The sequence below is a fragment of the Vicia villosa genome, unplaced genomic scaffold, assembly GCF_029867415.1.
Source record: "Vicia villosa cultivar HV-30 ecotype Madison, WI unplaced genomic scaffold, Vvil1.0 ctg.001067F_1_1, whole genome shotgun sequence".
Classification (NCBI taxonomy): domain Eukaryota; kingdom Viridiplantae; phylum Streptophyta; class Magnoliopsida; order Fabales; family Fabaceae; genus Vicia; species Vicia villosa.
This window is the reverse complement of record NW_026705469.1, coordinates 321,366-393,454: the sequence shown is the minus strand read 5'-3', so window position 1 is coordinate 393,454 and position 72,089 is coordinate 321,366. Positions and strand designations below refer to the sequence as shown.

Genomic DNA, 72,089 nt, shown 5'->3' with positions numbered 1-72,089 from the left:
AAATATTGAGCCTTTGATACATAACCTAGTTGTGTGTACTTCCCGTATCGACCAGCACCATAACCGGCAGGCCTGCGATGGATCCTTTAAATTTGAGGGTTTGAGGTGAAAATTGGCCCGTTACTGCTTGGGGAGAGAATTGAAAATAAGTGTCACATATATCCGGTTCTGTTACACTATCTGTTTTGTCTACCACTTCTGGAATCTCCACATCAAATTCATCATCAGCCACTAGTATAAAAAATTTGCTAGTAGAGCATTTATGGCCTGTGAAAAACTTTTCGTCGTAATTAAAACAGAGTCCTTGAGCACCACGTTCTTGGAGCTGGGCCTGTGTTAATTTTCGGATTGGTGTTTTGGATTGTTGTGGGGTGGAAGGCCTTTGAGTGGTTGTGTTGGGGCGTGATGTGGGAATTTGGGCTTTGAAATTGGGCGGGTTGGGCTTTTGGTAAGACATTGGAAAAGGTTTTATATTTCTGGTTTTTGTGTCTTTGAGTTTAGATTCGATCAGCTTAGCAAGACCAATGGCTTGGGAAATTGAATTAGGTTTATGAATAGCAAGTTCATTCTGAATCTCTTGCTGTAAGCCAAAAATAAAACAATTTAAAATAGCTTCTGCTGGCAGGCCCACAACCTTATTGCCAAGCTGTTCAAACTTAGTTTGATATTCCATAACAGACCCACTTTGTTTTAACTTAAATAACTCAGATTGGTGGTTCTCAAATGTAGAGGGCCCAAATCTTAGTTCTAAAGCCCCAGTAAATGAATTCCAATCTGTCAGCAAATGATTTTGATACATCCATTTAAACCACCATAATGCATCACCTTTCATATAAAACGAAGTAAGTGATAAACGATTTTCTGGTGGGAGATTATAAAATCCAAAAAATTGTTTAGCTTGGAATAACCATTATAAGGGGTTGGATCCATCAAATAGGGGTAACTCTAATTTTGGAGAACGCATAGGCGGTAATGGGGGTATATTATGGTGGTGATATTGGAAAGGGTCCGGTGGAGGGAATGAGTTTGGAATATTATGTGGGACAAAAATAGTTTGAGGATGTATATAAGAAGTGTAAGGGGGAAAAGGTGGTGGTAGGGGGTGCTGTTAGGACGGTGGAAATTGGGGCAGTGTGTGGTTTGGTTGTGTGTGGTGGTACGGTGGTGAGGATTGTAGGTGTGTAGACAGCAGATTGGGTGGCTGCGTGGTGGGGGGTGGTGGACGATCTCAATGGTGTGTAAGATGGTGTGAGAACATGAGTGAAAGGTGGGGAACCAAAAGAGATGGTAGATGAATTTACCTCCATACCTGAATAACTAGTCGTCTGTGCAGCAACAACAGCTGCAAGTGTTGATGGTTGTAATGAAATCTTTTGAAGGGCAGCCATGAGAGATTCAAACCTAGAATCTTCCACATATTTTTCATTATCCAGCCTTGAATGTAGTTCACCCACTTGTTGTGCCAATGCTGCTGAAATTTGTGCAAACCTTACATCCATTTGCTCTTGATTTTCAGCCATAGCATTATTGAGATGGAGAGTAGAGATTTGAATAGCTTCATCCAAAATCTCTTTAGAAGATGGGTTTGTGGGTTTAGATGGAGCCATGGGAGGATTGAGAAGGATCATTGAAAGCACCAATGATAGATTTGTGTTCTAACCCTAGATCTAAGAATGCATAAAAAGACAATAAAATAAAACAAATTTTCTTCTTAATTTCATAAAGGAGGCAACATACAATTATATAGTAGGGCTTTGACTAATAATTGGGCCATGGGCTAATACAAACAGAACTTAAAGAAACATACTAATTGCACGTCCCTACTGTAGCACGAAATCCTTTAGCATAACTGACTGTTTTTTTATTCTATTGAGCCTTCAACTTCTTATCTCTATTTAAATTACAAGGGACTACACTAGCCATTTCCTCCTCCACCTATCATTCTCAACCAAGTCGGAGATACTTAACAAGTGCTTATAAATGTACCTTAGATGTTTTACTCATGAAAATACTAAAGGTTGTGTCAAGGAACTGCCCTGGGCAGAATACTGGTATGAATGACATCCTTTATGGTCTTATATGGAAGAGAACCTCTTACGTTGATCAAGCAAGCTTACTCCACGAATGACCTTATAAAAATTAAAGAGCAATTAACCAACATAGATGCGAGGTAATATTCTGCGGCACTGAGAAAGAATAAAAAATTGTCGATGTAATATTTTGGACCATTCAAACTGTTGGCAAAGATTGCTAAAGTGTCAAACTCGGTTTTTACTGACTATGAACTTCATGTTCCAATGCGGGCTCTTGATGAATACTTAATACTTGCTGACTATTAATGTTATTATTTGGTGTTATGATTTGCCAAATTTTCCTTAATTATTACAGTAATTATTATTCTTTAAGTATTTTGACTCCATTCTAAAATGTAAACTAGACAGTTCTCATTTTTTGTATTTGTTTAACTGTAATTTAAACTTTAATTTTTATTGGTTATGTAAATTAATTGGAGACATTTGTATCGGGAGAGTCCATAATTAATTTAAAACTTAAATAGTTCATTGGTCCCGAAAGTTAAGGAAACTTTTAATTTAGTTTGTGTATTTTCCTTGAGTCTCTGTATTTCACATTCTTTTTGGCTTTCGTCTCTGACGTCAAAGTTATGTTATAAAAATGTTGATGTGGCAGCTAATTTTTTTATTTTCTATTTTTTAATAAAATTAATTCCACGTAAATATTTTATTTTGTTTCTTTTTTTTTATTCTTAAATATTAAAATGCAAAATCTAAATATGTGATTGTATATAACAGTGTTTTAAAAACTGGATCGGACATCAAATTGGGGAGGGTATTGAGTTACTGGTTTATTGGTCGAACCACTGGGTCATTGGTCGAACCGCACGACTAAACCGGGTTAAACTGGATAACGCGGTTGAATAGACCGGTCGTTATAACAAAATTATATAGGTATAAAATATGTTGAACCGATTGATTCAATCCCTACAAATATAACTAATACTTAAATTTTTTGAAAACATCAAATTATAAAAAAATTCACAAGTTCATAATTTAAATTCAAATTTTACACATAGGTATCACACACAATCAAATAGTACATAATTATAAAATTTAAACAAAAATTTAATCGTAACATAATTTAATTGAATAATTTATAATAAAATAATTTGATTGTCTACTAAATTTAATTTCAATAAAAGAAAAATTGTTTCAATGTTGGGATATCCTTCTTCAATATCAAAATCATCTACAATATAAGAAAGTTCAATGCTTTATAAAAGACCAAACTGCCCATTTGCTTTCTTAATGAGCCACGTGGCTGCCTTATTTGCTTTCGTTTCTCTCTCTCTCTCTCTCTCTCTCTCTCTCTCTCTCTCTCTCTCTCTCTCTCTCTTCTGTTTCAATCTTTCGTGTCTTGATTCTTCCTCTCCCTCAACCTTCCCCTCTTTGTCTCTTTCTTCTTCTTTCTCTCTCAGAGCGACATCTTCTTCTTTCTGCTTTCTTCCTCTTCATTTCCAATTTTTATTCATCATCTTCTTCATTTCTCAAAACGAAACCGACATGGTTATCAGATTTTTTTGGATTTCTGTTTAAAGTTACTGTTTAGATATTGTGGTTAGTGTTTTGTGGTTTATATGATGATTTTGTGGTTAGGGTTTTTGTGATTGTGGTTGATATCATGATTTTATGGTTAGAGTTTTGATGCTGCTATTGGCTAAATGGAGGTATAGACAAAATATGAATAATATTTTCACCAGTTGCTTTTAACATTCAGATATGTGGTGGCAACAACAAGTTATTGGCAATTAGTGTGGTGGTGGTGGTGGAAACGGGTTTCCGCCGACGAGTGTGGTGGTGGCCGAAATCAAAAAGGTTTATCTATGACATTTTCAACTTATGTTTCGTTATTAACTCATTCTATTGTAGAAAGTGCATGATCTAAACTAATTATTATTGATCTAAAATTATTATTATTATAGATCTGAAATTATTATCGATCTTTATGGTATATTAATTTTGTCAATCTTTATGATACAATATTTCTCAACTTTGATAGTTCTTTTTGGAATGGTCAGAGATGAATGGTTGGAGCAGCTGTTGCAAAACAATCCATTGTACATACAGAACTTCGTCCATTGCTCGCTTGATGTGGTTGATGACTGGGGTGTGTTTGCTATGCGATAATGCTCATTTCAATTTGGGGGGTTTTTGGTTACTTTGTTTTTATTTATAGTTTTGAATTGATTATATAGTTTTGAAAAGTGGTTTATTCTTAACATACGGCATCTATGTTGAAGATTGCAGAAAAACAAAACTTCTTAATATTCGAGGATCGTAAGTTTGCCGACATTGGTAACACCATGACCATGCAGTATAAAAGGTAATACATTGCTGGAAAGTTTTGTAATTTTCGAAATAACTGACCATGCGATTGTTGCTGCAAGTTTTGTAGTTTTGACTCTGTGTCGGCAATTATTCTGAATTAGAGTTTTGACTCTGTGTCGGCAATTATTCTGAATTAGGGTTTTGACTTGGTGTCGGCGAGTATCCTGAATTGGGGTGTTGATTTGGTGTCGGCAAGTATTTTCTTCAGTGTTTCGTTGGTGTTTCTTGTTTCACGTTAACAAAATTGTTACGTTAACAAAATTGTTCTTAAGTCATCTCTGATATTATGGCTTCCGAAGAAGAGATAGATCATATTTGTGTTCGTTTTACCGGAAAGAATTATCTTGTTCGGGAATTTCAGTTTCGGATGTATGTCAAAGGGAAAGGATTATGGAGTCACTTGGACGATGTCTCTTTGGCACCGTTAGAGACAACTGACTTAGATGCATGGGAAATAGAAGATGCTCAGATTATCACTTGGATTCTCGGTACTATTGATCCTCACATGATTAATAATTTGCGATCTTTTTCCACTGCCCAAGAAATGTGGAACTACTTGAAGCGTATCTATAACCTAGACAATGCGGCCAAACGTTTTCAGTTGGAGCTAGACATTGCCAATTAAAAACAAGGCAATCTGTCTGTTCAAGAATATTATTCTGGTTTTTTGAATTTGTGGACAGAACACTCTACAATTATACATGTTGATGTTCCCAAAAGTTCTCTCGCGGATGTCCAAGAGGTCTACAATACTAGTAGGCGAGATCAATTTCTCATGAAGCTTCGTGCAGAATTTGAGGTTGTCAGAGGTGCCTTGTTGAATAGGAATCCCGTTCCTTCTTTAGATACATATGTCGGTGAACTTCTCAGAGAGGAACAGCGTCTTGCTACTCAAGGATCCATGTCTCGTGATGTTGTCATTTCTGAGTCTGCTATGTTTGCATATGCTCCTCATAGTAGAGGTAAAGGTCGTGATATTCGACATGTCCAATGTTTCTCTTGCAAACAATTTAGACATTTTGCTCAGAGTTGCAGTAAGAAGTTTTGTAATTATTGCAAGAAGCGGGGCCATATTATCTCTGATTGTCCCACCCGTCCTCCACGATCAGCACAACGTTCGGTGCAAGCATTTTCTGCTAGTACAAGCTCTGCAGTTGGTCCTTCCTGTTAGAACAAGATTTGTTCTTATCAATTATCTTAGTTTTGATGATAACAATAATATGAATTTTGCTTAAGTTAATATGGTACTCTAATCCAATGCAATTTCCCTTTCAGGAAATATATATAAAGAGTACGCATAATTCAGCGCTCAGAAGATGTGTCTCAAATGGTTCAGCATGCAACATCAGAACATGGTCTGGCAAGACATCAGAAGATGGTCGAAGCAGAATCAGAACATGGGTCTATGGAAGCATCAGAAGAACATGAGATCAGAAGCACTGAAGATCAGAAGATGGTATCACGCTCAGAAGCACTTCAAGGTCAGAAGATCAGAAGATGCTGTGCACCAAGCTGTTTGACTCTGATGATATTCAAACGTCGTATTCACAAACATCAGATCAGAAGGAAGTACACGTGGCAGACTACGCTGACTGACAAAAGGAACGTTAAAGCTACTAAAGGCTACGTCAGTAGACACAGCGTGAACAAGGCTCGAGGTAGTTGACAAAAGCGTATAACATTAAATGCAAAGCTGTACGGAACACGCAAAGCATTAAATGCATTCAACGGTCATCTTCTCAACGCCTATAAATATGAAGTTCTGATGAGAAGCAAGGTTAACGATTCTGCACCAAAACAACTCATATCAAACTTGCTGAAACGCTGTTCAAATCTAAACTCAGAATCTTCATCTTCATCAAAGCTCACTACATTGCTGTTGTAATATCTTAGTGAGATTAAGCTTAAATTGTAAGAGAAATATCACTGTTGTGATTATCGCTTTTTAGAAGCATTTGTAAACTCTTGAATTGATTACATTAAGTTGTAAGGAACTAGAGTGATCAGTTGATCAGTATACTCTAGGAAGTCTTAGCAGTTAGCTGAGCAGGAAGTCTTGGCAGTTAGCTGAGCAGGAAGTCTTGGCAGTTGGCTGAGCAGGAAGTCTTGGCAGTTGGCTGAGCAGAAAGTCTTAGGAGTGAACTAAGCCTAGAGTGATCGTGTTGATCAGTAGACTCTAGAAAAGTCTTAGGAGTGAACTAAGCAGTTGTTCCTGGAGTGATCAGGTTGTGATCAGAAGACTCTGGAAGACTTAGTTGCGGCTAAGTGGAAAACCATTGTAATCCGTGCGATTAGTGGATTAAATCCTCAGTTGAGGTAAATCATCTCTGCGGGGGTGGACTGGAGTAGCTTCGTTAACAGCGAACCAGGATAAAAATAATTGTGCATTCTATTTTTATCGCTCAAGTTTTTAAGTCACACTTATTCAATCCCCCCCTTTCTAAGTGTTTTTCTATCCTTCAATTGGCATCAGAGCGCCGGTTCTAAGGTGCAAGCACTTAACCGTGTTTAGAAAAGATTCAGGAAGAGAAAAACGCTTCATTTAAAAGATGGTTGATGAAAGTGAAAGGACTATACCTACACCTGCATCTACATCTGGCTCTGCTGAGCAATACAACGGTAACAATGGTTATACTAGACCGCCGGTATTTGATGGTGAAAACTTTGAATACTGGAAAGATAAACTGGAGAGTTACTTTCTGGGTCTAGATGGTGATCTATGGGATCTTCTGATGGATGGTTACAAACATCCAGTAAATGCCAGAGGCGTGAAGCTGTCAAGGCAAGAAATGAATGATGACCAAAAGAAGCTTTTCAGAAATCATCATAAATGTAGAACTGTTTTGCTGAATGCTATCTCTCATGCTGAGTATGAGAAGATATCTAACAGGGAAACGGCCTATGACATATATGAGTCCTTGAAAATGACTCATGAAGGAAATGCTCAAGTCAAGGAGACAAAAGCTCTTGCATTAATCCAGAAGTATGAAGCCTTCAAGATGGAGGATGATGAAGACATTGAAAAGATGTTTTCGAGATTTCAAACTCTGACTGCTGGATTGAGAGTTCTTGACAAAGGATACACCAAGGCTGATCATGTAAAGAAGATCATCAGAAGCTTACCCAGAAGATGGGGTCCGATGGTGACTGCATTCAAGATTGCGAAGAATCTGAATGAAGTTTCTCTGGAAGAGCTTATCAGTGCCTTGAGAAGCCATGAGATTGAGCTGGACGCAAATGAGCCTCAAAAGAAAGGTAAGTCTATTGCATTAAAATCAAATATCAAGAAATGCACTAACGCTTTTCAGGCTAGAGAAGAAGATCCTGAAGAATCAGAATCTGAAGAAGAAGATGAACTGTCCATGATTTCCAGAAGGCTAAATCAACTCTGGAAGACCAAGCAAAGGAAGTTCAGAGGCTTCAGAAGTTCAAGGAAATTTGAACGTGGAGAATCTTCTGATGAAAGAAGATTTGACAAGAAGAAGGTCATGTGCTATGAATGCAATGAGCCTGGACACTACAAGAATGAATGTCCAAATCTTCAGAAGGAAAGTCCCAAGAAAAAGTTTCATAAGAAGAAAGGTCTTATGGCAACCTGGGATGAGTCAGAAGATGATTCAGAAGATGAGCAGGCCAACTGTGCGCTGATGGCGACAGAAGATGACGGATCAGAATCTACATCAGAATCAGATTCTGAAGAGGTATTTTCTGAACTTACTAGAGATGAGTTAGTTTCCGGTCTAACTGAACTTCTGGAACTCAAGTCTCAGATCAGTCTCAAATACAAAAAGCTGAAAAAGCAATTTGAATTTGAAACAAAGAAGCTTGAGTTGGAGAATTCTGAATTAAAAGAAAAACTTTTAAAACTATCCAATAATGTTGGATCTCCTTCTGATTCAGAAAAATCCACTCCTAGTCTGAACCATATTCTGAAAGAATATGATTTAAGTTTCAGAAAGTTCTTATCTAGAAGTATTGGCAGAAGTCAACTAGCTTCTATGATATATGCTGTGTCTGGAAACAAAAGAGTTGGCATTGGTTATGAGGGTGAAATCCCATACAAACTTGAACCTGTTGATGAAATGAAAATTACATACAAGCCATTGTATGATCAGTTCAAGTATGGCCACTCACATGATATTAGGCACACCTCACATGCACAAAGTTTTCACATTACACACACTAAGAAGCATGTGACACAACCTAGGAAATATCATGAAACTCACATTAAGAATTATCATGCTGTTCCTTCTATTGCTTACAATGTTAAACCCAAGTTCAATCAGAACTTGAGAAAATCTAACAAGAAAGGACCCAAGAAGATGTGGGTACCAAAGAAAAAGACTATTTCTTTTGCAGATTCTCTTGATAACAAAGAAGACAACATTCAACATGACTTGACACCTGGATTCAAGTTGGTCTCAACACTTGAAAGGAAGAAAGATTGTCTTTTAAGTTCTGGCTCTTAAATCTGTTGAAGAAATCTTGCTTGTAGGAATTCAGAAAATGCTTAAGAATTTCTGCAGATACAGTTGTGTCCTATCAGAAGCTGCAGAACAAAGAAGTAAACCTCCAGAAGCTGTGTATATCAGAAGTAATGGATCAGAAGATCATTCAGTCTTATATCTGCACACTTCAGAAGGAGTATTTCCAGAAGTGAAACTTGATCATCTCAGAAGCAGTGATCAGAATCTGAAGACGTAAAGTCTGTTCTTAATACAGCTGTCATCTATTATCTAATGATGAACACGTGTCTGTACGGTTTGTACAAAGCGTGCAGTTGAAAAGACGCCGACCTAGGTAACTGTTTTTAATTATTTCATTTACCACGTTCTCTCTCCTCACGTCACTCATCATTTAATAAAATTGATTTCCTTTGATTCTGAAACTGTTCATTTTTTTTAAATCCGTCCCTATATATGTTTTTCAAATCATATCATACATCTTTTTCGCTCCCTTGTCTCTTTCTCCTCTTGCATTCTCTCGTTTGAAAATTTTTAGCCGTTTTTCTAAAAAAAACCCTAATCGAAAACCTAGTTCGCTTCTCTTGCTCGTTTTCGTTCATTCTGCATCAATGGCTGCTTCTTCATCTCATTTTGCTGGTTCATCTACTCTTCTTCATATGCACGATGAAACACACCAGGAACTCACCCCTGTTGTTGCATGCTCCATCCCCAAAGATAATTTGGAAGTTTTGTGTGAACTCATGGTCGACTTTGATAACCTTGAAGAAAATCAATTTCATCTTAAGGAAGACATCATCTTTCAAGGATGGACCTCGTTGTTTGCTGAGTTCGTTGGACCTGTTTATCCGGACCTTGTCAAAGAGTTCTGGGTACATGCTGTGGTTGCACCAAAAGCTATTCTCTCCTTCGTCCATGGAAAGTCTGTCGTTGTTACTGAAAACATCCTAAGAGTGATGTTTGATCTGAAAAATCCTGAAGGGGCTTTTGAATTTGATCAAAGAGAAGATGTGGAAGATATTCTATCCACTCTCTATTCAAATGTCAAGAAAACTACACATGTTAAGAATTTGAAGGATATCTACAGAATCTGGACAAAGATCCTTCTCGGGTGTTTCTACCATAGGAAATCAACTCATGCCCCGGACTTCATCAGTAATGATCAAAGGTATATTCTTTATTGCATTGCCACTCAGAAGAAGGTTGATGCGATTTACATTATCTTCAATCATATGTGGAAAGCAGTAAAGGATTCCAGAAATGCCTTCAGAAAGGAAAATGCTGGAACAACCATTCCTTTTGGTAGGATTATTACAAATCTTCTGATACATTCCAAGATTGTGGAAAGTCTGGAGTCTGAAGGTATCATCAAAGATCTTGTTGTCACCACTGGATCCTGTCTGAATGCTTTCTCTTTAAAGAAGATGAAAATCATTGACACTTTTCTCAAAGTTCCTGATCCTCTAGCTGGAACAAGAACCATAAGAGAATCAGTTCTGGCTGACTTTGAAACCTTCTTCAATAGTGAGGTTCCTGAGGTCAAAACTGTTTATCTGAAATCTCTTGAAGAGAATAAGAGCTTTAAAGATCAAGACAAAGGTGCCCCTTTCAAAGTAAATCGCAAGAGGGAAGAAAGAACTAAAAGAAAGCATGATTATCCTTCTGTTGTCTCCAAGAAACAAGAGGTTTCTACAAAAGTGATTGCTAATATTGTTAAGGCAGTATCCGATGACTTTGAGAAAGAGAAAAAGAAGAAGAAGTCAAACAAAAATGAGGAGATAGTTGAAGCTGTTGAAAAGAAGATAATCAAGAAGAGGAAGATGATTATTCAAAGCTCTGATGAAGACAATATCCCTCAAGAAGTTGAAAACCAACAAGAAATTCAGGCCTATGTCAGAAGGAAAGAAATTTCTAGAGGCAAAGCAAAGATTGTTCAAGAGCCAAAGAGTAAAAAGCTGAAGAAAATGGAGGATGTGACCAAAGCGCTTCTGAAGGGTTCAAAAGGTATATGCATTTCTGAACCTATTTCTGTTCCTGTTGTTTGTTCAGAAGCTACACCAATAGAGACTGTACCTACCCCTGAACCAGAAAAGGCCTCATCAGAGTCACCCGTTGTTGTCCGTATTCTTACACCGCCATCTTCCCCTATACCCATTCCTTCTTCACATGCAAACAAATCCAATTCTTCTCCTCCCTCATTTTTTCCCCTCACAAAATCTCCACCATCTCCTCAATCCATTCCGTCTCCCTCACCCTCCACTAATCTTGTCTCTGACCAAGCTGTTGACAATCTTGTTCTGAACATACAACCCCTTCAAACTCTCTTTCCATCTCAACCTTCTCCCAATACCACTCTTGAACATACTCCCTCCACCTCTCAAAACAATCCTTGTGATTCTCCTTTTCCAACCTCTGCATCACATGAGCAACTGCTCCGTGATTGCAACTACACTCCCAAGCCTCGTTCTGAAGCTGAAGTGGTAGTGTTAGATTCTGATACTGAAGCAGAATCTTCTTATAAGTTGGATAGAGAACCTCTTCCATACTTCATCTCCAACCCTGTTTTTTCAAAAACCCAAATAAAATCCAGCCCTGAATATTCTATTGGTGTAGTTTTTGAAAACTTAAAGAAGAATCTCAGAAGTACCTTAGATTCTCTCAGAATTGCTGAAAGCTCTGGATTAAATGATGTTGCTATGCGGAACTTCTGGAGAATTTTTCGCAGAAAATCAGATGCTCTGTTTTTAGAACTTCAAGAAGCCTGTGTAGCTGCTGCTCCAAGGCCTCGTGGAATTCTGAGGAATTATGAAGACTTCTGGTTTGCTCGCCTCAAAGGAAGATATCTTTTGGAAGAAAAGCCCTTTGTGGATGAATTGGAAGTATTGAGACTGGCTGCTGAAATGGAAGCAAACCCATGCAGGGACATGGTTATCTGGATTCCTGAGTATCCTGTTCTGCTTGGAGACTTCAAGACCTTATTTGACTTTCTGAGGGAAAACCCTTCTAAGAAAGACCCTAGCTTGGTCATTCCAGAAGTTGTTGACCCACCAGAAGTGGAAGGTCCCTCTGCTCCAAGGAATTTAGCTGCCATTCTTCAGGCTCTAGAGAATGGAGACTCTGAAATTCCTGCTGCAGAGTATGGAGATGCTTCTATGCATGAAGCAGATGCTGGAGATCATGTTGCTAAATCAGACCCTGTTGAGGATATCCCAGCAAATGATACTTCTATGGAAGCTGCAGATCAACATGTCATTCCTGTGGTTGAAAGTGGTGAAACTTCTCTTGATGAACCTTCTCGTCTTGCAAGGACTCTAGAAGCGATTCAGAGGAGACAGGATGATCAAAGTTCACTCAATGAGAAGTATGATGCTTTCATTGAGAGGCAAGAAGAACACAACAATGATGTCAAACAGATGCTGGCCAAGATCTTGTCAAGACTAGGGCCATCTTAGATTGAGTCTTTGTTGTTTCTTTCTTTTCTTTGCATCTGTTTTGTTTCTGTGCATCTGATCTTTTCATCTTGTACTTCTGTACCCATTGGTTGAACCTTAATGAAATCATCTTCTTCCTCCATGTGTTCTGTTTTATACATCTGAATCTTTTTAAAATATACTTTTTGATGTTATGACAAAAAGGGGGAGAAAGATAAATGATAAATGATTTGATTTAATCTATCAGTTGCTGGGTAAAGGCTCCCACACATTCACTAACAAGAACTGCAAGTTCTATACGGTTTAAGTGTTTTGCAGGTACAAAGAAGTGAAGTGAATCTTCAAAGCAAACACTAGAAGCAAAACCATTGAAACTGAAGCAAGCTGAGTGCTGTCAAGCTTCAGAGATCAGAAGCAAGAAAGAAGAATGAATCAGAAGCACTGATAATAGAATTTGAATATCATTGTCTATCCTGTTCTGACAAAATTCTATTTGCCCTGATACACATAATGTTATGGCTCTGATACATTACTTGCTCTGATACATGTTTTTAAGCCTAAAATGCTCTGATACATTTGGCTCTGATACATATCATGTATTTGAATATACATTTTATGGTCTAACTCGTTCATGCTGACTGTTGTCGTTTAGTTTTTTGTTCTGTAACATTTCAGGATGTAGAGATGCTCAAATGATGCTCTGGTACATTCAACAATGTTCTGATACAAATCTAGCATGAAGTGATGTTAGTAGACATTCAAAGTTCTGAAGCTATCCGAGGGAAGCAGAAATCAGAAGATGTGAATGTTCTAAAAGATCCAGAAATTCAAGTTCTGAAGCTGTCCTGAATGGAAGCAGAAGTCAGAAGCTGTGAATGTTCTGAAGATCAAAGAAATTCAAGTTCTGAAGCTGTCCAATGGAAGCAGAAGTCAGAAGCTGTGAATGTTCTGAAGATCAAAGAAATTCAAAGTTCTGAAGCTGTCCAATGGAAGCAGAAGTCAGAAGCTATGGATTCTCTGAAGGCAGAAGCTCATATGATCGTCTCTACCGAAATAATCAGGGAAGTCTTTTATTAAAGTTCTTCGAGTATTTATTTCAGGGGGAGATTATTTATCTCAGGGGGAGATTGTTAATCTCAGGGGGAGACACATTCATATGCTTATGCTATAACTGTGTAATTTGTCTTTTGCCGTCTACTCTTTCTGATCGCAAATTCATATCATTTATATATGTTTTTGTCATCATCAAAAAGGGGGAGATTGTTAGAACAAGATTTGTTCTTATCAATTATCTTAGTTTTGATGATAACAATAATATGAATTTTGCTTAAGTTAATATGGTACTCTAATCCAATGCAATTTCCCTTTCAGGAAATATATATAAAGAGTACGCATAATTCAGCGCTCAGAAGATGTGTCTCAAATGGTTCAGCATGCAACATCAGAACATGGTCTGGCAAGACATCAGAAGATGGTCGAAGCAGAATCAGAACATGGGTCTATGGAAGCATCAGAAGAACATGAGATCAGAAGCACTGAAGATCAGAAGATGGTATCACGCTCAGAAGCACTTCAAGGTCAGAAGATCAGAAGATGCTGTGCACCAAGCTGTTTGACTCTGATGATATTCAAACGTCGTATTCACAAACATCAGATCAGAAGGAAGTACACGTGGCAGACTACGCTGACTGACAAAAGGAACGTTAAAGCTACTAAAGGCTACGTCAGTAGACACAGCGTGAACAAGGCTCGAGGTAGTTGACAAAAGCGTATAACATTAAATGCAAAGCTGTACGGAACACGCAAAGCATTAAATGCATTCAACGGTCATCTTCTCAACGCCTATAAATATGAAGTTCTGATGAGAAGCAAGGTTAACGATTCTGCACCAAAACAACTCATATCAAACTTGCTGAAACGCTGTTCAAATCTAAACTCAGAATCTTCATCTTCATCAAAGCTCACTACATTGCTGTTGTAATATCTTAGTGAGATTAAGCTTAAATTGTAAGAGAAATATCACTGTTGTGATTATCGCTTTTTAGAAGCATTTGTAAACTCTTGAATTGATTACATTAAGTTGTAAGGAACTAGAGTGATCAGTTGATCAGTATACTCTAGGAAGTCTTAGCAGTTAGCTGAGCAGGAAGTCTTGGCAGTTAGCTGAGCAGGAAGTCTTGGCAGTTGGCTGAGCAGGAAGTCTTGGCAGTTGGCTGAGCAGAAAGTCTTAGGAGTGAACTAAGCCTAGAGTGATCGTGTTGATCAGTAGACTCTAGAAAAGTCTTAGGAGTGAACTAAGCAGTTGTTCCTGGAGTGATCAGGTTGTGATCAGAAGACTCTGGAAGACTTAGTTGCGGCTAAGTGGAAAACCATTGTAATCCGTGCGATTAGTGGATTAAATCCTCAGTTGAGGTAAATCATCTCTGCGGGGGTGGACTGGAGTAGCTTCGTTAACAGCGAACCAGGATAAAAATAATTGTGCATTCTATTTTTATCGCTCAAGTTTTTAAGTCACACTTATTCAATCCCCCCCTTTCTAAGTGTTTTTCTATCCTTCACTTCCATCACCAATCCATCTAATGGTGGTGCTCTCCAACCTGAAATAATCCAATAGATGGTACTTTCCGCTCTATCAACCTTGGGAATTCAGGGTAAGTCTTCGAATGTTTCCCGCCCGTGGTTTCTTGATTCTGGTGCATCCAATCACATGACCGCCTCTTCTGAATACTTGCACAATTTACATTCTTACCATGGTAATCAGAAAATTCAAATTGCGGATGGTAATGCTCTCTCTATCACGAATGTTGGTGACCTCAACTCTGATTTTCGGGATGTGTTTGTAGCACCTGGACTTGCTTCCAATTTATTATCTGTTGGTCAATTGGTTGATAATAATTGTAATGTAAATTTTTCTCGTGATGGTTGCCCTTTGCAGGAACAGGTGTTGGGGAAGGTGGTTGCGAAGGGGCCTAAAGTGGGAAGACTGTTTCCACTTCAGTTTATTTCTAGTCATTTATCTCTTGTTTGTAAAAATGTCTTGAATTCTTATGAGGATTGGCATAGAAAATTGGGTCATCCTAACTCTGCTGTTTTATCTCATTTATTTAAAAATGGTTTATTGGGAAATAAAAGTGTTGTTTCTAATGCCTCTTTTTCATGTTTTGTTTGCAAATTAGCTAAAAGTAAAACACTTCCTTTTCCGTCTGGTGCTTATCGGGCTTCCTCTTGTTTTGAACTGATTCATAGTGATGTATTTATTTAGTGTAATTACCGATATAGCCCTGTAACCTTTATATATACGAGAAATAATAATGAGAAAAGTATCAAGCCAAGAATTATTGACAGGTATATATAGAAATGATTGATAAATAATTTAAATTATATGTTACTGATACTTTTAATATTGGTGTTGATGTCAATAGGGGAAGGTTGAGAAAGAGAAAGAAGACACCGTTGGTGAGATGGTGTTATCAGTTATAATACCATCAATAGTTCTTGTATGTATATATGTATAACATTTTCTTCTTTTTGTCGTTATCGGAATCTAAACTCAAAGTTTTGAGAAGTAGTTGTTAATGCATTGGGTGTCATTTGTGAATGTTGTTTGGAACTCAATTGCTATCTATGAGTAGACTTGAGTTGTTCCTAAAACAGGAACCATGTTGTTTTAGATTTGATTCATCTGCTGATATGGCTGCAACAATAATGAATTCAACGTCTTCAGCCGCATCGGCACAAAACCACTGCTCCATGAACCGGAGTGTGGCAAGACACCATATCAGTGCTTCTGAATCTAAAAAAGGATGAACTATGCATTTTTTGACTGAATTTCTCATGATGGGGATTATCTGAATAAGTTCAGAAAATATGCTTTGTTTGGATTTAAAATACAATGGTGAGTGTGCCACAACCAGAATATGTTCACTGTACATATATCCACTATATGTAAGAGAATCATGATATTTTGTATTATATTCATCTACTGATATGGCTGTAAGTAACAGTCATGAATTCAAGATCTTTAACCTTTGCGACACGAAGCAAATGTTCTATGGATCGCGGTGTGGCAAGACACCATATTTTCTAAATGTTTGTGGTTTATTTTTCTGCCATGTTTTAGGGTGTTTTAGAAGCCATAAATGATGCAGAAGTTGGTTGTGAGTGTGTTAAACTCTGGGTTTAGAAATTTTATAAATGTGGCGAAGATGTTGGCTGCTGTATGTCAAAATATAGGTTGAAGCAATCGTCGGAGGCCACTGTCCTTTAGTGTTTGTTTGTCTGTTCATGTATAATCCTGATAAATAATAAATATAACATGGTTATGTTTCAGGTATATTTGCAACCGACAAATGAAATATTTGAGAAGATTTTGGAGATCCGAAAAAGGACAGATTTCGATGCGGAATGTTGTGCCAAGGGTATTATCTAGCTGAATATCTGTAGCAACCTTTCTGCTGCGACAACGTCGCAACTTCGAATTTACAACCCATCATTAACTTTGGATTTGTAAGGTAGCCTAAGTATTTATATTTACTTCACCTTTAAATTGTGTATAGTGGTGTTGCAATCCAATACAAATTATGACTGGATGTATAGGCATTCCGAGTTGTTGTAAATGAAGATACTTACTAATATAGTTTTTTCTTAAGATCAGAGGCAAAGCTTGGTTTTGCATAGGATTATCACAGTCGGACTGTTCCCTCAAACATTTTAAAATTATTTATCTAACATGGGTTGCAGCTCAGAACTTGGTTAATTTATGGCTCTCAGGGCTATGAAATTAAGGTATTTTAGATTATGTGTACAATTAATAAAGGTTATGTAAGATTATGTGTACAATTAATAAAGGTTATATGCATAGTGCATGTTTTATACATATTCATATTCACTGAATTTTGATTATGAAGCTCAGTTTAATATAACATATTGAATGCAGGTGAGGAGGCTTTCTGCCTGTGAGACGATGGGATCAGCCACAACTATTTGCAGTGACTCATTCAAATTCTTTAGGCTATAACATTATTGCCGCTATTTAACAACACTTATTTTCTTGAGACAAATGAGTGTTGTTGAGGCATGCAAGGATTTTATTCCATTTTATTGTTTTGGTTTATCACTTATATTAAGATACATTAGCTACTGCATGCAGGGTTGATGGAAATATCGGGCTTCACAATTGCAAGTCATCCAGAATCACCAATAGTTTATTTGAGATTAAAGAAGTCAATGTGTTCTTTGAATAATGACATACACCTGCTTGAAAATATTGTCGAGCGTGGAAGAAATGTGGTTCAATGACATTTGACAGATTTGGCCCTTGGTTGTTTGAAGAATTTCGTTCACATGCCCGAAATTTGGATTATTATGAAAGTACATTACAATATCACTTTACTTTTAGCTTTCAAAGCAACCATAACAAGAAGGGTTTCTTATCTATAAACTTGAAATGCATCTATATTAGTGTCTCTTTCAAAATTAACCGCGGATTATGCAGCTGAGAAGACCTCGTCGACCTTGAAGATAATAGTACATAGAAACTAAGGGGAGAAAATTGGCAGTGGGCATGCTATCTGGCCGGTTGCTATTCACGGGCATTATGCAGATGCAGGTGACTCTGCTGCTCTTCTGTCCGGTGCTTTGAATGTACCGATGATTTTTACCGGCCACTCACTTGGTAGATACACGCCTTGCATGTCGGTAATGTATCGGGCCAGTATTGAACTTTCTAGCAATGCCTTAACAGACTTTTTGTTATGGACCAGATTAGTTAGTCTTTATTTTGAACTAAAAGTAATTTACAGCAGACTAGAGGTAAAATATCATTTTGATATTGATATACATTAGCAATTTGTATTGACATATAATAAGTTCATTTTTCTCTTTTGGTTACTTATTTTGAGTCTCTTTTTAACCTAACACTTGAAGCACAATATCTTGCTGCTTAGTTTTTAACTTGATAGCCTTATCCATGAGCAAATTATCTTTTTTTTAGTTTTTATTTTCTGCTGTTTCTGGTTTGTTCTTATGCAGCGGGAGATTTTTTTAGTCTGCAACCTATCCTCACAACTGTTTTATTATTCTGCAGATAATGACAATGAATGTATATTCCTTTATAACCGATATTGCTACTATTGCCGTAATTGCAGCAACAAACAATTTTGATAGAAACTTGATTATCCGGTCTGGTGTGTCAGCATTGATTTAGACAATAGTTTGATGCTTTGTTCATGGTCACGAAGCTTCACCATTTAAGTATAAATATTGTCCCATCTTACTTTGAAACAACACATTAAAAGTATATAATAAAACCATCCAAAGAATATATGCAGAACTTCAGGATAGCTGCAACGTAAAGTTTATGTCGCATTTATATATTGAACCAAACTATGCATAACCACATCATGTTTGTGCAGTCTTTAAGTTGGCATAGAATTCGTGTTTGTACATCTTGAAGAAGAGACTGAACGATATTAGGTTGTGCAGGTGCAGGTGGATTAGTGTGTCGATGGTATTGGCCTCTTTCATTGCACATCTTGCGGGGTCTCTGTTTGATCGTAGGCGTTGTTGGAGAGATAGGATATAAATCTCATATTAACCAGCAGATAAGAAGCCTGTTGTCAGAAAGTCACACACCAGTAATGCTGAGCTCGATAAATTAAACAAGGGGATTTAGGTATGTATTTTATGTAGTTTTTTTCAATTGATTATTCTTTTATGTTGTGTGGAAAAAGAGTCATGACTGAAGTTGATATTTTAAATTACGGTTGATGTCACTGTCACATAAAAAATGAATCATTTACGGAGTCAATCTTTGCGGAGAATCACAGTCAAAAGCATACAACAAAAACTTTCATGTTTCCATCCAAATTGTGCTTTTTCATAATTGAGTAATGATCTCAGCTAACATAGAAGGAAGTTGATCCATGACGAACTGTGCAGGAGGCGAAGGATTATGTATCTGAATTCATTCTGGCCAATCCTATGAGGAGCTGCAGGAAAAGGAATATTGTTGATGACAGAATCCATGATTGAGTTTTGTCCGAAGTTCTTTTAATAGTCATTGCGACTTGAATTCAGATGGTTGGTTTGGAAAATGGTAGGGGGTGCTACTCCTATTAATATTATTATAACAGAGTCATGATGGTAGAAGTGACAGTCGGATGCCGAAATTATGGCGTGTTGCATGAAGAAAAACCTATTTCAGGACAGATGCCTCATGAACTTGTGTCTTTAGATCGCAGCAGCTCGACTGTCAGTGTTGGAGACATCTATGCCACCAACATATATAGCTTTACGGGTAAGTCAAGAAAAAGTATCTTTTTTTATTTTATGAAGATATATAGATTTACCATTGAAGTTTGAACCATAATTATCTTCAATAAATTGGTTTATCAGAAAAATTATTTAAACACCAAACATTTTGAAGTTTGATTTTTTGTATTGGTAGTAACTAGATTAATTAGATATTTTGTTAAAATCTGCAGACCCTGCTTAGTTTTACATTCATGTTACCTGTCAAACAACTGCTTATATAGTCGGTGTTGCCGGATGGGGTACCGGTCTAAAACTCGGCAGTGACTCCGCTGTTATTACCTACTAAACTCATAGAGCACTTGACATCGCTCTCTTCTGCCTTGGAACCCTTCAGGTATGACCTTATATGTTCTTGATCGATTTATGATATTGCAGATAATCACAGTCATATACGGCGGATGCTACTAATTGTAATACCACTAATAGAAGTTTCTGGTATTGAATTCAGGTTTTCGCACTACTTTTAAGGCCGAACAAAGTTCACAATATCAGAATCTACTAGAATTTCTAGCATTGGGGCATCATATATGCAACGATCATCATCAGCGTCATCAACATCTTTAAAGGGTTCGATGCATTGGAGGTGTTTGGCATCCTCCTATATTAAGCAAAGAGTTTTCAGTGTGCAGATAAACCTAAATGTCTTAATTTAATATGAACCAAAAACAACAGAAGCATTTTGTTTTGCTTCATGGTGTTTGTGTTGGAGCTTGATGTTGCTACAAGCTTAAGCCACAATTAGAATCTATTAGTCACAAAGTCACAGCACTTGACCTTGCAGCTTGTGGCATCAATACAAAAAAACAATAGAAGATGTTCATACTTTTGCTAAATATTCTAATCCCCTGATAGAGTTTTTAGCATCTCTTGATCCAAATGAAAAATTGGTTTTTGTGGGTCCACAGCTTTGGTGGAATGAGTATAGCTCTTGCAATGGAAAAATTCCCAGAAAAAGTTAGTATTGGAATTTTTATAGCAGTTTTTATTCTGGATATCCTACATCAATTATTATATGTACTTCAACAGGTGCAAATTTATTATTCTTATATTAATTATTCTGGTTTACTTTATCTAAACCTATCAAGTAACAGATGATTTGGTGAATATGGATAGTATATTGAGAGATATCCCCTGACTGAATGCCTAGACAGTAAGTTTTCATTTGATGGAAGCAAAATGGTGGTGTTTCCTTGCATCAAATTAACGTCCACTGAACCACTAAGTTCTTTCAACTATGTTCCACTCAGGTACTCACATAGTCACATGTAGCATATATCTTTGCAACTTCTTACATAGGATTGTTCCTTGCATTGCACTCCATCTAAAATAAATAATTAAGTAATTTCTTGGATTTTGCATGATTTGAAATTAGTTAAGAGATATTAAGAAGGACATGGTCACTTTTTATGGAGGATCTATCAAAAACAGAAAATTTCTCCAAAGAGAAATATGAATGGGTTCCACATGCTTATATTGTTGCCAACGAGGACTTGGCAATTCGGGTCGAGTTTCAACAATGGATAATACAAAATGCTAGAATTGATGTTGTGAAAGTGATTAATGGAGCTGATCATATGGCTATGCTTTCTAATCCTCAAGAACTCTGTTTGGCTATCCTTGATATTGCCAATGAATATGTAATTTGAGTGGTAGTGTAATACAATAAAATAAATAATGTTGTTCTAAGACACTTACTTAGTAAATATATAAAGTCAAATTAAGAAATCATGCTATTTTAATATTTTAATATTTGATTTTAGTTATGTAACATACCTCGTGGTTAATTTATTTATATAATATTTAATTCCTAAGTACATTATATTAAATATTTAATAAAAAAATATTTCATATATACTAATTATCTACTTAGATAGTTAATACAAATATTTTTTCAAAATATTTAAATTACAACTTGTGCATTCGTCATTCTCAATATAAAAAAATAACTAATATTTTCAATTTTCACTTTAATAGGATTTCTTATTAATACTATTAAATTATTTGAAATATAAAATAAATTATTTAAATATCATTAAAAATAATAAATCTATTAGATATATTGACTACTTTTCTTAAACGAATATTTAAAAATAACTATAGGCGTTAATAAACATAAGTAGTCGAATGAATAAATACTATCAAAATTGTATGATAATTTTTGTTAATCAAACAATTTATTTGTCATTTATAAAATTTAAAATTTTAACGAGACAAGTTTATATGATTAATATATATTTATCAATTTATAATTAAAATATGAAAATTAAAAATTTAACGGGTTACATAATAGATTTATTTAATTTATGAATAATTGAAAAATATTAAATATTAACGGGAACATGAAGTTACAGATAAAAATATTGAATATAAACAAAAACATGAAGTTATTTATCAAAATAGTGAATATTAAAATAAACATGAAGTTATTGATAAAAATATTGAACATTAATGGGAACATGAAATTATTGATGAAAATATTGAATATTAATCGAAACATGAAGTTATTGATCAAACTATTGAATATTAACGGAAAAATGAAGTTACTAATTAAAATATTGAATATTAACAGGAACATGAAGTTACTGATCAAAACATTTAATATTAACGCAAACATTAAATTACTAATCAAAATATTGAATATTGACGGGAACATGAAGTTACTGATCAAAATATTGAATATTAACGAGAACCTGAAGTTAATGATCAAAATATTGAATATTAACGTGAACATGAAGTTATTGATCAAACAATTGAATTTTATTGGGAACATGAAGTTACTAATTAAAATATTAACGGAAACATGAAGTTATTGATTAAACTATTGAAAGGTAATTTTAGTAAGTTTACTATAAATAGAAAATAAAAAAAGCAATGCTTCTAAGAATAGGACAAGTGGCAAACTTGCCCAAAGTCTCATCTAGCTATATTATATTCTATGATTAACGGAAACATGAATTTACTAATTAAAATATTGAATATTAACGGGAATTTGAAGTTACTGATCAAAATATTTAATATTAAAATATTAAATTTTGTTAACAATAGTAAGCGTATATAAACATAGAGAATGAGAAAGACCCTGTAAATTAGGGTTACAATAGAATAAACAAAAAACTAGAGAATAAGGGTTACACCAGAGTATAAATACTAAATGCTAGAAAGGACCAAACTACCCTTACAAAAATACAATAAAACAATATAATAATAATAATAATAATAACTAACATCTCCCCTCAAACTCAAGATGCATTAGCAGAGAGCATCGATAGTTTGTCAATTAAAAACCGAAAACGTTTAATGGAATGCGTCTTGTAAACAAATCAGCAATCTGCAAAACGGAGGAGACAAACGGTAGAGTAATTGTCTCATGCCGAAGATGATGACGAGTTAAGTGACAATCAATCTCAATGTGTTTGGTACGTTCATGAAAGACCGAGTTGTGGGCAATTTGAGTTGCACTTTTGTTATCACAATACATAGGAGTTGGTTCAGAAAGAGTGATGCCCATATCAGAAAGTAACCAACGCAACCAAACTATTTCTGTAGTGGTGGATGCCATAGCACGATAGTCAGCTTCTGTAGAAGAACAAGCGACAATATCTTGTTTCTTACTCTTCCAAGAAATAAGAGAATCTCCAAGAAAGACACAAAAGCCAGTGGTAGACTTACGATCCGTGGAGTCACCAGCCTAATCCGCATCAGAATAAGCACGAAGTTCCAATGAGGATGATGAGGGAAAGAGAAGGCTCTGAAACTGGGTTCCCCGAAGATAACGACATATGCGAAGAACAGCTGCCCAATGCACTGTAGTAGGATAGACAACAAACTGACTAACAACATGAACAACATAAGCAATATCTGGTCTAGTAATCGTAAGGTACACCAGGTTGCCAACCAAAGTACGATATAAGGTAGGATCTGGTAGAGGAACTGTAACACCCCGATATCCGCTGCACGCATCAACCGTGTCGGCCAACCGAGCATGTTACCGGCTTAATCAATAATCCCCCCTACTAGCTCAATTGGTAGTAGGAATTGCTATGAATATGTACTTAACCCCTAGGTACATGGTTCGATTCCTGCGGGAGGCAAAAACAATATTTCCTGGGCATCCGATAAGCGGACCTAGGGGGGATTATTGATTAAGCTGGTGACTTGCTTGGTAGTCCGGAAGCCCTACGGGGTAAGCGGAAATCCAGGGTGTTACAGGAACACCATCAGATGGAGCATATTTCACATTTAACTCAAGAGAACTATCTGCTATTCTAGTATCAGAAAGACGAGTTTGTTCAAGAATGTTGGCAATATACTTGGATTGAGATAGAAGATAGCCTCTAGGAGAGTAGGCAACTTCGATGCCCAAGAAGTAGCGCAGAGTGCCTAAGTCCTTCATCTCAAACTGTTTTGCTAACTCTAATTTCAAATCATGAATTCCTTCCATATCATCACCAGTAATAATCATATCATCAACATATAGTGAGAGTAAAATACGACCATGATAAGTAGTCTTGACAAACAAAGCAGAATCATAATCACTAGAGCGAAAGCCAATAGATGTAATCACAGTGGTAAACTTTTCAAACCATGCTCGTGGAGCTTGTTTCAAACCATACAATGCCTTCTTCAACTTACACACTTCCCCTTGATTATGAGAAACACCTTGCGGGGGTACCATATAAACTTCCTCTTGGAGATCACCATTTAGAAATGCATTTTTAACATCCATTTGAGAAATATGCCAATGACGAACAGATGCAACTGCAATAAGAGTGCGAATAGTAGTCATCTTAGCAACAGGAGCAAAAGTTTCTTCATAATCCATACCATATTGTTGAGAGAATCCCTTAGCAATAAGGCGTGCTTTGTAGCGCTCAACTGACCCATCAGACTTAGTTTTGATCTTGTATATCCAACGAGACCCAATAGCACATTTTCTAGGAGGAAGAGGTACTAATTCCCAAGTATCTGTTTTGTGCAAAGCAGAAAGTTCTTCTATCATAGCCTGCTGCCAAAGAGGGTCAAGAATAGCCTCTTTATAGGAGGAGGGCTCATACAAACTGTGGATAGATGTTAGAAAAGAAGCAGACGAAGCAGAGTAAGTAGAATAGACAAAATCAGGCAATTGAGTAGACTTACGATCACAAGGGGGATTACAGGGAGGCGGAGGATCAACAGTCGCAAGAGGTTCTTGGGTAGCCGTGGGGACAAGAGGGAAGTCAGTATCTGGAGTAGCAGTAGTATCAGTCCTGCAATTCTCAACATTACAATCACTAGAGACATTATCGTTATAACCAAAAGGATCGATGTGAGTAAGTTTTGAATGGCTAGTAATAATAGAATCAGAAGAAAGAGAGTAAAAAGGAATGTGTTCAAGGAAAACAACATGACGAGAAACATACAATTTCTTTGCACCAGGATCATAACAATGATAACCCTTTTGGCCATCCCCATAACCAAGAAAAACACATATGGCAGAACGAGAAGACAACTTACTACGTTCTACTTGTGGGCGAAGAACAAAACAAGTAGAACCAAACACTTTCAAAGAGGAATAATCAGGGATAGAGTTATACAATTTTTCAAAGGGAGACAAACCTGATGTGACAGACGATGGAATTCTATTAATAACATGAACAGCAGTAAGAACAGCTTCACCCTGAAATTCACTAGGAACCGAAGCAGGCAACAAAAGAGAACGAGTAGTCTCAATAATGTGACGGTGTTTCCTTTCAGCAACTTCATTCTGTTGTGGTGTATCAGTACAAGATGTTTGATGAATTGTACCATCAAAAGAAAGCAATTCAGAGAATTTATTAGAGGTATATTCACCACCTAAATCACAACGGGAGCACTTTATAACAACATTATGCTGAGTCTTAACCATACCACGAAACATACAATAAATGTCAAAAAATTTAGAACGATTTTTCATAAGATAAACCCAACAATAACGAGTATAGTCATCAATAAACGAAACGTAATATCTAGATCCACCCTTAGTAAGAAGCGGTGATGGACCCCATACATTAGAGTGAATTAAGTCAAATGGTGCATATGAAATTGAAACACTTTTACTAAATGGTAAAGCTGAAAATTTAGCAAGTTTACAACCACAACAATCTGAGCTATCACTGGTTTGTAACTTTCCTAAAGCTCCTGTAGAAGCTAAATACTTTAATCTAGAAGCAGAGACATGTCCAAGACGGTAATGCCATAAATAAAAACTAGAAGATGAAGAATTCAAACGAAAAGAGGATAATAAATCATTTGTGGAAGTAGTGGTTGAGGCTGCAGTATCTGAGACTCTCAACTCATCCAAAACATAAAGCCCCCTTGTCTACGGCGTGTCCCAATCAGCCTCCCGGAATGAGGATCCCGCACACAACAAGAAGTGGAAAAAAACATAACTGAGTAACCAGAATCATACAATTGACTAACAGAAGCAAGACTCAAAGTGAGATTAGGAATATAATAAACATCAGAAAATGAAAAGTTAGGTGTGGAGACAGAACCAATGCCTGCTAATGGCATATCAGTGCCATCAGCAGTCTTAACTGATATAGATGATGTAGTATTCAAGGACATAAATGATTTTGCATCATATGAAATATGGTGTGATGCTCTAGAGTCAAGAATCCATATGGAAGGAGATATACCTGACAAACAAGAAGAGTTCAAACCTTTATTAGAGGAGGCAGACATGGCACGTGACTGAGTAGCAAGAAGCTTCTGAAGCTGCTATGCAATATTAGATATTTGAGAAGTAGTCTCTGATGGATATACGTGATCAAAACCAGAACCAATGGTAGTAGGAGCAGCAGCAGCTACATTGGATTATGGACTCTTGAAATTTTTCTTATTTCCTTTCAACAATTTGGGACATTGTGCTTTCCAATGACCTTTCTCCTTACAAAAAGCACATTCATCACTACCTAACCCAATCCTACCTTAAGGTTTTCCTTTGTGAACTGGAGCAGCAAAAACAGACGAAGAAGTGGGAAGAACTCCTTTATTTGGAATCAAACTGGAGTGGGACTTAAGTCTTATTTCTTCTGCCAACAATTCATTAAAAACTGAATCAACATTGGGAAGGGGGTTACGATGCAAAATACCCCCACGAAGACCCTCAAAATCATCCCTAAGCGCCATCAAAAATTGAACCAAACGCTGCTCTTCTCTTTGATCGGTGTACGCTTTGACAATTTTCAATTCAGCCGATTCCATAAGAGCCAATTAATCCCACAAATTACTCATAGCTGAATAGAATTCCTGAATAGTCATATTATTCTGTTTCAGAGCTCTAATATCACTCTCTAGTTGGTATCATTTTGCAAAATTAGATTGAGCATACAAACGTGTCAAATGGTCTCAAACCTCTTTAGCAGTATCATATTTTGCCAGTTGCACACCTATTGACTGAGAAACAGAATTATTGATCCAAGTTAGGATCTTAGAATTACTAACATCCCATGTTTCCAACTCTTTTTCATATTTTGCTTCATCCTTTTTATCTGTAGGTTTAACGGAGGTTCCATCTACATACTTCCACATTCTTTTTCCTTTCAAAATTTTTTTCATTACGTAACTCCAATAAGAATAATTTTCTCCATTGAGTTGAACACTAACAGTCTAAAGAGAATCATCTTTATCATTACTCATTTTAATTAACTATAAAATAATCAAACACCACAATTAAAAAAATGATCAAATACAATTGGTCCCAAATCAAATACTGACACGTCAATACTCTTTCTCCCAACTATCAATTTTTTTATTTTAATCACACCTTATGAAAACAAGTACCACTGAATTAAAGAAACAACATGAATGGAATGAGTGATGACGTCAATATATTGTGTAGGAACAGTATTAGGAAGCAAGTGAACATTACCAAACTATTAGTGAACTTTGGCCAACACCGTAATGCCAATTATCGAAAGATTTCGCTCAACACTACCGTCAACACTACAATAATCCAATACCGTAAAAAAAAATATGGCCACTTTACTACCGATCTGAAATAAACCGAGCTCTTTGATACCATGTTAACAATAGTAAGCGTATATAAACATAGAGAATGAGAAAGACCCTGTAAATTAGGGTTACAATAGAATAAACAAAAAACTAGAGAATAAGGGTTACACCATAGTATAAATACTAAATGCTAGAAAGGGTCAAACTACCCTTACAAAAATACAATAAAACAATATAATAATAATAATAATAACTAACAAATTTCTCATCAAAATATTGAATATTAACGAGAACATGAAGTTACTGATCAAAATATTGAATATTAACAGAACATGATGTTACTGATCAAAATACTAATATTAGCGGAAACATGAAGTTACTAATCAAAATATTGAATATTAACGATTACATGAAGTTATTGATCAAAATATTGAATATTAACGGGAACATGAAGTAATGGATCAAAATATTGAATATTAACGGAAACATGAAGTAACGGATCAAAATATTGAATATTAACGGGAATATGAAGTTCTTTATAAAAATATCGAATATTAAGAGAAATAAGAAGTTATTGATCAAAATATTGAATATTAACGGGAACAAAAGTTTTTAACCAAAATATTGAATATTAACGGGAACATGAATTTGTTGATCAAAATATTAAATATTAACGGGAACATGAAGTTACTGATCATAATATTGAATATTAACGGGAATATTAATTTACTGATCAAAATATTGAATAATAACGAAAACATGAAGTTACTAATCAAAATTGATTTATTATCTATTTTTAAAAAATTTCATCTTATTTTTATGATATTTTTATAATATTAATGATAACATGAACTTATTGAGAAATATATTTTATAACTTTTCTCATAAATATTCAGAAACATAGCTCTTTTCCTCGGGGAACATTTTATATGCTTGTGCATATGATATTCGTTTAATATATCAGCTCTAAATGCATATGCCTTTTAGTATTAGTATTTTTTTATAATTTTTTTTATTTTAATTCAAATTTAATCTTTTACTAATGTCTTTTATTTTTCTCAATTCAAATGTGCGAAAACGATGATACCCTTTCGAACACACGGGTATCACACTAGTTTGTAATAAAATCAACCGCATCTACAACCATTTTTTATTTTTTATTTTATTTTTTAATTAAAATAGTCAAAATGACATTGTTTTAATTTTTTATATTTAAAATGACAAAAGAGAGAAGATATAAAATTATTAAGAATTACTTATAATTTGACAAAAAGATTATTGTATTTTATTTATTTATTTTAAATTATTATAAATATTTTGGAAGAAAAAAATTTATAGTATCAGAAAATCCAGTCAAACAAAATAAAAATAAAAATGATTAGATAATTCTTTTAATATTAATAAAAGGTGGAATTTACTTCTCCGCCATGTTCTTTTAATTCTTGTAATATTAATTATTGATTGATTTTTTATAAATTAATATTTATAATTTATAAATAAAATATTTATTTGAGTTAATATTTAGTTATATATTTTTTGGATGTTTATGTAAGAAGTATAAAGTAATTAAAAAATTATTTCAATTGACAAAAACTTATTTAACTTATAATATCAAAGTTATTTTTTGTTCATCATAACATACCAATTAATTTGCTTCACCATGTTAACCTTCACCACAGATGGAACGGATTGAACTTATGACCAAAAAATCTTGGATTCAAAACCGGTTGGTGGCATTTTCTGAAAATTTTATCATACGGAAATCTATCCAACTTGCAAGGACTATTTAAACCTTAATTTTATTTAAACTTGGAAGGATTTAGGTAAATTAGTTTAATTGAAAAAATGAAAATAAGTTGACCAAATTAAAAAATAACTCTATGTTCAAGTGATTAGATTTGTCCAAATAAACTAATTTCTTTAAATATACTAGAGAATCAAAAATAAAATAAGACTATATGTTAATTTATATTGATTTATTTAAACTTACATAATAGCATAAATTTTAGGAGATTATTTGTTTGAGAGAACTTATAAAAAAAATTTATGTCATTATTCATAAGATTTTTTTAATTTATTTTCAGAAGTTCTTAATAAAAATTAAATTCTACTTTTGTATTTTAATATACAATACAATATATATATAAAAAATTTGACTTGTGGTCTAGCGTATTTAATTAAACAGGCCTATAAAAAGATAAAAAGAAAAATGTTTTTCTGGGCTTGTGATTTTGGTGTCTACAATAATAATTTTATTCCCAAAGTGATGGTGATTCTTTGAAGATTTGATTCAAAAGAATAAGGATTATGAAGTTTTTATAATTTAAAAATGTGTAATTTTATTGATCATTTTTAATTTTTATAACATAACACTATTTTTTTAAATGAATAAAATTTATTTATTTTATAATATAATAATTTTGAATTGTTTTTTATAAAGAATAGAAATTTATAATATGCATTTAATTTATTTATTTTTAAAATATAATAACTTCTATTATTATTTAAAAAAGACTTGAATTTAAATTTGATTAACGTGGCAGCGATACATCATAATAATAATTAATTTTAAATTGGTATGGGACTAAAATTTTGGAATTTTATTTTGAAAAGATACTAAAAACCTAAATTGCAATTAAGCTTGTATAAATTGCATAAATATGCAAATTTGTAAAAAGTACTTTAGTGATATGATTTTCTTAACTCAAAAATTCAAAATATAATTTTTAAAATAAGACAATTGAAGATTCTCCTAAGGAGATACGGTGTATGAAATAAAAAACACTTATTATTAATTTAGCAAATAAGTTGAATAACAATATCTGCACTCATTTGGCAAATAAATTGAGTAACAATATCTGTACTCATTCAATACTTAGAACAATCTGTAGGTTTGAATGAGACAATTTTTTTTGTAAGATCATATCCAACCAAATAATTCACTTGTGCAATATTTCCAAAGAGGCCTAATCCATTAACACGTGGACTTGGGCGAAAACTAAGACATTTAACCCCTTCAAATAAAGAAGTAAATGCACCATTATAATCCAACTTAACATTTGCGCCACTAAAATGTGCTGTAATTTCAGGAAAGTTTGGTGGTTGGGATGTGGTATTATAACAAAGGTTAAATGCATCAGTATAAAAGCGTTCTAATTTTACCACTTTTTTTACTGCCGATTCCAATCTACGGTAAAAATTGCGTGGAAGAACAGTTACAGGTGTACCAGAGTCAATGATGATGTTATGCGTAGAAGCATTGGTTCCTTCGCGTTTAACCCCTTTATACTTTATTCTTTTATTTCCCACACTAAATGCTTTTAAATTTAGGTAGTAATAGTCTTTTTGGTGGTCCATAGGAGTTGAAACAACGTTATCTCCCGTAACAATAGCTGCATCACCAAAATTGAGTTTGCTAGAAATATTAGACATGCTATTATACTCATCAACTAAACAATATGAGAATTTTTCCTCAAATAATGACCCTAATTGTTTTATTAATGACATATGGCCCGTTCCTAGGCCAATTACCCCGGAACTCGGACCTTTATACTCATAATTCAGTGTATTGGTGTGTCCACATCCTATCATAAATTTAGGAAATGAAACAATAGAGTCAGATGTAGAAATTAATGTAAGAGTCTCCATACTAAGAAATCCTTGTGTCTTTGTTCCATGTCCATAATCAACTGTATACTCACAAGTATCTTGATCATTAAAACAAGTAGTCTCTTCCAAAGATTTGCATCTTCTAGAAGAGCATGAAATATTTTGATAACTCGAAGACTTTGAGGGATTAAATATAGGAGATGTTTGGTTGTAACATATATTACATGGCATGCATTGATGCCAAATTATGTTACTACCTGTATCTAAATCACCATAAACCTTAAATGGTGGAGTACCAATCGAATAACTCAAGAGATATTCACTATCAGAGTCAAGAATTAAAGATAACTCTTTTTTGTTTAGAGTGGAAGAAAATTTTCTATTCATATAATTGGCACGATTGGCAGAACGTTGCACAGCATTGAAAATTTGTTGAGGTTTAGTTTGTGTGGGATTGTAGAATGGTGATTTATAAGAATAGCGTTGGATGAGTTCAACACTAAAACCATTACTTTTAACTTGAGAAATAAATATTGAACAAATAAAACAAAAGAAAGTAAGGATAAAAGATAAAAAGGAAGGCATTATTAAGATGAAAACATATCCCAACTTATTTTCTTTCACTGCTTTTTATAAGATGAAAATGCTGATGCAAAGATAAAAACAACCGAGAGTAATTAATTACTGATTTATTATATTTTTGGTAAAAAAATGTATACCTGTTAACTATTGTGCCAATTAATTTTAAAGATTTCTTTTGATTTTATTCAACAAAAAAGTTTTGGTTATTTTCTTTCTTTTCAAATTTGATTAATATATTTATATTCAATACAATTTTTCATAATGTTAATTATTATGTCTATTTTAAAGAAGATTTCGTTTGATTTTATTCAACAAACAAAGAAAATGATCTTTTAATATTTTCTAATATTTTTAGATTCATTTAAGAATTAATATATTTAGACTATATGTAATCTAAATTCATTGATTTATAAATGAATCTAAAAAATAATTTTTTTCTTATATTAAAAAATAGAAAGGATATATGAATTATTTAATTTATTTTATTAAAGTACTTGATTAATATATTCTATATAAAGAAAAGAAATCTAAAATTGCAATAATTAATTATTGGCACTTCATATTTTCCATAAAGATTAATATATCTATTTATATTTTTGGTAAAAATGTATACCTGTTACCCATTATGCCGATTAATTTTAAAGATTTCTCTTGACTTTATTCAACAAAAAAAGATTTGGTTTGCTTTTCTTTTTATATCGAATTTGAATAATACTATTCACGTTGAATACAGTGTTTTCATAAAGATAACTATAGGAAAATTACAAGGGAAAATTTCAATGTACCCATGTGCCTTCTCACGAATTCTTAAAAATTTTAAAGTATCTTCAAAGTGATTTTAAAAATAAAAAAAATGTTATTTCGCCTATATATCTCTAAAATAATTTAATATTTGGTGTTGATATTTCTCGAATATGCATATCTGAAATAATCTCATATTTATTAAAAAATTAAAATCGATAAACCAATTGTATTATAACTCTAATTAATTGTATTAATTAAAAGGGTTTTTCTAACATATGCAACATTGCATAGGATAAGTGTTAAGTGCCAAATTGTAGTTATTTTGTGTATGTGAATAGTGACACTTATCAATGCTTTTTGTTAATACCGTTTGAATAATCTCCCGTTTTTGTGTAATTACGTTTACTTTACGAATATTTGTATTTTCATACACTTTTATACCGTTTGATAGTTTTGTTGTACTTTTGTAGGTATTCTTGCATTTTCGGAGCCTTGAGGAATAAAGGGTCGAAGACACGGTTGCGAGAGCAAGAGGAAATAATTATGTTGTTCTGGTGCAGGGCGCTTCGGGCGTTGTAGGGCGCGTCGCGCGCTCTTTGAGTTTGAAGAACATAAGCTGGCAGAAGTTTGGGCGCGTCGCGCGGTTTTTAGGGCGCTTCGCGCGTTAGGGCGGTTTGGTACATAAGTGAGAGCGCGACGCGTCGCGCGCTGTGCGTAAATCAGTTTGTATAAATAGTTTTAAACAAATTTTTCTAAGTTTTTTATTACCTCTTCTTGACAAGTTGAGCTCTGATCCTTTCTTGGTGGTTTAGAGGTTTAGGAAACTCCATTCGGTGCGACGTCATGTGGATTGATCATGGACCTGTCTCGATTTCATTGTACCGGTGAGATCTTTCCGGTTAATCTTCTCTCTTCCCTTTGTTTCATTCCAATGGTGGGTGTTGTATGTATATTTCTACTCTTATTGTATGTATATTTGTGGATCTTGTGATCGTTTATATATTCGGTTTACAAATCATCATTTTTGTTGTTCTTGATCTTTTTGCTTAAATGCTCTGGGTTTGTGTTGTTGCAGACATGGACACCATAGATCTAGATTAGGAATGATAATTGTTAGTTTCTGGGTTGCAGACATGGATTTAGGACTAACAATCGTAATGGGTATCAAGTCTAATGCATCTTTGTTGTTTGTGTCGGTGGAGAAATCGCTGATGTGAATAGTACGGTTGAGTTTTCGTCGGTGTTGCAGACATGGACATTGATGTGGCATCTCGAGTGATGCCCGATGATATTGATGCGTATTGTGAGTGTCGAGCGATAGATCTTCAGATGTAAGTATTCGACAGGTAGAACGAAATGCAATTCCATAACTATTTCTCTTAAACTATTGAGTTTGTTTATCTGCTTTTATTTACTTTTCCCGCATTTACCTTTTCGCACCCAAATCATGAAACTTAGAACGCGAGATAGTCGAACGGCAGTTCTTCTCATCAATCTCTGTGGACACGATAAATCCCGGATAAATATTTCCAAATCTTTTGTTGCTTGCCACTCTACCGCTCCAACAAAATGGCGCCGTTGCCGGGGATTGGTTGAGATTAATCGCATTACGATGGTTTCATGTTTTAAGTTTCGTATATATGTCCATAGCGTATATTTTGTGTATAGACTCATACTTGTATTTTCTTGTATAGTTATACTTGTTTCGTTTTGTTTAGTCAATTTCACAATTCAATTGTAATTTGATGTCTTTAGGTGGCGTTTGAGGCGAAAGCATTGGCGTACCGCGAGGAAGTTTCTTATCATTCGCGAAACAATAAAAGGCGTCGAGCTTACGACGTTAAACGAGCGCTTGTTGGGAGGCACCCCAACGGTGTTATTTTTCCGTTTTTCTGTAATTGAGTTATGTAGGTGTTAGGTGGTGGCTTATTGGAAATTCTGGTCTTTTTAAACTGGTTATGTTTTTCTGGTGTAGCGTGCGTCGCGCGCTTATGGGCGCGCCGCGCGCTGTGTTGCTTCTGGCCAGTGACTTCTTTCTAACTGGTCACTCGGCTTACCTTTTTCCCACTTACACCAAGGCTTTCTATTATAGTTTTATAGTTTTATTTTTCAATGGTTTTGTTAGTGTTTAGTTTCAAACTTTGGCCCGTTCGCTTGTGGTCGCATTTGGTAATTCTCCAACTTTAATTGATTCAACAAGCCGGTTGTGCGGTAATGGTTGATCGACTTTGTACATAACAAGGTACTCGTTTATCGCTTTCTATAGCATAGTATGTTTAGGAGACTTTTCATTTGTACAATTTTCATACTATTCATTCTTTTTGCATAACTTGCTCATCACTTGAATCACAATTAGTTTACCCTTTTTACCATAAATGTGAGGTGGCTTTCCATTGTGTATATATGTGAGTGACCGACATTTCTTGTTTTGACTGGAAATTATTATGTTTAATCTTTCGTCTGTATTAATTTTGTGAATACACGAAAGTGATCAAGGCACTTGTTTGATTTTGAGCACAACTACCATAGCCAAATGTTATTTTACCTTGTGAGTGTGTGACCACCCTTTTGAGACTTTTTGTCAATCTACATACTGTTTTGCTTAATGCTTCTCTATGAGCATTTGGTTTTTATTTGTGTATGGATGTTTGATTCTTTGTTTTCTTGAACCCTCACCTATGATGTTTAGATGGATTTTTACCTTGCCTTAGAAAGTAGGGAGTATTCACTTTATGTTATGGTTGAATTCAAGTTGGGGAGAAGGTGTTTGCCTCTTTATGATGTGATTAATATGATGTAGTGGAATGAAAAGAAAAAGAAAAAGAAAAAAAAGTGAGAAAGAAAGAAAAGAAAAAGAAAAAGAAAAAAAATGTGAGAAAGAAAGAAAAGAAAAAGAAAGAAAAAAGAGAAAAGTTTGAAAAAGAAAAGAACAAAAAGAGTTTGGAATAAGAGTGTGCTAATAAGTATTATGTTTTGGTTTGACAATTTGTGATAAAGAAGAAGTTTGATTGAAATTATATTGTTAAAACTTTGTGGAAGTAATTACTCCCTTAGGTTTAGGCAAGTTTTTGTTTCGATTAGCTTTAGGACTTATCATTTGTTTGTTAACCGAGCCACATTACAACCTTGAAAGCACTTGTGATCCGTGTCGTTTCATTTTCGATACTATTTTTGGATGAATGCATAATTTTGTCTTTTGTTTGCAAGTTTGTCGGGTGTGTGTCAAAGTCCTCACCTTTCGGTGTTTTTCATCTACCGATGAATTTTTGCTAGCGTGATTCGTGATTGAGCTTGTTGTTGTTTAGAATGTTTTGTATGATTTTTGTACTTAGGATTCGTTTCGTTTTCATGTTTTCGTTGTAGGATTGTGGTAAGTATTTACTTTGTTCGTACGTTTTTGTTTGAACCGTACAATTGTTTCGTTTTTCCAAATCTTGTTGATTCTTGATTCTTTGGAATTTTACTTTTGCGATTGGAGTGTTTGGCCTTGTTTGAGGACAAACAAATTTTAGTTGGGGAGATTTGTTAAGTGCCAAATTGTAGTAATTTTGTGAATGTAAATAGTGGCACTTATCGATGCTTTTTGTTAATACCGTTTGAATAATCCCCTGTTTTTGTGTAATTACGTTTACTTTACGAATACTTGTATTTTCATACACTTTTATACTGTTTGATAGTTTTGTTGTACTTTTGTAGGTATTCTTGCGTTTTCGGAGCCTTGAGGAATAAAGTGTCGAAGACACGGCTGCGAGAGCAAGAGGAAATAATTCTGCTGTTCTGGTGCAGGGCGCTTCGCGCGTTGTAGGGCGCGTCGCGCGCTCTTTGAGTTTGAAGAACATAAGCTGGCAGAAGTTTGGGCGCGTTGCGCGGTTTTTATGGCGCTTTGCGTGTTAGGGCGGTTTGGTACATAAGTGAGAGCGCGCTACACGCGCTTGATGGGCTCGTCGTGCGTTGTGCTTAAATCAGTTTGTATAAATAGTCTTAAACAGATTTTTCTGAGTTTTTTTATCACCTCTTCTTGACAAGTTGAGCTCTGATCCTTTCTTGGTGGTTTAGAGGTTTAGTTAACACCATTGGGTGCGACGTCATGTGGATTGATCATGGATCTGTCTCGATTTCATTGTACCGGTGAGATCTTTCCGGTTCATCTTCTCTCTTCCCTTTGTTTCATTCCAATGGTGGGTGTTGTATGTATATTTCTACTCTTATTGTATGTATATTTGTGGATCTTGGGATCGTTTATATATTCGATTTACAAATCATCATTTTTGTTGTTCTTGATCTTTTTGCTTAAATGCTCTGGATTTGTGTTGTTGCAGACATGGACACCATAGATCTAGATTAGGAATGATAACTGTTAGTTTCTGGGTTGCAGACATGGATTTAGGACTAACAATCGTAATGGGTATCGAGTCTAATGCCTCTTTGTTGTTTGTGTCGGTGGAGAAATCGCTGATGTGAATAGTACGATTGAGTTTTCGTCGGTGTTGCAGACATGGACACCGATGTGGCATCTCGAGTGATGCCCGGTGATGTTGATGCGTATTGTGAGTGTCGAGCGATAGATCTTCAGATGTAAGTATTCGACGAGTAGAACGAAATGCAATTCCATAACTATTTCTCTTAGACTATTGAGATTATTTATCTGCTTTTATTTACTTTTCTCGCATTTACCTTTCCGCACCCAAATCATGAAACTTAGAACGCGAGACAGTCGAACGAAAGTTCTTCTCACCAATCTCTGTGGACACGATAAATCCCGGATAAATATTTCCAAATCTTTTGTTGCTTGCCGCTCTCCTGCTCCAACAATAAGGGACACCACTTTTTAAATATAAATAACCATATTAATTATTATTTATGTTGATCCATTAATTGGGAGGGAGAGAAAAATATAAAAGATTACTTTTTAAAAGAAAAATAATGAATATGATAATTTATATGGAAGGAAACAATGTATTAATTGTCCCTTATATTATGCAATGTTGCATAGGTTAGAAAAACCCAATTAAAATATATAATTATATATATACTATTATAATCAAGAGATAATAATAATAATAATATTAACCTATTAAATATTTAAATCAACACATTATTTTCATATAAAATTAATTAAAGAAAAAAGTTAATATAAATTAAAGATTATAATGTTAATAGGAGAATATTTTTAACATGATAATTTCATTAATTATAATGCATAATAGTCATTTAAAAAATAATTACTTTTATAATTTGTGACAAATAAATTATTACAAGAGTGAAGACCTATTTTGGTCCCTCACAAATAATACACGAGCTAAATTAGTTCTTCACAATAAAATAGACTCAATTTAATCCCTTATAAAATTTAACCGGATCATATAAGTCCTTTTGTTAATATTTTTTTCAAATCGATTTTTTCCTAGTTTTAAACCGTCACTGGATTGTCACGTTGGATTTTATTTTATTTTCATTTTTAAAATTTTTATTTTTAATTTCATTTTTAAACAATTATAAATTAATAATATAAAAAAGCCAAAATTGTTTCTTATAAGTAATTGAACTCAGGTCCATGTGGTTAATTTTAAACAATTCTAAATTTAAAATAAAAAATACAAAATTTGTATCAATATGGTCTCGAACCTAAGTCTCTTCAGATTAAATGACAGTCAATTTAATAAAACAGAAATTGATTTGTTTATTTGTAAATGATAGGCACTTTACTAACAATAAAAACTGATTTATCTAGTTGTTATTGATAGTCACTTTACTAACAGTAGAAATTGATTTGTCTAGTTGTAAATGATAATCACTTTATTAACAACAGAAATTGATTTATCTAGTTGTAAATGATAGTCACTTTACTAACAATATAAATTAATTTGTCTTGTTGTAAATAATAGCCATTTTACTAACAATAGAAATTGATTTTTCTAATTGTAAATAATAATCACTTTATTAACGATAAAAATTGATTTGTCTAGTTGTAAAGTGAAAATCATTTAACTTGAAGGACTTAGATTTGAGACCTCAAGGGTAAAAAATTATGTATAAAATTGGTTAATATTAGTAGAATTCATGAAAATTATTTATTTAAAAATAACTTTATAAGAAATAATTTTGCCTTTTTTAATATTATTCATTGATAACTGTTTAAAAATGAAATTAAAAATAAAAATTAATTTAATATTTAAAAAATAAAAAATAAAAAAATTCAACGTGTCAATTCAGTCACGGTTTAAAAGTATGAAAAGACCCGGTTTAGAAGTAGAAAAAAAACCGATTTGAGAACAATATTAGCATAAAGACTAATATAGTCCGGTTAAATTTGGTAAGGGATTAAGTTGGAGCAATTTTTTTTGTGAGGGACTAATTTGACTCGTGTAATATTTATGAGAGACCAAAATGAGTCTTCACTCTTATTACAATTAGTCAAAGTTTCTACCGCAACCTGCAACAAAACCACCACGCGATGCTCCCCTTCCAACGACCGTAATTTAATGTTGTGACACCTTTACCAACTGAAATTGTAAAAATATTTACGCGACCGTTTTTTAAAACCATGATGTTAACCACTTAATTTATTGTTTTTTCCTTTTTCAAAAAAAGAATAGGATTTGTTTCATTGATTTATGATTTACTCTCCATCAATTTGCGCCATGTATTGGTGTACTTCCATTTTTCTTACAACTTTGATTTGAATTTTGAAAGCCGGATGAGTGAGTGATAAACCTCAACGCTGAGTGTTATCTTCTTTTTGTGCTCCTATTATTGTCCTGATTATTATTAGGATGATTATTGGGCTTTGGTTCTAACTTAGAATTAAGAGAATTTTTTTGATGGACCACCCAACTTTTTTGTAGACATTCGCGACAAAAATATTTTAAAATGTACCTATATTTTAGAAATTATTTTAGATACGTACTTTTGAAATATTTTAATTTTTAGTCTTAAAATGTTTTGGATTTGAAAAAACTTAATAATTATTAAAAAAATTAAAATCAAATTGAATCAATACAATTAATAGTAAAATTAATTACATTAATTAAAATATATTATTAAATATATATCAATAGTAGAATTAAAAACTGTTTTCAAAAACAATTTTTTGTTTTATAGTTTTTAAATTTAAAAAATTAAAACAAATTATAGTTATTTTGGTTTTCAGTTTTATTTTTTTTAATCTAAAAACTGTTTTAATAAAAACACGGAAAAAAAATACAAAAATAGAAATACACGTATTACCTGCAAAAATTCCTGCGGAACTTATTCCGCAGGTAATCCTGCGAATTTTCCTGGAATTTTATTAAATAAAATAAATTTCCTGTGGATACAAAAGTGCCAGCAAATTCTGCAGAAATATCTGCGGATTTTACTGCGGAGTATATATTTTAAACAAAATATTTATATAAATTACTTCCGCAGGTAAATTCGTATGAAACATTCCTGCGGATTTTCCTGCGAATATTTACTTTATAATAAAAACAAACTGCAACAAATTCCGCAGGTAAATTTCCTGCGAATTTACCTGCGATTTTGACATATTTTAATATTTAAATTTATAAAAAAATTAATAATGTTTTTCTATTTTATTAATTATTTTTATGGTTTTTTATTTATTTTTATTTTTAATTCTAATTTTTCTATCTTATTAATTATTTTTATAATGTTTTTTCTATTTTATTTTAATTAACTTTATAAATGATATATATATATATATATATATATATATATATATATATATATATATATATATATATATATATATATATATATATATATATATAATATAATTCTTCAACTTATTTATCTTATATTGGACCAAATAATCTATAATTTTAAAAATAACATATTGAACAAATATGATATATAATGTATAAATTTTTCTATTAATGTCATTATATCTTTTAATATAAATTTTTTCTAAATTTTAAATTTAATTTCTTTTAACAGATATATATTTTGTGTTATATAAAATTATATTTGTTTAATTGTTAATTATTTTAAAAGTTTTAATTTTAAAAATCCTACTCTAATAATAATAATAATAGTAATAATGTATTATATGAAATTATATTTGATCTCTTGCTAAAATATCAAATTTATATAGAATTTTAAATTTATAAATTCTATTTAATATTTTTATTTGGATAATAACTTTTAAAATAAAAATAAAAAGGAAAAACTGGAATTGGGGGAAATAGGGTTTGTATGTGTGACGTTTCATCTCTCACGCTCAGACTCTACTCACCTTCGTTTCTCCAACGGTGACGAAGAAATTCACTTCTCTCCCCGATTGGAAAATCAAACTCCACCGTGAATACTGTCCGATCACCACCACGACTAACCCTATCGTCTCAACCTCTCCTCTTCTAATTCTACAAAGATCTCTCTGAAACTACCAAATTCAAAACCCTATTTCTCCGCCGCCGCCACCCATTCCTTCACCACGACTCCCAGCATCATTTCGTTTCTTTGATAATTTTGTATACAATGATAAATAGGCCTTTTGATATGATCTTCCTTTTTTTTAATGCAGGGACACATTAGCCAAAAGACTGTGTTTGCCGTCTCCGATAATATGGCAGAAGCTCAGATATTTCTTGAGGTATTTTATATGAGATCAATGAAGTTAACTTTTTTTTACTTAAAGCTCAAGTAGATCTTCTTACAGTTGAACCCTTTGAGTTACATAGGCTCTCGAACACGGTTTATATGGCATAGTTTTGAAAGTAGAAGACGTTGAGTCTGTTCTTGAGTTAAAGGTAATTTCGTCACGTATTTGAACTTCTTGAGTAATGAGTCTGATCTCTTATTTCAGTTGGAAAAACTTTCAGGAATATTTCGACCGAAGAACAGAAGAAAACAATGTATTGAACTTGACCAAGGCCACTGGGGGATCGTGTTTGTGTTGATCTCTGCGGTCTCATGAGGCCCGGTGAAGGACTTCTCGTACATATCCATTTCCTTGTGTTGTTTATTTCTTGTGATTGTTTGGGAGGTGGGATTATGTCATAATGAGGCTAATATGTGGAAACTGTATTGCAGGAGATGGATGGGTTTGACAGCAATTCAGCAGTGATTGTTCTTGGAGCAACTAATCGTGCTGATGTCTTAGATCCTGCACATCGCCGACCAGGAAGATTTGATCGAGTAGTTATGGTCTGGATTCAAGTTTTAATGCATTACCTCATTTGGTTTTTGTAGTGATATATAAGAATCTTTTTATATATCTTTTAAGAATGTCATGTTTTCTCCTTAGGTGGAAACACCTGATAGGATTGGAAGAGAATCCATCCTGAAAGTTCACGTTTCTAAGAAAGAACTTCCATTGGCCAATGATGTTTACATTGGTGACATTGCTTCTATGACTACTGGATTCACAGTGTAATTGTGATATTTCTTTCACATGATATACTTTTCCTCCCTTTAAATACATTGAGAAGATTGGAAGTTTGATCTGACACATGCACATCATTGAAGGGCGGATCTTGCGAACCTAGTAAATGAGGCTGCTTTATTGGCTGGAAGAAAGAACAAAGTTGTTGTGGAGAAAATTGATTTTATTGAAGCTGTGGAAAGGTCATTAGCTGTAAGTAAATTTTTTTTGGATTCTTTGTTTTCCATCTGGAGTACCACGCTCCTGGAAAATGTTCCACTACAATGATCTAAAGTGCTGATGGAACTAGGTAGGAAGACTAGGAATAATCTAGATTAATTATACTTTTTATTTTTTGTATTTTTTTTATTTTTTTGTATCGGAAAGATATTAAAATGCAAAGGGATCATTAGAGAAACTTATTAAACATTTGAGTTTTAAGTGAAATCTATATTATACTTGTCATTTTTAATAATGTGACTATGTAGTAACTTTGTTGCAAATTACATAGTATCTTGTTTTATGAATTTGAATTTGTCTTATTTAAATTCAAAACATTTTAAATTATAATTTTATTTTTATATATAATTTATAATGTTTCAATCATCTATTAAAATAAAAATTTGTTTAATTTGAGATAGAAAATACCTGTGGATTTTCCGGATTTATCTGCGGTCTTTCCTGCCGAAAATATTATCCAGAAAAGGTTTTAGACGTTTCCTGCGAAAATTTAGCTAAAATCTGCAGGTAATTCCGCAGGAAATATGAGTATTTCTAAATATATTTTGAGTGATTCTACTTTGATATTTACATTACTATATATTATGTGAATCATGACATCTCAATATAGTCTGGATTTTCTTATAATAGTAATGGAGAATAAACAACTTGTAGATTTATTATAAAGAAATATATTGCAACTGTATACCATTTTATTTATAATTTTTTTGTTTCTTTCTTCCTTTAAGGTTTTGAACACTTGTGTTGCATAGACTTCTCAAGATATACTTGAAAACATATTGGAAAGGAACCTCAAATCCAATATTTTTGAGGCTTCCAATTGGTGTTCAACACAAAATATTTTGGAAAGAACGTGATGGTGATATTTGATTTCAAAAAAATTAGAAATTTTTTGCAAAGTGTTTAAAATATGGAAATTTCTTAACTTTTAAACATAGTGGTGGATCGTATTTCAAAATAAAGATATTTGGTAGAAATTCTTTAGAAATAAATTATTCAAATATAAATATTTAGGTGAAGTTGTTGATTTAAGTGATGACAAGAGGGAAGAACACGCATACAAACTCAAAAGAGAAAAAAATGGCAAAAGAAAAGTTGTAGATATGAATCCAAGTGAATTTATGTTATATCTTTTTCAATTTAATGTACTTTCTTAATAATTTTAACTTCTTTCATCTTGTTGTTATTCTCTTTATTTTTGGTTAGGTTAAGAAATGGAGAGTCTATATTTTAAAGTTATACTGACAGCAACTTATGTCAGTTATTATAGCATGGTATGAATACTATCTAAAATATCTTATAATTTTGGCTTTAATTTATATATTATAATAACTAATAAGCCATGGAAGAAATTACAATCTTAAAAGTTAGGGAGGATTTGACTATGAAAGTGGGGATCAGGTTTGATGATAATGTCAAAGGAATGGTTTTTTAAAGTGGTTGGAAGAATTTTTCACAAAAATATAATTTACAAATTGGGGATGTTTGTAAATTTATGATGAGACAATCAAAACCAATTTTATTTTCTATTGCTATTACTCGAGCCAAAATGCAAACAAAACATAAGAAGTTTCAAGGTTTTTTTTACTTTATATTTATTGGTTAATATATTTTTGAATTGATATATGATTAACATCTCGCATTTATATTTATTAATTGTTTTTCTTAACTTTTTTCTTCATGATTATATAAAAAAATGTATCTCTTCTAGTGGTGATACAATTCCAAAAAGAAAATACAGTGGATTTAATCTATGTGTTTGATCTCTTACGTTTTACAACATATTTTTTTAGCTCTTTCTTTCTCTACCATTAGATTAAGGCAGAATGGACAACGTGAGACAATAAATTGGAGAAGGTCTAATCTCCTCAAAAAACATGGTTCCAAAGATATTCTTCTAATTTCAAAATAAAAATCAAATTTTATTAATGTGAAAATTTCTTAGATATATGTAATTTTAAATAGTTCTATTAAGTACAAATAGTTTTTGATTTGATCTCTACACTTATCAATAATTTATATATTTTGAACTAAAAAGTTTTTAGTCGCGTTTTTAAACTTTAGTTTTAAATGCCCGTAATTTTTTTTTTTGAGTTTATCACCACCGGTTTAGTCTGATTTGGGAGTCAATTCATGCATTAAGTAGTTTCAAACATAAATTGTTCATTTTTGTGAAGATATGGTGTGAAGGTCTAAATTTGTTGTGAGTTCATCTTATGCACCAACCTTAACAAGACCTTGAGTTTGCTGGGAGTTCACCGGTTGTTCCAAGTTTAAGAAGAAATTAAAAATCGTTGTTCTTGAATTGTAATAATTTATTTTTGGCTTAATTAATTAGTTGCAAAGTCATTTAAATTAATTTCAAATTTCACTTTAGACCCTTATTTAATAAATGTTACATTTTAATTCCTTAAAAACGGTTCCGTTAAGCAACTAATCTTTTATGTTAAATTATAAGAAAAAATGTTAACGGATGGTGACGTAGCATGCCACCAAGGCAATAGTTGAATTACTGAATCAACAAATATATTAAAAAATTAATATTTTATTTAAACTATGAGGCTTTTGTTTTCGGAGGTTAAAAACCCTAGTAAATTATTAAAAATCAGTAAAAAATGCCCATTTTACTACTAAAAGTTTTGTAAATGTTAAAACTTCCTAATTCATAAATAAAAAATATGTTTAACATATAACATGTATCATTTAAGCTTAAAACAATCAGATTGGCCCTACAATCTTATAAACAAACACATGTAACATATTAGCAAGTTTTTGAGACATTTTCATAACTAGTCTGGTTTATGAGACTGAAAGAAAATATGAAAACATCAGCACCACAGTAACTCAAAAGTCTTAATCTGTTATAATCCTCTTGTCCTATTTTCGGGAAGAAAAGAAAAACAAATCTAACAAAATAAACCAATAATCAAAAAGATTCACACATCAATATCATCATCAAAACAAACTCAACATAAAGGGTCAGTTTGTTTCAGCTTTAAAAAAATAGATTTTTTCTTTGTATTTTTTAAAATAGATTTTCTAAAACCGTTTTTTAAAATATTACAAGTTTTTTTATATTCGTTTTTCTAAAATGAAACACTTAATTTGACATCCTATAACATAAACATACATAATTGAAGATCAAAACTTGGTCAAAATCATAATTTTTTCAAAAAGTTGTATTTCAAAAATAATTTTTATGAAAATCTATTTGAAATAGCTTCAAAATTAAGTAATTTTTTGAAATTTTGATATCCAATTTTTTTCCCATAAATAAATGAAATACCTAAAATCACATTTTAAGAATAACTATTCAAACAGATTTTTCATTTGAAGCTTTTATAAAAAAATTCTTTATAAAAAAAAAAAGGGTTAAATGCAATTCACCCCCTGCCATTAGGGCGTGTTTCAGATTTGCCCCCCTGAATTTTTTTTTTAAGAAGACACCCTTATAAAAGTGTAAATCCAATTTCACCACACCCTTTTACTACTAATGCTGACTGGGCTTTGACTATTGGATGACGTGGCAAAGGAATAATTGATGACTGTGTTATCTTCTTAACCAATCTTCACACTCTCAAAAATATTCATCAACTCACTCTCCAACAATTTTCACTCATCAAGAATCTGCAAATAAAAACCAGAAACAAATTCATCAACATCAATCACCGCCATAACCACTTCATTCGTTCATCAACAATCCTCCTCATCATTCTTCACTGCGAACAACAACAACAACATTGCAAGCAACATCAGACCTTCATCTACAAACAACAACAACCTATGGCAAACGTTAAATCGCGAAGGGAGAGGAAGAAAAACGGAATCGAAGCTTACCGGTTCTTGAAGCTTTATCTGAGTGCTGCTGCTGGTTACAACATTTATTCTTTCTTCCAATCATAGGTCAAACTGATATGTATGATTCAATTGCATTATGTTAGTATAATTTGCTTTACAGTAGCAAATAGAATTCAAATGTATGTTTGTAATTTATAGTTTCTTTGGGGCAACATGCTTTTGAGAGCTTTTCTGTGTTAGACCCTACTTTTGGCTTAGGTACATGACAGTAAGAGATGTGGCCTTAAATTGTGGTTCCTCTTGGAATTCGCTGAAAACTAAATCAAGCAGCATCAAATACAAAACAACTATATGGTAATGCCCAGTAGAAAGCCTTCAGGTTGCTTCATATACACTTCTTCTTCCAAATCACCATTCAGAAATGCTGTTTTGACATCCATTTGATTAATCACTAGATTATGAATAGCCGCCAAGGCAATCAATAATCTAATAGTAGTGATACGGACAACTGGAGCATAGGTATCGAAATAATCAATCCCTTCTTTTTGTCTGAAGCCTTGGATAACTAATCTAGCTTTAAACTTGTCAATTGTACCATCTACTTTCATCTTCCTTTTGAAGATCCATTTACAACCCAATGGTTTGCAGCCTGGTGGTAAATCAGATAATACCCAAGTATTATTTTCCATGATAGAACCAATCTCTTCATCAATTGCTTCTTTCCAAAAGACAGAATCTCGAGATTTCACAGCTTCATCATACGTTGGACTTCCGTTGGACTTCAACTTCAGTTTTATAAATTTTGAATTTATCTAAGGCTTCATCCTTAGCGTGTAACAAATAAACATAGCAGAATCTAGATGCATCGTCAATGAAAGTGACAACATATTTTTTATTCCCTAATGATGGAGTAGCATGCAAATCACATAAATCACTATGTATTAACTCAAGAATGATAGATTTCCTTGTTATACTTTTAAAAGGTTGTCTAGTGATCTTTGTTAACATGCAAGTTTTACACTTTTCGTTATTTTCATCAAAAACAGGAATTAAATCGTTTTTTGACATTTCATGCATTCTTTTATAATGTACGTGTCCTAGACGAGCATGCCATAACAAAAAATTGATAATATTCGAAGAAGACATAAATATAGAACCAGAATCTTTAGGAACTCCATTCAAATTCATCATAAACATTCCATTATTATAATAACCAAATCCTACAAACACACCAGACTTCGATAAAACATATTTATCGGATTCACACACTTGCTTGTATCCAAGCTTATTCAATACAGGACCAGAAATTAAATTCTTACGTAACTTAGGAACATACAATATATTAAACAAAGTAATAGTCTTTCCAGAACTGAATTCTAGCACCACGTTTCCTTTGCCTTCAACGGGAGCGAAGTGATCATCTCCCATGTATAGAACAAAACCATCTTCCACTGGAGCAAATGTCTTGAACCAGAAACGATCCTTGCAAACATGTGTTGTGGCGCCAGAATCAATCCACCACGCGATAGCATCATCCTGCACATAAAATGCCTCAGAAGTTAGTGAAACCGAATGTTTAATCAAACTATTCAAATCACAAATTGATTTCTGACCTTAGTTTTCGGATTGGTCCTTAGACCCTTTTCCTGAACCACTTGCATTCGCGTTGTCATGTTTTTTTTCGAAACGACAATCCTTCTTGAAGTGGCCTGTTCTGCCACACTTCCAGCATTCTAGTTTCGGTTTCTTGTTAACACCGAAATTGCCCTTTTGTTATTGAAAGCATGTTTCTTTCCTTGGTTTTTTTTGTTATCGTTCTTACCACCCTCTTCGATCATATTAATCGAGGGTCCAGCAATTTCTTTGCCTTTTCCTTTGTTATCCTCATGCGCTCGTAGAGATTCCTCTATGCGCAAGTGACTTCCAAGTTGGATCAAAGACAGTTCGTATTTTCCATGTTTCAGATTGTGTTTGAAATCCTTCCATGAAGGAGACAACTTGTCTATGATGCTTGAGACATATATTGTTTCATCCATCTTCAATCCATGCAGTGTGAACTGTCCAAGGATTCGGAGGAGTTCATTGAATTGTTCCATGATAGACCTCGATTCAACCATTTTGTAATTGTTGAAGTTGGTCACCAGGAACTTTTTACTGGATGAGTCCTCTGCCATGTACTTGGCTTCGAGACTATCCCACAATTCCTTTGCAGATTCCACGTTTTGGTAAATATCAAATAAGGGATCAGACGTACCGTTAAGAATGTGCCCTCTGCATATGTAGTCATCGTTCTCCCTTTTTGATCGGCGTCTCAGATTTTCAACCGTGTCATCCTCCTCAAGTTCTGGAATTGGTGTAGACAGGACGTGCACCACCTTCAACGTTGCCAACATGAAATGCATCTTCTTCTGCCAACGCCTGAAGTCTTGTCCTTGAAACTTGTCCAATTTTCCGAAACTTTTAGTTATCTCCTTCACGGTGCTTCCTCCTCCAGCCATGATTATCAGATAAGTACTTTGTTCGTTTGTTAGAAATTGGTATGATAATCCTGGATATCTTCAAGAATCGTGTTTGTTCACTTTCCGAACAAAGTATTTCGACCCTATTCTTGTTTGGGTTCACGAAATCTTTGCGGGGATAATTCTTGACGAACAATCTGTTTCTGACAATAGAGAGCATATCAGAATGTAGAGAGGAAGTATGTAATTTCGTGTTCCAAATCGAGACCAAAAGACTCCTTATATAGGAGACCAATAATAGAAACGAACAAACACACCTTTTTAGAAAAACAGTTATGTCTGTTGGAGACGGGTGCAACTATTCAAACGAATTGTTATGTCCGTTGGGAAAGGGTGCAACTATTCAAACGAATTTTTCGAACGGGGCGCTGCCCCGCACCCCGCCAGGGGCTACGCCCCTTGGAACCCCGTTTCTATTATTCATATTCAATTACACGTTTGGCTTGACGAGCGTGCACTCCGCACTACCCTAACTCGTTTTAAACTTAACGCATAATTGCATTGGCCTATAGTAAATCACATTACTACCAAAATACATTGATGATACTAAAATCACCAACATTTTGTACACTATAGTAACGAAGTTATTATGTGTTTAGAATAAAAAAATTATTGTTTAGGTTTGCATAAGGAAACAACAATGTATTTTAACCTAAAAGTATAAATATTTGACATAATTTTTAGCAAAGTACTAGTGAGCAGGTTGTAGTAGGGATATCAACTTGCTCCCGTTAACGGGATCTCTGTGGGGATTTTCTGTTTGGGGTCTCAAAGACGGGGAATTTTTCTCCTGCAGGGACGAGAATGAGGAAGAAAGTCTCCCGAAGACATTTCGGGGACGGGGTGGCATAAATATCCCCCACCCCGTGGAGTCCCCGTCCCGCCTCAATTAGCATAATATCCTTAATTTATATATAGTTTTAAATTATTATGTAAGGTTATTTTTCATTTCATATAATTTATCTTATACACAAATTTAAAATAAGTATGTATTGTTAGTAAAAGGGTGAAATCTAAATGATTATTTAAAAAAAAAATAGTTTAAAATTTTGGTGGTCATGACACTCAATATTATAGATTAAATATTGTTAAAAAAATATATTTATCATAAAAGGAATAATTTCTAAATTTCTTGTGGTTAGGTTTTGAAGCTTTTACTATTAATTTGGTATAAATAAATAAATAAATAAAATTATGTTTATGGGAATGTATTCCCCGCCCCGCCCTATTGACATCTCTAGGCTGTAGATATACCGAAATGGTTATTCAACTGGGAAAATTCTTATATGGACACATCCACATCACATAGATTTACACGCAACCAATCATATTTTTTTATTAATTAAAAAATTAACATAAAATTGTTTCTCTCCTCCATTAAATCAACCACCCCATGATAACAATTAAAAACGAAATTAAATTTTTAACAAATGTCAATTTTTTCATTTTTTATTGGTTGTACCTAAAGATATAGATTTAGGTTCGTATGCATACAAGAATTATTAGAGATGAAAAGTAATACAAAGAATATGTTCTAGAAAAGTAAAGATTCAAACAGAGGGTTATGAGTTATGACCATTATGAAGAATGTCAATAGGCTAAGCTTTGCATACGGAAAAATATATTAAAATATGCAATTGAAATGTTTATAGATAGAGTGTTTACAGAAACTAACATAATATATATATATATATATATATATATATATATATATATATATATATATATATATATATATATATATATATATATATATATATATATATATATATATATATATATATATATTAACAAATCTATGCGAAATTTTAAAAATGGTTCTATATTTTGGAAATGCATCTTCGAAGTTATATTTTTATGAAAAAAAAGTGGTTTCGGAGATACACTTCCGAAAACATCTTATTTTTATTTGAAAAAAAAAAGTGATTTCGGAGATACACTTTCAGAAACACATTTTTTTGAAAAAGGAGATATCTTCAGAAATACATATTCGAAAAAATTCAATAATTATTAAAAAAATTAAAATCAAGGTGAATCAATATAGTTTACACTATAATTAATTATATTAATTAAAATATATTATTAAATATATATCATTATAATCAAGATATAATAATTACATTAGCCTAATAAATATTTAAATCAACACCTTATTTTTATATATAAAATTATTAATAATAATAATAAAGATATTTATTTACTATTTTTTTATAATACATACAAAAATTATTTCATAAATTAATTTTCAAAAACAATTTATAGTTAAAAGATTCATTTTATAAACAAAATTTTCAAAACAATTTTAGAGTTAAAACTTATTTTACTATAATTAAAAATAATTTTATTATATTTCATAAGTAAATTTTGAATTATATAAAATTAAATATATAACTTATTCACTAAATAAAATTAAGGCAAAATCTTTTTGTAATTTTTTTAAACTAAATGAAAAATGATTTTTTTATATCATAATTAAATATTAAAAAAATTATATTTGTAATTTTTATTTATTATTTTGAAAAACTATGTAATTTTAAATTTATATTAAAATATTAATAAACTAATAAATAATATTGTTCATACTTAATCTCTTTTATTTTAAATTTTTGTTGAATAATTATTAATGTATTTATCTTTTATATAATCATAATTTTTGTGTATTAGTTATAATTTTAATAATTATTAATATGAAATTTATCAAAAAATAATTAAATTTTTTATGAATTTTATTTTTTAATTTATAATTGAAATTAGAATAGAAATATCAACCGTATAATTATCATTATTATTATTATTCATAACTTATAAATTATATCAATTTTATGATATTTGAATTAATCAATATTCCAAAAAATTTAATTTTTTAGGATTTTTTCGGATATGCATATCCGAAAAAATATCTGACCATTTTTTAAAGATTTTTTCGGAGATATATCTCCGAAGGGTATTTTGGAGTTTCCAACATGAAATTGTCATTTAAAAAACATGAAAAATGAAGCCTCAAAGCTTTAATTATGTAGGCCCAACTAAAAAAGACTTTTTTTGGCCCGTAAAAAAATTAAACATGTAGGCCCAATTGTATTTACAACTGAAGATTGAAATGGTTGTATATTAATGTAGATGTTATTGATCATATCACCGTTCCATTTACATTAACGCAAGATTAGCAATTTTCAAGAGAAACAACTCTCAAGATTACTTGGAAGCTATAGCGAAACCCTCTCCGTGTCAAGAATGTCGTATGGTTCACCACTTGAAAGGTTGTTTTTGTTTCATTTTCAAGCAAACAGTATCGTAAGAAACCCCAAATTTTGACCGTGCATGTTTTGATCTTTTACATGTCAATTTCAGAGATTGAGCGCGAAGTTCCATGGCGAAGGATGAGGTTGGATCAGAGTTATCTGGAGTATGGGCAATTGCGTCAATGTTCTCCTCTTGTTGGAAAGAACGCCGTGACCGAAAAAGGTGGGTCTTCGTCACAGAACCAGGGACATGAAGATGCTGTAATGGTGAAGGAAGAAAAGGGAAAATGAGTTGCTGAAGAAGGATCTCAAGGTCGTGAGAATAACATCCACGTTGCAGATTGTAGAAAAAAAAGTGAAAGATACGGACCCATTGGGACAAGGCCCAATACAAGAAGTGGAGCCCAATGAGAATGAGGAGGCTAAGAGGGAAGAGCCAATTAAAGAGAAACATGTCACTAAGCCACCGTATTGGATGAAAGATTTCGTGAGCTATTGACAGCATCAACAAATTGGTGCTTTCATCATGAACACTAACGACATCATGAACGCCCTTCAATCCAAATTGGAAGCTCAAGCTTCTGAATTTCGTGCGCTGGTGAAATCTTCGTTAGAATCCCATGCTGAATCCATCCACAATACGTTACACGAGCATCTTCTCGCCGTTGATTCCAAGGTTGCGAACGCGCGCATGAGTGGTTCTGGGTCACGATCTAGCATCTCCAATTCAGCATCTCGTTCGATGAAGTTGAACGTTCCTAGATTCGACGGATCCAACCCTCAGGAATGGGTATTTCAAATCGAAGCGTTCTTTAACTTTCATGAGACACCGGCCGATACCCGCCTTCAGATTGTCTCCTTCCACCTTGACGATCGCGCCGCCGCCTGGTTTCAATATGCCTCGCATAATTCGTTGTTGAGATCGTGGACAGAATTCTTGGACGCCGTCTGTCACCATTTTGGTCCTACCACTTACGAGGACATTGAAGGAGATCTCTCCAAGTTGTCCCAAACTGGCTCCGTCTCCGAGTTCCAATCATAGTTCGAAGACCTAATGAACAAGGCCACAGGTATTTCAGAACCATTGCTCATTAGTTTTTTCATCACTGGCCTTAAGAAGAATTTGCGTAGAGAACTGCAATTCCACCGCCCCCTACGTTAATGGAAGCATTTGCCATGGCTCGGGCTTATGAGGCCCGTTCGGAGGATAATACAACCCACTTAAAAAATTGGACCCATAACTCTAACCCATCTGCAAACACTGGCCCAAACACTCAACCTTCACCAACTATACACACTAGTCTAGCCCAAACACTAAACCAACCTTCCAAACCCAATACCCTACCCCCATTATTACCTAATCCTCCGAACACCACCCCTATTCGACAGTTACCTCCGGCTGAACTTCGAGATTGCCGTGCTAAGGGTTTGTGTTTCAAATGTGATGAAAAGTGGAGTTCCACACATCGTTGTAAAGGCAATGTCCTATTGTTACTGGGTGAGGACGATGAAGCTATCCCTAAGATGGATGAAGAGTTACTTGTCGATGCTGTTCAGGTGATATTTCCAGCTTATACGCCTTGGCTAGTCAGCTCTAGGGTCGTTCCTTACAGATTGTCGACTTATATGAACACCATTCGTTTCCTATTCTCATTGATAGTGGCAGCACTCACAACTTTATCAAGCCTACTCTTGCGGAACGTTTAGGCCTTCCAATCTCTCCTTGTCCACGTTTTAGGGTGGCTACGGGGTGTGGATCCTTTCTGGTTTGTCAGTTTTGTTGCAAGGCTGCCCCGCTTCAGCTGCAGGGCCTCACTTTTCCGGTTGACCTGTCTGTATTACCCATTGAAGGCCCGGATGTAGTATTTGGGTTTCCTTGGCTTCAACTATTGGGCAAGGTTGTTCATGATTACTATAAATTAACTATGGAATTTGTGTGGGAAGGCCAATCAGTTACCATCTGCGATGATCCATCCTTGGATCCTCAATCTGTATCTCTCCATCAACTTCAAGCATTGGTACATAGTGATGTCATGGCTAGCTTATTTAATAGTTTAAGAGAAATAGTTATGAAATTGCATTTCATTCTACCCGTCGAATACTTCAATATAAAGATCTATCGCTTAACACTCATAATATGCATCAACATCACAGGGCATCACGCGAGACGCCACATCAGTTTCCATTTCTGCAACACCAACGAAAGTTCAACTGTACTATTCACATCCGGGATTTCACCACCGACACAAACAACACAGATGCATTAAACTCGATACTCATTACGATTATTAGCCCCAACTCTATTTCTACAATTCAGAAACTAATAGTTATCATTCCTAATAAAGATCTATGATGTCTATTTCTACAACAACACAAATCCGAAGCATTTAAGTAAAAAGATCAAGAATAACAACAATGATGATTTGTAAAGTGAATATATAAACGATCCCAAGATCAAAAAATGTACATACAATAAGAGTAGAAATATACATACAAAATCCACCATTGGAATGAAACATAGGGAATAAAGAAGATGAACTGGAAACTCTCACCGTGTCAAGGCAATCGAGACAAATCCATAGCCAATCCACATGATGTAGCACCCAATGGTGTTTCCTAAACCTCTAAACTATCAAAAATGAATCAGAGCTCTTCCATGGGGGAAAAAGGTGATAAAAAAACCTAAAAACATGTTCTGAACTTTACATACAAAAACTAAAATTCACAGACCGCGCTAAGCACCAAAATTGCGCGAAGTGCGCTGTCCTTTATTTTTCTTAAACCTCCAGAGAGCGCTTAGCGTCGAAAACCCGCGCTAAGCGCCCTACTTTCTGCCAGACTTGGTCTCAAAATTTCTCCGACCGCGCTAAGCGCCCTCAACAACTCAACAAATTTTGTTTCTTCAAAAACGCGTCCGCAGCCGTGTCTTCGACACTTTATTCCTCGAAGCTCCGAACATGCATAAATACCTACCAAAAGACAACAAAACTATCAAACGGTACATATTTACGCGAAAACGTAACAAAACACAAACAATACAAATATACACAAAAACGGGGAATTATTCAAACGATATTAACAAAAAGTATCGATAAGTGCCACTATTTACAAACTCAAAATAATTACATTTTGGTACTTATCACTAGTAGCGTTGATTGTTAGGGTTCCATATCGATAGTGATATTGAAATCCTAACTTCAAATAATTGTTAGGGTTTGAACTTGAATGATTTACAATTAGATATCGATTGAAAACGAAAGGAAGTGAATAAGAGAAAGTAGAAATTGAAAAATGATTAGGATTAATCGAATGTTGGAGGAAGTGTTCAAAATTTGGTTTTCTCTTTGAATAGAATCGTGTTTCTAGAAAACAATGGAGATGGAAGGAGTTAGGTTAAGTTTTGTTTTCTCTTTAACGAATATTATTATTATTATTATTATTATTATTATTATTATTATTATTATTATTATTATTATTATTATTATTATTAGCGTTCAAACGGGCACTCCCGTGCTCGTGTCCGTTTTTCCGCTTTTTTAATGTGCACAGCGTCAAAACACAAACGTTTTTTTAATTTTATTTTGATCTTAATTCAAAATATTTATTAAATAAATTTTATGATAGATATTAAAAAGAAAATAGATGAATTGTACAATAACATCGACTCAAAATGAACAGGTATTAAAGAGGAGTTAATTACACGCATTTATTTTTAGTTATCGAATGTGTTTAGTATTGTTACTGCTAAGTAGCTACAATTGTACAATATAATGTGCTGTACCATTTACTCGAACTTTATGATAACACGATTTTATATCGTATATTTAGCTTAAAATCCATAGATATTTATAGCATTTTCCATTTATTATGTTAATTTATTATGATATTACGCGTGTATTTGCTTTGTTTCAGGTTTTACACTTCAATTACGACTATTTGCGAAAAGGAAAGAAAATTGAGCCAAAACGACCCTTATTTGTGCCTAAAAGACGTAAATTGGGTGCTGAAGTAAAAAGGGAGTGCAATTAAGGGCCAAGTGTGCTGAAAGAGACCCAAAGACCCAATGTAGCAATCCAGCCCACGAAGGAAAGCAGCCCAAGCCACACAAGTAAGCAGAGACGCACGTCTCTGCCACCTCAGCAAAAGGGAGACGCACGTCTCCACCTCCCTAAAGAATCTCCACTTGAGACGCACGTCTCAAGTCAGTCAGCTGCCTCCCTGAAGAATCGGAGACGCACGTCTCCAAGTCCCAGTCAGAAAAGCTTCCTCAATTCACGGATTCCAACTGTAAATCCCCTCCTATAAATAGGACCTGCTATCTCAGTCCAAACTGTCCGATTTCCTGCCAACGAAGTGCTGCCGAAATTGTACCGCGAACTGCCTTTCATTATTCTGCTTTCATTCAACCGTTTATTTTCTCACAACGATTTCTACACTGGAAATTGTTGTGAACTTTTCGTAGATCTAGCCTTACGTTAGATTTATCGTTTTAATTCCTTATTTTTATTTTCTGCCATTTAAATTCCGAAGAACGATCCAGCCAAGCTGTGGTGGAGGTTCGATACTTGAAGATTTATTTGCCATTTATTTAATTCAGGTTTTTATTTACCGCCTTTATTGATATTATTATTGCATGATATATTATATGCCATTTAATATGCTTATTATGATGAACCGAACTGATTTATGCATGTTTAATCGTATTAATATGTCTGGCTAAATTACTAAAGGTGTCGGTATGTAAAGTAAGTTAACCGTAGGGATCCGAAATAAATTGGCTTAATTATATTTTATTAAATATCACTTGTTTTTGGTTTGTATGTCTAATTTAATTAGTAAGTCTTAAAACCAATAGAGCGAAAGTTTGAGGGGTTAAGACGGTCAAAGGTTAAAATCAATAGAGCGAAAGTTTGAGATCTTTAACTGGATAGTAGACATAGGACATTAGTTTTAAGGATGGCGAAAGCGTATTAAAACTAATTGGGACTTATTTATTTTCAAAAATTGTTTTTACACTCGAGCGGGATGGCGAAAGCGTACGTTAGGGATATTAGCTTGCTCCGAGTCAACAGAGCGAAAGTTTGAGATTAGGAGATTTAAATAGATAACAACCTCATAAAATAGGCATTTTATTAATTACATTGTTTCCAAAAAGCTCTTCTAAAATCTAATGGGATGGCGAAAGCGTACATTAGGATTAGGATAGTAGTCTGACTCAACAGAGCGAAAGTTTGAGACGAGGATTTTTAATCAATTGAATTAGTAAAGATTTTTAATTTGATTATGCAAAAGCCAATGGACCTTCGGATTACCTGTAGTTAAACGAAATACATACTGATACCTGTCTTTTATTATTATTCTTTATTTTCTCACAATCACTTTCCCTTAGGAACAATCGAAATTTTAGTACTCCTAGCTTTACATAGTAACTTTAGATAACGGTAGGTCGATTTATAGTCCCTGTGGATTCGATATCTTTTAAAACTACACGACACGATTGTGCACTTGCAGTTATCCCGACTAATAGACACGCAAAGTCGCGATCACTTTATAACTCATAAACTTCACTTTTTTTTAACACATTCAATAAAAAATCCATATCTAATATTTAACTTATTCTAGAGTGGTTATTGAGTGAATTATGATAATGTAGTATAGTATGGGTAATTAATATAGGGATTAGGGAAAGGACGGGAGGGAGAAGGTTAGGTAGGTGCATGTGAGGTTAGATGATGGATGAAGGTTAGGTGATTAATTAGTATTGTTACTGCTAAGTAGCTACAATTGTACAATATAATGTGCTGTACCATTTACTCGAACTTTATAACTCATAAACTTCACTTATTTTTTAACACATTCAATAAAAAACCCATATCTAATATTTAACTTATTCTAGAGTGGTTATTGAGTGAATTATGATAATGTAGTAGTATGGGTAATTAATATAGGGATTAGGGAAAGGCCGGGAGGGAGAAGGTTAGGTAGGTGCATGTGAGGTTAGATGCTGGATGAAGGTTAGGTGATTAATTAGTATTGTTACAGCTAAGTAGCTACAATTGTACAATATAATGTGCTGTACCATTTACTCGAACTTTATAACTCATAAACTTCACTTTTTTTTAACACATTCAATAAAAAACCCATATATAATATTTAACTTATTCTAGAGTGGTTATTGAGTGAATTATGATAATGTAGTATAGTATGGGTAATTAATATAGGGATTAGGGAAAGGCCGGGAGGGAGAAGGTGAGGTAGGTGCATGTGAGGTTAGATGATGGATGAAGGTTAGGTGATTAATTCGTATTACTGCTAAGTAGCTACAATTGTACAATATAATGTGCTGTACCATTTACTCGAACTTTATAACTCATAAACTTCACTTTTTTTTAACACATTCAATAAAAAACCCATATCTAATATTTAACTTATTCTAGAGTGGTTATTGAGTGAATTATGATAATGTAGTATAGTATGGGTAATTAATATAGAGATTAGGGAAAGGCCGGGAGGGAGAAGGTTAGGTAGGTGCATGTGAGGTTAGATGATGGATGAAGGTTAGGTGATTAATTAGTATTGTTACAGCTAAGTAGCTACAATTGTACAATATAATGTGCTGTACCATTTACTCGAACTTTATAACTCATAAACTTCACTTTTTTTTAACACATTCAATAAAAAACCCATATCTAATATTTAACTTATTCTAGAGTGGTTATTGAGTGAATTATGATAATGTAGTATAGTATGGGTAATTAATATAGGGATTAGGGAAAGGACGGGAGGGAGAAGGTTAGGTAGGTGCATGTGAGGTTAGATGATGGATGAAGGTTAGGTGATTAATTAGTATTGTTACTGCTAAGTAGCTACAATTGTACAATATAATGTGCTGTACCATTTACTCGAACTTTATAACTCATAAACTTCACTTATTTTCTAACACATTCAATAAAAAACCCATATCTAATATTTAACTTATTCTAGAATGGTTATTGAGTGAATTATGATAATGTAGTATAGTATGGGTAATTAATATAGGGATTAGGGAAAGGCCGGGAGGGAGAAGGTTAGGTAGGTGCATGTGAGGTTAGATGATGGATGAAGGTTAGGTGATTAATTAGTATTGTTACTGCTAAGTAGCTACAATTGTACAATATAATGTGCTGTACCATTTACTCGAACTTTATAACTCATAAACTTCACTTCTTTTTTAACACATTCAATAAAAAACCCATATCTAATATTCAACTTATTCTAGAGTGGTTATTGAGTGAATTATGATAATGTAGTATAGTATGGGTAATTAATAAAGGGATTAGGGAAAGGCCGGGAGGGAGAAGGTTAGGTAGGTGCATGTGAGGTTAGATGATGGATGAAGGTTAGGTGATTAATTAGTATTGTTACTGCTAAGTAGCTACAATTGTACAATATAATGTGTTGTACCATTTACTCGAACTTTATAATTCATAAACTTAACTTTTTTTTAACACATTCAATAAAAAATCCATATCTAATATTTAACTTATTCTAGAGTGGTTATTGAGTGAATTATGATAATATAGTATAGTATGGGTAATTAATATAGGGATTAGGGAAAGGACGGGAGGGAGAAGGTTAGGTAGGTGCATGTGAGGTTAGATGATGGATGAAGGTTAGGTGATTAATTAGTATTGTTACTGTAAGTAGCTACAATTGTACAATATAATGTGTTGTACCATTTACTCGAACTTTATAACTCATAAACTTCACTTATTTTTTAACACATTCAATAAAAAACCCATATCTAATATTTAACTTATTCTAGAGTGGTTATTGAGTGAATTATGATAATGTAGTATAGTATGGGTAATTAATAAAGGGATTAGGGAAAGGCCGGGAGGGAGAAGGTTAGGTAGGTGCATGTGAGGTTAGATGATGGATGAAGGTTAGGTGATTAATTCGTATTGTTACTGTAAGTAGCTACAATTGTACAATATAATGTGCTGTACCATTTACTCGAACTTTATAACTCATAAACTTCACTTATTTTTTAACACATTCAATAAAAAACCCATATCTAATATTTAACTTATTCTAGAGTGGTTATTGAGTGAATTATGATAATGTAGTATATTATGGGTAATTAATAAAGGGATTAGGGCAAGGCCGGGAGGGAGAAGGTTAGGTAGGTGCAATTGAGGTTAAATGATGGATGAAGGTTAGGTGATTAATTAGTATTGTTACTGCTAAGTAGCTACAATTGTACAATATAATGTGCTGTACCATTTACTCGAACTTTATAACTCATAAACTTCCCTTTTTTTTAACACATTCAATAAAAAATCCATATCTAATATTTAACTTATTCTAGAGTGGTTATTGAGTGAATTATGATAATGTAGTATAGTATGGGTAATTAATATAGGGATTAGGGAAAGGACGGGAGGGAGAAGGTTAGGTAGGTGCATGTGAGGTTAGATGATGGATGAAGGTTAGGTGATTAATTAGTATTGTTACTGCTAAGTAGCTACAATTGTACAATATATTGTGCTGTACCATTTACTCGAATTTTATAACTCATAAACTTCACTTTTTTTTAACACATTCAATAAAAAATGCATATCTAATATTTAACTTATTCTAGAGTGGTTATTGAGTGAATTATGATAATGTAGTATAGTATGGGTAATTAATATAGGGATTAGGGAAAGGACGGGAGGGAGAAGGTTAGGTAGGTGCATGTGAGGTTAGATGATGGATGAAGGTTAGGTGATTAATTAGTATTGTTACTGCTAAGTAGCTACAATTGTACAATATAATGTGCTGTACCATTTACTCGAACTTTATAACTCATAAACTTCACTTATTTTTTAACACATTCAATAAAAAACCCATATCTAATATTTAACTTATTCTAGAGTGGTTATTGACTGAATTATGATAATGTAGTATAGTATGGGTAATTAATATAGGGATTAGGGAAAGGCCGGGAGGGAGAAGGTTAGGTAGGTGCATGTGAGGTTAGATGATGGATGAAGGTTAGGTGATTAATTAGTATTGTTACTGCTAAGTAGCTACAATTGTACAATATAATGTGCTGTACCATTTACTCGAACTTTATAACTCATAAACTTCACTTCTTTTTTAACACATTCAATAAAAAACCCATATCTAATATTTAACTTACTCTAGAGTGGTTATTGAGTGAATTATGATAATGTAGTATAGTATGAGTAATTAATATAGGGATTAGGGAAAGGCCGGGAGGGAGAAGGTTAGGTAGGTGCATGTGAGGTTAGATGATGGATGAAGGTTAGGTGATTAATTAGTATTGTTACTGCTAAGTAGCTACAATTGTACAATATAATGTGCTGTACCATTTACTCGAACTTTATAACTCATAAACTTCACTTATTTTTTAACACATTCAATAAAAAACCCATATCTAATATTTAACTTATTCTAGAGTGGTTATTGAGTGAATTATGATAATGTAGTATAGTATGGGTAATTAATATAGGGATTAGGGAAAGGCCGGGAGGGAGAAGGTTAGGTAGGTGCATGTGAGGTTAGATGCTGGATGAAGGTTAGGTGATTAATTAGTATTGTTACAGCTAAGTAGCTACAATTGTACAATATAATGTGCTGTACCATTTACTCGAACTTTATAACTCATAAACTTCACTTATTTTTTAACACATTCAATAAAAAAACCCATATCTAATATTTAACTTATTCTAGAGTGGTTATTGAGTGAATTATGATAATGTAGTATAGTATGGGTAATTAATAAATGGATTAGGGAAAGGCCGGGAGGGAGAAGGTTAGGTAGGTGCATTTGAGGTTAGATGATGGATGAAGGTTAGGTGATTAATTAGTATTGTTACTGCTAAGTAGCTACAATTGTACAATATAATAGGCTGTACCATTTACTCGAACTTTATAACTCATAAACTTCACTTTTTTTTAACATATTCAATAAAAAATCCATATCTAATATTTAACTTATTCTAGAGTGGTTATTGAGTGAATTATGATAATGTAGTATAGTATGGGTAATTAATATATAGATTAGGGAAAGGACGGGAGGGAGAAGGTTAGGTAGGTGCATGTGAGGTTAGATGATGGATGAAGGTTAGGTGATTAATTAGTATTGTTACTGCTAAGTAGCTACAATTGTACAATATAATGTGCTGTACCATTTACTCGAACTTTATAACTCATAAACTTCACTTATTTTCTAACACATTCAATAAAAAACCCATATCTAATATTTAACTTATTCTAGAATGGTTATTGAGTGAATTATGATAATGTAGTATAGTATGGGTAATTAATATAGGGATTAGGGAAAGGCCGGGAGGGAGAAGGTTAGGTAGGTGCATGTGAGGTTAGATGATGGATGAAGGTTAGGTGATTAATTAGTATTGTTACTGCTAAGTAGCTACAATTGTACAATATAATGTGCTGTACCATTTACTCGAACTTTATAACTCATAAACTTCACTTCTTTTTTAACACATTCAATAAAAAACCCATATCTAATATTCAACTTATTCTAGAGTGGTTATTGAGTGAATTATGATAATGTAGTATAGTATGGGTAATTAATAAAGGGATTAGGGAAAGGCCGGGAGGGAGAAGGTTAGGTAGGTGCATGTGAGGTTAGATGATGGATGAAGGTTAGGTGATTAGTTAGTATTGTTACTGCTAAGTAGCTACAATTGTACAATATAATGTGTTGTACCATTTACTCGAACTTTATAATTCATAAACTTAACTTTTTTTTAACACATTCAATAAAAAATCCATATCTAATATTTAACTTATTCTAGAGTGGTTATTGAGTGAATTATGATAATGTAGTATAGTATGGGTAATTAATATAGGGATTAGGGAAAGGACGGGAGGGAGAAGGTTAGGTAGGTGCATGTGAGGTTAGATGATGGATGAAGGTTAGGTGATTAATTAGTATTGTTACTGTAAGTAGCTACAATTGTACAATATAATGTGCTGTACCATTTACTCGAACTTTATAACTCATAAACTTCACTTATTTTTTAACACATTCAATAAAAAACCCATATCTAATATTTAACTTATTCTAGAGTGGTTATTGAGTGAATTATGATAATGTAGTATAGTATGGGTAATTAATAAAGGGATTAGGGAAAGGCCGGGAGGGAGAAGGTTAGGTAGGTGCATGTGAGGTTAGATGATGGATGAAGGTTAGGTGATTAATTCGTATTGTTACTGTAAGTAGCTACAATTGTACAATATAATGTGCTGTACCATTTACTCGAACTTTATAACTCATAAACTTCACTTATTTTTTAACACATTCAATAAAAAACCCATATCTAATATTTAACTTATTCTAGAGTGGTTATTGAGTGAATTATGATAATGTAGTATATTATGGGTAATTAATAAAGGGATTAGGGCAAGGCCGGGAGGGAGAAGGTTAGGTAGGTGCATTTGAGGTTAGATGATGGATGAAGGTTAGGTGATTAATTAGTATTGTTACTGCTAAGTAGCTACAATTGTACAATATAATGTGCTGTACCATTTACTCGAACTTTATAACTCATAAACTTCCCTTTTTTTTAACACATTCAATAAAAAATCCATATCTAATATTTAACTTATTCTAGAGTGGTTATTGAGTGAATTATGATAATGTAGTATAGTATGGGTAATTAATATAGGGATTAGGGAAAGGACGGGAGGGAGAAGGTTAGGTAGGTGCATGTGAGGTTAGATGATGGATGAAGGTTAGGTGATTGATTAGTATTGTTACTGCTAAGTAGCTACAATTGTACAATATATTGTGCTGTACCATTTACTCGAACTTTATAACTCATAAACTTCACTTTTTTTTAACACATTCAATAAAAAATGCATATCTAATATTTAACTTATTCTAGAGTGGTTATTGAGTGAATTATGATAATGTAGTATAGTATGGGTAATTAATATAGGGATTAGGGAAAGGACGGGAGGGAGAAGGTTAGGTAGGTGCATGTGAGGTTAGATGATGGATGAAGGTTAGGTGATTAATTAGTATTGTTACTGCTAAGTAGCTACAATTGTACAATATAATGTGCTGTACCATTTACTCGAACTTTATAACTCATAAACTTCACTTATTTTTTAACACATTCAATAAAAAACCCATATCTAATATTTAACTTATTCTAGAGTGGTTATTGACTGAATTATGATAATGTAGTATAGTATGGGTAATTAATATAGGGATTAGGGAAAGGCCGGGAGGGAGAAGGTTAGGTAGGTGCATGTGAGGTTAGATGATGGATGAAGGTTAGGTGATTAATTAGTATTGTTACTGCTAAGTAGCTACAATTGTACAATATAATGTGCTGTACCATTTACTCGAACTTTATAACTCATAAACTTCACTTCTTTTTTAACACATTCAATAAAAAACCCATATCTAATATTCAACTTATTCTAGAGTGGTTATTGAGTGAATTATGATAATGTAGTATAGTATGGGTAATTAATAAAGGGATTAGGGAAAGGCCGGGAGGGAGAAGGTTAGGTAGGTGCATGTGAGGTTAGATGATGGATGAAGGTTAGGTGATTAATTAGTATTGTTACTGCTAAGTAGCTACAATTGTACAATATAATGTGTTGTACCATTTACTCGAACTTTATAATTCATAAACTTAACTTTTTTTTAACACATTCAATAAAAAATCCATATCTAATATTTAACTTATTCTAGAGTGGTTATTGAGTGAATTATGATAATGTAGTATTGTCATACCCCAAAATTTGCCCGCATTATTTTAAGCTTGGTCTTTACGAAGATTTTCGAATAAATAACTCGGCACAGCTGGTAAAAAGGTAAGGTTTGCAGGTGAGAGGTCTCAGGTTCGAATCACACTTACTAACTTTTTTTATTTTTATTACTTTACTTTTTATTTTCATTTTTTAAGAAAAAATACTTTTTATTTTGTTTAATTTTGATTTGTTATTTATTTTATTTTTAATTTTATTCGTTTTAATCTTTGGGCTTTTATCTATTGTAGTTAGGGTTCATATTTTTATTTCTCGTTTAACCTAATCTTGCTATTATACATACTAGCACATTACCCCTTGTTCCAGAGAATTTTTTGGCGGTACACAATTTCCACCCAAAAACCAACCCTATTTTCTAACCTCATGTCAACCAATTTTCCTAATCCTTATTTTCTATCTTCCATTCACAAATTCAACCTTTTAATAGAACCTCTCATTAATAATTCACCTTTTGATTTCAATTTTATGCTCACTTGTTGGTTGATGATGATTCATTGAAAATATTATTTATCTAACTAACAATTTCATAATTTTGTATACTAACAAATTCATATATATCACGGTGGAATTTTTTAGACATTCATGCTGCTTTTATTTATTTATGTATACAAGGTTTTGATAACATACTTACAATTTGACTTTTGTTTTTATGCTAACATGTGATTTTGTTCTAACAATCTGCAAGGATTTATTTTTATACTAACATATATATGTTTAAGTTTTTTTTGCATATCTGGAAACACACAAACATCAACAACTGGCGGCAAACATCAGAGCCTCGGCCAACATACAGCCACCGCCGCGCCATCTCCGATCGACGTACACGACAACGAAACTGGCGTCGAGATCGAATAGCAACCATGGCCTTAACAATCATCCACCACCATCTCTGCTACTAACATAAACACGTAATCTAATATCATTGCAGGATCAAAGAAACAGAGAAGAAAAGAATCGAAAGCGAGAGAAAGATGCAGAACAGATTTGAAACGCAAACATGCTAACTCCGACGAATCCGCGTTCGGCGAGCTCACCTCATCGCCAACCTCCGATTCAGCCTTTCCAGCCGCCGTCGTCCCTACCGTCTCAGCTATCAGAGACATCCCTCGGCACCGTCGCGCAGCCGCGTCGGAGTTTCAAACGGCGTCCTTCGCTTTGCCTCAATGCTCATCGATTTCTCAACCCAACCTCAGATCCGCGACATTCAGCCGGATCTCGCACACCACCGCCGGGAGCTTTAACCGTCATCGTATTCTAGCCCAGGTGCTATTACTAGTTTTTCTATGTTGTTCATCAATAGTTATGTGTTGTTGTGTTTGATACTAGGAAGAAGAAAAAAGAGAATAAGGAAGAGATAAGAAGTGTGGGTCGTTGTTGTTCTGTTTCTACCCTATGTGCTTTATTCATGTTTATTTTAATTTTATTATTTTTCAACAATGACACTTGTCATGAATCTATTGGTTGGATGAAATGTTTGGAAAAAGTAAAAAAAAAAAAAGAAGATGCTTAGAGATATAAATGGAACGCAGGTAATATGTCATAGTATTATATTTCATTGTTTGTTTGTTTTAATTTATTCTGTATTTATTTATTTTATTAATAATGATTTAAGTAAGTTTTTTGAAATGGTTAAAAGATTCAGGTTGGATCACAATAATCAGTTTTCCTCTTATGATTAAAAACAATGTTAATTAGTTTAGTTTGAAAAAGTCACTAACTTATTATTTATATATTCATTATTTATTACTTATGTAATTATTAGTTTTTTTTTTCTTTAAAAAAAAAAAAGAGTTTAAAATGTAAACTAAGAATACAAAACAAAAAAAGCGTTTTTTTTTTAGTCTAGGTCACTTAATTTTACCATCAATTTAAATAATTAAAATACTAAAATATGCTTTCTTTAATTTTAATTTTAATCTTTTGGAATTTTATATGAATCCTTTTTTTAGATTTTTTCTCTTGTTATTTTTATCATTTACTTCTTCATTTTCTCATTATCATTTGTGTGACTACCATTTACTTGTTTTTTGCGAGGTACTACCAACCATCGTGAGCATTGCACTGTTTTGCAGACATTCATCACTCATGCATGCGTGGATTAATCCATCAGAACTTGCAGTTCCATAGTGAACCGTCAAGATTCGACCACACATGATTCTAACATCCAGGTCACAACAAGTTTTCTTATAAACCTTAGGGGTACCAAGATCCTCTGACTGTGCGCCTGATCAAATTGAAAGTTAAGTACACCCTTTTAATTTAAAGTCTATTTTATTTGCCTTTTTGGTATTTAGGGTTTGCCCTTATATTTCTGAACAGTGCATGCATTCACTTTCTATTATTTTGCCTTTGCCCTTGTTTCAGGGTTTACCTCCGAGGCAACCTCCGACTCTAACCATATCAGATCAAATTCGATAGCTAAGTATTATTTCGTATTTAGTTTAAATAATCATTTCTATACGCTCACGTCTCGTTGTTTCTTCTTTCAGTTCTCAATGGTCAGAGTCAACGCTTCTGGCAAACCCTTGCCCTCAACCCTGTCAGGCCAAGCTAAGTACTTTCTCTCTATTCTATTTTTAATTTATTATTCTATTTTCTTTTGTGGTTAATGAAGTTTGCCCTCGAACTTGATAATGCACTCACCCTCTGCTTTCTGCCTCTTCTTTCTCCTTTTCAGGGTTCGTCGAATGCCAAAGCTACGTTGTTGGTAACCCTAAACCTTATTTTTATTTTATGCCTATTATTATTATTACTTATGCCAAACCCCATTGGGGATCCGCTGGTTTCACTTTCCCCTCCCCTTTATTGACTTATAACTGCGTGGTTAGTAATCTTAGGGAGTGCCAACCTTAAACTGACTAGAATAATTAATTAAAAGATAAATATCCGAATACGCACGCTTTTTGGGTAACCCTCTCTGCTGCCTGTTGCCTTGTTGCCTATTGCCTGTTGCCTGTTGCCTTGTTGCCTGTTGCCTTTGTGTTTTTGCAGAATAAGCCACGTCCCTCGAATTCGAGGATACCTCAGCCATGTTGCCTCGATAAAAAGGTCACGACCCTAATGATGCTGCCTTCGATACACAAATGACCTCGACCCTCGGAAGTCGCCTACGGAAAAAGGCTGAGGTATCTTCTGGCTGCCTACGAATAAAGCTTATTCTGATCCTTGCCTTATACTACCTGCCCCTCTATGGCATGGGACAGTCTTATGGCAAAGGATGCTTCGATGACCCTTCAACCTCCAAACGAAAGGCTTCCTGCCCTCTTATGGCAAGGATAGACCCTTTCATTCTGAAAGGCTAAAAAGAGACCTATCATCTGAGTTTAAGGTAATTGCCCCTAATTGCCTTGCAATGCTCAAACTTTCATTATATTCTTTCTCATAATTTTTCAAAAGGGCAACGCTTATTCACAAGCTAAAGTCCCTATCTTTTTCATCTACTTTTTCTAAACAAACGAGCAAGCAAAGCAATTAAGAGCCCATGGAAAACCATGGATGCAAAGGGTGCCTTACACCTTCCCTTTGCATAAATTACCCCCCGAACTTAGATTTCTTTAAAAAGGTTTTTTTCTGTTTCTTTTTGCCTTTCCGAATTTGTTTGGATAAAATAAAAGTCGGTGGCGACTCATGCTTAACCGCGACATTTCGATCGATAAAAAGTCAGTTCACCGTATTACAGAACTGGCGACTCTGCTGGGGACAAATTCGATTAAAAGAGGGGTTACCTTAAAAGTTTAGGATTCACTTAATTGTTTTCTATTGTCTGCTTTGCTTGCTTTATCTTTCAGGGACGTGTTGGGAAAATTGAAGGACGAATCCTATTCCCGGATTCAAGAACACTTAAGATTAGGAGTGGCATAGTCATGGCGACCTCTTTCACATATGTGGAAGATGAGTCAATATGAAGTTCACGCTTGAGTTAGGACTCCATAGCATATGCACACCTTTCTCAAATGAGGGGGGTCTATGTATGTGTCTATGGGTGCGCCGGAGCTCAAGGACCTTTAGTTACCCTTAACCCATCCTGGCCTTTAGGAACGTAGTGGGGGGACTACTCTTGACAAATGTTAAGAACTAGTCGCTACCCGATGCTACAATTCAGATAGGTTCTTTCTCAAAGTATCATTGCATGGTGCGAATGCATCATGTCCGAGGGTGCTTTAGAAGGGCTGACAATTCTGGATAACTTGTAGAACCCGTTGCTGAAATCTCCTTATCCATAGAAATACCCTTGGGAAGGACACCTGATCAGACTCCATGCAAGCCATAAGCCAAAAAATTGTGTGACTTGTGTGACTTGCGTGACTTGTGTGACTTGTGTGACTTGTTTGCGTTTGCTACTAACCTTCGTTTCCTCGCAGGTTTTATTGAAAGGACTTGTTTGTCCTTAATATCTCACACTATGCCTTACGAGCTGTATTCGCATAACATCATGACATCATGACATCATAAGCATAACATGTTGACTAACCCTTTCAAGGATCTTAGGGATTTAGGGCGCACAATTTCAGATGCTCTTATCAAGGACTGAATTCCTATCTAGGGGCAAGAGGATTTATTTTCCTCAAGTCACGTACCTTCCAATTCAAAGACACTGTACCTATCAAGGGGCAAGAGGATTTACTTTCCTCTAGCCATACGCTTTCAAATTCAAAGGTATCCTGAATCAGAGGCGATGACCCACTCGATATGGTGAGCTTGATTCATGTAGAAGAACATCCAAAAAAAAATCAGAGTTCTTCCAACAAAGATGCGACCAAATCATTTTCTGACGTTGCAAACTAAACTTCCTAACGATCCTTGAAAGCATTGCATCTACATTCGTAAACATTGCATACCAGGTTTCCGCAATAGGCTTCCCATTCTCTCTCGACATTTATTTCAGCATAAATGGATCTCGAGCCATCAGTCAAAATCTCCAGGCTCAGAATATCCAATTCTAAGTTTTGATTCTGAACTTGGTCAAGGGGCAAGACGAGTTGAAAAACCTTGTTAACTCAGAAGAAAAATGATCAACACGTGCAACAAAGTTTATTCTGTGGCACATGCCGCTGTCTCAAGTTCTACAATAATTGCTCAATCGGAGCGTGATGATTCTATGGCATCCATATTCAGTTTCTGCCAATTGTGCTCCTGGGTATAAATATAATGCAAGATGTGTTAGTCATGATACCGAAGATTGTGGACCATTGAAGCATAGGATTCAAGATTTAATCGATGACAAGATTATTGATTTCATTTTTTCCTGAGGAAACTCATATAGATGACGTTGTGTACAACCAGAAAGGCCATAATGAACACAACCAATCCGTAGGGGTTATTCTGATCTCTACACCAGTTCTACAATAACGACGAAAACCAAATGTACCTAAGCGTCAATTCACCATGGTCAATATATCACGCATTAAAACATCTGTTGAAGATCGAATTGATTACTCTGAAGGACCATCCTAAGAATTCTAACACCTCTACTCCTGGCTATAAACACAATGCGAGGTGCTCGTACCATTCCAACAGTCCTGGACATTACATAAACAATTGTCGGACATTGAAGAATAAGATTCAAGATCTGATCAATGACGGAAAAACAAAATTCAATCCTCTTAAAACTCCTAATGTGATCACTGTTCCTATGCCTAATCACGACAAGACTGATTAATGTCTAAGTGGATGAACTTTTAATCATTAGATTTACTTTCATGCGCAAATTTTATTCTGTTTGTTTAAACATTCGAATCATGATAGACATTATCTGTTTTAATAATTATCATCAGTGCATTGCATATGTTTGTCTTGAATACATTATTTCGTTATCACTCATTTTAAATTGCGTATTTACTTTGCATATGTTTTGTGTTTATTCAACTCCTGCTAAGATGTAAGCCTTTTGAGGGAGGATGACGAAAACGATACCGCAACCTCACACAGTATGCTTTTGAGCGGACTATGCTGATGATGTACAGGCATTGTTTCAATTCCCAAACAGTGGAGATATAAGGATGTTAATCCCTCGTCAACCCCTTTGAGCCTAAGAAGTAGAAGTTTCTTTCTTATACTAATTAAAACCCTTGATCATAACCTGGGGCAGGGTAGTTCTCGATTAATCTGGCTGTGCATTCTATTTTAAGAGAATCATTCAGTACACCTTTCAACAAAGGGTTCAATCACAAGCGTTCATCCGCACACATCAAAGAAGTGTTGGAAATGTCAGTAAAAACCCAATGATGGTTCATCGATCATTAAGCAAGGCAGTCAATATCTTTCGAAAAGAAAAAATGAATGAAAAATATATATACAAAGAAAAGCCTGCTAAGTCAAAAATCAAAAGACGACTTAGGCAAAATCAAGGCATCCCGCTGACTGTAATCTCAGAAATAAACAGTTTAGGCAAAAGTTAGGGATATCAAAAAGATGAAAAAAGAGAAGTCAATTTACAACACAATGTTGTGACTACCAAAGGAAGAAGCGACTGCCATCTCAAAAGCTTTCCTTGCTTGTGAACCATCATCATTATTAAAGGTGCAAATCCAAAAGTCTCTTGGAACCTGAATGCATAAGTTGAGTTAACTGAGTTTAGGACTGAAGATCATCACGAAGAAGGGTGGGTATAAATAAACTTTGAGCCTTTATCCTTTGTTTCTTAAACCGTGAACCAAGCCACGTTACAACCCTTGAAAGTCCTAACTGAAGCATGGTTAGTTCGAAAGCATACTGTCACCAAAAAGGTATCCCGACTCCTTAAGGTTTGCTACAAGTGTTGAGTTGACACTTCGTTTTTACAAACATCACATTGTTACAAACAGCATGTTTTTACAAATATCACGCTTTTACATATTTTGTTTTAAGGCTTTTTCAAAAAAACTCAAGACAAACGTATGCATTGCATCTCATGAATACATTATTAAACATATTCTGCTACATAATTTCAAATGTTAGCAACAGAAAGAATTTGCACAGGGTACAACTAATGATTGAAAGTTATCCCGACAGACAAAATTACTCCAAGGAAGCCATGTCTCTTACGTATACAAGGGGCATGACATGTTTCGTCCAATCAATCTGGGGCAATCAAGTCAAGATTCTGAGAATCTCTCATGGATGCTCGAACAATCAAGGGGCATGCATCCAAGCATATCTAAAGCTACTCCCCAATCAACGTGAGACATTGTCATGAGCCTATGATTACTGGGGGCATATCGCCCATAGTAAACATCTCATAAAATCCTCGCGAGACGAATCTTTCCAAAGTTCCTGCTAACTGGGGGCAAATCTACACAAGTCCAGTTTGACATTTTAAGTGACGTGTCCTAAATCAAGTAGTAGTTACTATAATACTGGGGGCAACTTTCACCCATGTCTCCCCACAAAGCCAGGTTCACAAGATCATATCCCCACAGAGTAATCATTAAGAAGATATCTTCAAACGCTCCCGATAGAGACATGGCTGCCCAACAGAGTTTACATCTTCAACACTGTCGCTCTCCTCCAACACGATTTATCAATATCTTTATCACCAATCAGGGAACATCAAGTCACTGATCATCTCCAAGCAGAAGTCATAAATTTCCAGCTGAGCATCTTCAAGACAAGATCAGACAGTACAAT

At 33.8% G+C, this 72,089-nt stretch overlaps 2 protein-coding genes and 1 pseudogene across 4 annotated transcripts; 2 read left to right on the top strand and 1 right to left on the bottom strand.

The window, feature by feature from the left end:
• Positions 1-20,089: 20,089 nt before the first annotated feature.
• On the top strand, positions 20,090-21,257 carry LOC131633062 (polyneuridine-aldehyde esterase-like; annotated as a pseudogene).
• A 9,196-nt stretch (positions 21,258-30,453) lies between these two features.
• Positions 30,454-31,779, bottom strand: LOC131633061 (aspartic proteinase CDR1-like). Its single transcript, XM_058903771.1, has one exon. It carries the CDS (start codon positions 31,777-31,779, stop codon positions 30,454-30,456), a length of 1,326 nt encoding a protein of 441 aa, XP_058759754.1.
• Positions 31,780-40,708: 8,929 nt separating this feature from the next.
• LOC131633067 (ATP-dependent zinc metalloprotease FTSH, chloroplastic-like) lies at positions 40,709-42,291 on the top strand. Of its 3 annotated transcripts, none has more exons than XM_058903777.1 (6): positions 40,709-41,110; positions 41,199-41,267; positions 41,340-41,454; positions 41,551-41,664; positions 41,765-41,889; positions 41,986-42,291. In XM_058903777.1, the coding sequence occupies exons 3-6, from the start codon at positions 41,431-41,433 to the stop codon at positions 42,167-42,169; spliced, it is 447 nt and encodes a 148-aa protein (XP_058759760.1). In that variant the 5' UTR covers positions 40,709-41,110; positions 41,199-41,267; positions 41,340-41,430; the 3' UTR covers positions 42,170-42,291. The 3 variants fall into 3 exon arrangements, with proteins under 3 accessions (XP_058759760.1, XP_058759761.1, XP_058759759.1); XM_058903778.1 differs by having other exon boundaries at positions 41,324-41,454; XM_058903776.1 differs by lacking the exon at positions 41,199-41,267 and having other exon boundaries at positions 41,324-41,454.
• The last annotated feature ends 29,798 nt before the right edge of the window (positions 42,292-72,089 follow it).

Bases quoted from the DNA above. Each gene is read 5' to 3' on its own strand.
- LOC131633061 (XM_058903771.1), bottom strand. From the start codon at position 31,779: ATGCCTTCCTTTTTATCTTTTATCCTTACTTTCTTTTGTTTTATTTGT.
- LOC131633067 (XM_058903776.1), top strand. From the start codon at position 41,431: ATGAGGCCCGGTGAAGGACTTCTC. The intron at 41,455-41,550 runs GTACATATCCAT...ACTGTATTGCAG, and splicing joins GGCCCGGTGAAGGACTTCTC to GAGATGGATGGGTTTGACAG. The intron at 41,665-41,764 runs GTCTGGATTCAA...TTTTCTCCTTAG, and splicing joins GATTTGATCGAGTAGTTATG to GTGGAAACACCTGATAGGAT.